We start from the raw sequence: 72089 nt of genomic DNA on the forward strand, positions 1-72089 counted from the left end.
GTAACAACAAGAATATAACTACTATAATACTGCTCCTATATACAAGAATATAACTACTATAATACTGCTCCTATATACAAGAATATAACTACTATAATACTGCTCCTATGTACAAGAATATAACTACTATAATACTGCTCCTATATACAAGAATATAACTACTATAATACTGCTCCTATGTACAAGAATATAACTACTATAATACTGTCTCCTATATACAAGAATATAACTACTATAATACTGTCTCCTATATACAAGAATATAACTACTATAATACTGCTCCTATATACAAGAATATAATTACTATAATACTGCTCCTATATACAAGAATATAACTACTATAATACTTCTCCTATATACAAGAATATAACTACTATAATACTGCTCCTATATACAAGAATATAACTACTATAATACTGCTCCTATATATAAGAATATAACTACTATAATACTGCTCCTATATACAAGAATATAACTACAATAATACTGCTCCTATATACAAGAATATAACTACTATAATACTGCTCCTATATACAAGAATATAACTACTATAATACTGCTCCTATATACAAGACTATAACTACTATAATACTGCTCCTATATACAACAATATAACTACTATAATACTGCTTCTATATACATGAATATAACTACTATAATACTGCTCCTATATACAAGAATATAACTACTATAATACTCCTCCTATATACAAGAATATAACTATTATAATACTGCTCCTATATACAAGAATATAACTACTATAATACTGCCCCCCTATATACAAGAATATAACTACTATAATACTGCTCCTATATACAAGAATATAACTACTATAATACTGCTCCTATATACAAGAATATAACCACTATAATACTACCTCCCATATACAAGAATATAACCACTATAATACTGCTCCCATATACAAGAATATAACTACTATAATACTGCCTCCTATATACAAGAATATAACTACTATAATACTGCTCCTATATACAAGAATATAACTACTATAATACTGCTCCTATATACAAGAATATAATTACTATAATACTGCTCCTATATACAAGAATATAACTACTATAATACTTCTATATACAAGAATATAACTACTATAATACTGCTCCTATATACAAGAATATAATTACTATAATACTGCTCCTATATACATGAATATAACTACTATAATACTGTCTCCTATATACAAGAATATAACTACTATAATACTGCTCCTATATACAGGAATACAACTACTATAATACTGCCTCCTATATACAAGAATATAACTGCTATAATACTGCTCCTATATACAGGAATACAACTACTATAATACTGCCTCCTATATTCAAAAATATAACTACTATAATACTGCTCCTATATACAAGAATATAACTACTATAATACTACTCCTATATACAAGAATATAACTACTATAATACTGCCTCCTGTGTACAAGAATATAACTACTATAATACTGCCTCCTATAAACAAGAATATAACTACTATAATACTGCTCCTATATACAAGAATATAACTACTATAATACTGCTCCTATATACAAGAATATAACTACTATAATACTGCTCCTATATACAAGAATATAACTACTATAATACTGCCCCCTATGTGCAAGAATATATCTACTATAATACTGCCTCCTAGGTACAAGAATATATCTACTATAATACTGCCCCCTATGTGCAAGAATATATCTACTATAATACTGCCTCCTATATACAAGAATATAACTACTATAATACTGCCCCCTATGTGCAAGAATATATCTACTATAATACTGCCTCCTAGGTACAAGAATATAACAGCCATAATATTGCCTCCTATGTACAAGAATATAACTACTATCATACTGCACTGTACATAATGTTATATTAGGGTGTCATGGCCTCGGCTGTCCTGTGACCAGTTTGTGGTGTGGGGTCATTTCTTTGTAAACTGCTGGTTATTTGTGCAGGGATTACCCCATGTTTACTTGCACTTTAGTCTCTGAGGGTGTGATGAGTGATTTCCGTGTACTCAGCTCTCGGTGCAGTGTTGTTCGGTAGTACCCGTGCAGGAGCAGGACGGGTTTCAGCAGCTTTACTCATGGTAACTGTAACTTCATCTTCTGTAAACAATGGGTGAAATGGAGGAGACTGATATCAATGGCCCCTTGTCCTAACACATATATATATATATATATATATATATATATATATATATATATTAAAGGAGTACTCCAGGATCTGAAAACTTATCCCCTATCCTAAGGATAGGGGATAAATGTCAGATCGCGGGGGGGTCAGTCCGCAGAAAGGGGGCGTGCTGACCACCGTATGAAGCAGCGCCAACACTCCCCCTCAATCCAACTCTATTGGAGAGCCGGAGCGCTACATTCGGCAATCTCCAGCTCTGCCACAGTGCTGCATTGAGGGGGTGTGTCGACCTTTGTGCGGACTGCTGCTGCCCCGTACAGGTGATCGTGCCAGGTCGGGTCGGGGGAATGGTCCCAGTGGTCGGACCCCCTGTGATCTGAAACTTATCACCTATCCTTAGGATATAGGATATGTTTTCAGATCCTGGAGTACTGTGGGTCCCTACAACCAGCCGCTGACTGATTTAAAGTGGTACTCCACTAGAAAACATTTTAATTCTTTTTAATCAACTGATGCCAGAAAGTTAAACAGATTTGTAATTTACTTCTATTTTAAAATCTTAATCCTTCCAGTACTTACCAGCTGCTGTATTCTCCATATGAAGTTCTTTTCTTTTTGAATTTCCTTTCTGTTTGACCACAGTGCTCTCTGCTGACACCTCTGTCCATGTCAGGAACTGTCCAGAGCAGGAGCAAATCTCCATAGCAAACCTATCCTGCTCCGGACAGTTCCTGACATGGACAGAGGTGTCAGCAGAGAGCACTGTGGTCAGACAGAAAGGAAATTCAAAAAGAAAAGAGTACCCTTTAAGGGTTTATCTATGATTAGACAAATAGAGCTGATTTTTTAAAACTACAGCACCACCCCTATCCTTAGGCTGTGAATGGTCCATTCAAACTTGGGTCCATTCACTTTAATGGAACTGAGTTGCAATACTAAACACATCCTGAGGACAGGTGTGATGCTGTTTTTGGAAGAAATCAGTTCTGTATATACGATTATAGCTTAGTTCCTCACAGCACCCTAACAACCCTACTTGCCATGACGGACGCTAGGTCCCAGTATAATCTCAGCCAGTGTTTTCCAACCAATGTGCCTTCAGCTGTTGCAAAAACTACAATTCCCAGCATGCCCGGAAAGCCAAAGGGGGATCTAAGCAGTGGTAAGAGTATGCTGAGAGTTGTTGTTTAATTAATCATAACTGAATAAGGTACAATATATGGGACGCATGGGGCACCATATATAAGAGGCATGAGGGACAATATATAAGAGGCATGAGGGACAATATATGGGACGCATGGGGCACCATATATAAGAGGCATGAGGGACAATATATAAGAGGCATGAGGGACAATATATGAGAGACATGAGGGACTATATATGGGAGGCATAAGGGACAATATATGAGAGACATGAGGGGCAATATATGGAAGACATGAGGGACAAGATATGGAGGCATAAGGGACAATATATGAGAGGCATGAGGGACAATATATGGGAGACATGAGGGACAATATATGGGAGACATGAGGGACAATATATGAGAGGCATGAGGGACAATATATGGAAGACAAGAGGGGCAATATATGGAGGCATAAGGGACAATATATGGAAGACAAGAGGGGCAATATATGGAGGCATAAGGGACAATATATGGGAGACATGAGGGACAATATATGGAAGACATGAGGGACAATATATGGAGGCATAAGGGACAATATATGGGAGACATGAGGGACAATATATGGAGGCATAAGGGACAATATATGAAAGGCATGAGGGACAATATATGGAAGACATGAGGGACAATATATGGAGGCATGAGGGAATATATGAAAGACATGAGGGACAATATATGGAAGACATGAGGGACAATATATGAGCGGGATGAGGGACAATATATGGAGGCATAAGGGACAATATATGAGAGGCATGAGGGACAATATATGGAAGACATGAGGACAATATATGGGAGACATGAGGGACAATATATGAGAGACATGAGGGACAGTATATGGAAGACATGAGGGACAGTATATGGGAGACATGAGGGACAATATATGGAGGCATAAGGGACAATATATGAGAGGCATGAGGGACAATATATGGAAGACAAGAGGGGCAATATATGGAGGCATAAGGGACAATATATGGGAGACATGAGGGACAATATATGGAAGACATGAGGGACAATATATGGAGGCATAAGGGACAATATATGGGAGACATGAGGGACAATATATGGAGGCATAAGGGACAATATATGAAAGGCATGAGGGACAATATATGGAAGACATGAGGGACAATATATGGAGGCATGAGGGAATATATGAAAGACATGAGGGACAATATATGGAAGACATGAGGGACAATATATGAGCGGGATGAGGGACAATATATGGAGGCATAAGGGACAATATATGAGAGGCATGAGGGACAATATATGGAAGACATGAGGACAATATATGGGAGACATGAGGGACAATATATGAGAGACATGAGGGACAGTATATGGAAGACATGAGGGACAGTATATGGGAGACATGAGGGACAATATATGGAGGCATAAGGGACAATATATGAGAGGCATGAGGGACAATATATGGAAGACATGAGGGACGATATATGGAAGACATGAGGGACGATATATGGGAGACATGAGGGACAATATATGGGAGGCATGAGGGACGATATATGGGAGACATGAGGGACAATATATGGGAGACATGAGGGAGAATATATGGGAGACATGAGGGACAGTATATGGAAGACATGAGGGACAATATATGGGAGACATGAGGGACAATATATGGGAGGCATGAGGGACAATATATGGAGGCATAAGGGACAATATATGAGAGGCATGAGGGACAATATATGGGAGACATGAGGGACAATATATGAGAGACATGAGGGACAATATATGGGAGGCATGAGGGACAATATATGGGAGGCATGAGGGACAATATATGGAGGCATGAGGGACAATATATGAGAGACATGAGGGACAATATATGGAGGCATAAGGGACAATATATGGGAGACATGAGGGACAATATATGGAGGCATAAGGGACAATATATGGAAGACATGAGGGACAATATATGGAGGCATAAGGGACAATATATGGAAAACATGAGGGACAATACATGGAAGACATGAGGGACAATACATGGAAGACATGAGGGACAATATATGAGAGACATGAGGGACAATATATGGGAGACATGAGGGACAGTATATGAGAGGTATGAGGGACAATATATGGGAGACATAAGAGACAATATATGGGAGGCATGAGGGACAATATATGGAAGACATGAGGGACAATATATGGAGGCATAAGGGACAATATATGGGAGACATGAGGGACAATATATGGGAGACATAAGGGACAATATATGGGAGACATGAGGGATAATATATGGGAGACATGAGGGACAATATATGGAGGCATGAGGGACAATATATGGGAGACATGAGGGAGAATATATGGGAGACATGAGGGACAATATATGGGAGACATAAGGGACAATATATGGGAGACATGAGGGACAATATATGGGAGACATAAGGGACAATATATGGGAGACATGAGGGACAATATATGGGAGACATGAGGGACAATATATGGGAGACATGAGGGACAGTATATATAGGCATGAGGGACAATATATGGAGGCATAAGGGACAATATATGGAAGACATGAGGGACAATATATATAGGCATGAGGGACAATATATGGAGGCATGAGGGACAATATATGGAGGCATAAGGGACAATATATGGAAGACATGAGGGACAATATATATAGGCATGAGGGACAATATATGGAAGACATGAGGGACAATATATATAGGCATGAGGGACAATATATGGAGGCATAAGGGACAATATATGGAAGACATGAGGGACAATATATATAGGCATGAGGGACAATATATGAAAGGCATTGGGCATTAGCTGCCGTCAGAGGCGTACCTAGTGCCCCTTGAGCCCCCTGGCAAGGTTCTGTATCAAGAATGGAAAAGACACACTGAAACCGTAAAACTCTGCAGAACACTTGAAAATTGTAAGTAAAGACCTGATTTACCAAAATAATAATAATAATAATAATAATGATGATGATGATGATGAAAAAGCTCCAAATATGGCAAATAATGTTTTTGGTGTAGAGGGGCCCATTCAACACCGCAGAATTTCCTCCCAGTGATATTCCAGTTGGAGATTCAGTCAGCGCTATGACCCCGTCTCCATCAATGGCTATGCAGTCTGCGCTAAATTCTGCCAAATTAATAAACTTTGTTGAGCCGGGAATCTGGAGTTTCCGTGGCGGAAACCTCATTGAAAACAATGGGAGGCTGCTACACCGGACTTTCCAAGTGGCATGTTGGATCTCAATTCCACTGGGAAATTCCGTGGTATGAATGGGCCCTTAATGTTCCAAAATATTGAAATTGCAATCAATCATCTGATTTGCATAAAAAAAAATATGAAAAAACGGAAAAACATAAATAAGTGTATTAAACCGTTAAAAAAAACAACTTTTTTTTAATGAACATAGCCTTAGAACAGCGTTTCCCAACCAGGGGGGCTCCAGCTGTTGCAAAACTACAACTCCCGGCATGCTGGGAGTTGTAGTTTTGCAAAAGCTGGAGGTCCACAGTTTGGAGACCACTGTTTTAGAAGTTGCAAAGGTGTCTACTTTATAGCTAAAACACCGATTTTTTTTTAGGAAAAGGCAGTGTTTCGTAACCAGTGTGCCTCCAGCTGTTGCAAAACTACAACTCCCAGCATGCCCAGACAGACTTCGGCTGTCTGGGCATCCTGGGAGATGTAGTTTTGCAACAGCTGAAGGCTCCCTGGTTGGGAAACACTGCCTTAGAATCATTTTTACGACAAGACATTGTTTCGTAACCAGTGTGCCTCCAGCTGTTGCAAAACTACAACTCCCAGCATGCCCACACAGACTTCGGCTGTCTGGGCATCCTGGGAGATGTAGTTTTGCAACAGCTGAAGGCTCCCTGGTTGGGAAACACTGCCTTAGAATCATTTTTACGACAAGACATTGTTTCGTAACCAGTGTGCCTCCAGCTGTTGCAAAACTACAACTCCCAGCATGCCCACACAGACTTCGGCTGTCTGGGCATCCTGGGAGATGTAGTTTTGCAACAGCTGAAGGCTCCCTGGTTGGGAAACACTGCCTTAGAATCATTTTTACGACAAGACATTGTTTCGTAACCAGTGTGCCTCCAGCTGTTGCAAAACTACAACTCCCAGCATGCCCAGACAGCCTTCGGCTGTCTGGGCATGCTGGCAGTTGTAGTTTTGCAACAGCTGGAGGCTCCCTGGTTGGGAAACACTGCCTTAGATTAATTTTTACGACAAGACATTGTTTTGTAACCAGTGTGCCTCCAGCTGTTGCAAAACAACAACTCTCAGCATGCCCATACAGGCTTCAGCTGTCCGGGCATGCTGGAAGTTGTAGTTTTGCAACAGCTGGAGGCCCCCTGGTTTGGAACTGCCTTAGAATATAAAGAGGAGGTATTTATCATCAGGGTGATGCCCTTATGCCCCCATTCCAGATGGGATCTGTGCACATTGTTACTCTCTGTATAAAACCTAATCACACACTGCCACCTGGTGGCGCACGGCCGCACTGCAGCACGCAGGTTTTTGGCAGCAGTGCCCCTTTAAGTACCATGCACAGGGCCGGGGAGGGGGGTGGCAGGGAAGAAAGAAGAGGAACAGGAAGAGGAGGGGAGAGCCGGACAGGCTGCAGTGTGGGCAGGTAATGTGCCTTTAAATAAAAGTGGGGGGCAGATGGGGCGAGTGCCGGGGTGCGGGGCAGGAGAGGTGGGGTGCCGGCCCAACTTTATAATTTGCATACGATCGTCCTTTTAATTCCTGCACCAATCAGAGGTCACCCAGCCTTCTTAACCCCTACACTGCCGCAGCTCAGGACATCCCAGGTGCCCGGTGCGATGCTCTGCAGACACAGCTGCTCTCTATACATTGTAGTTGTATTTGGGCAACTTTTGCATGGATTTGGCATATGCCCCTGTGCCCTAGGTCTCTCATTCTTCTTCCAGATTGTGCTAAAGTTGCAACTATAGGACATATGGCAGCCGTGCAGATGTTCCCCAAACCTATGGCTGTCCAGCTGTTGCACAACTACAACTCCCAGCATGCCCTGATTGTCTTTGGTAGTTGTTATACTACAACTCCCAGCATGTCCTGATTGTCTTTGGTAGTTGTTATACTACAACTCCCAGCATGTCCTGATTTGACTTTTTTCTGTTGCACAACTACTACTCCCAGCATGCCCTGATTGCCTCTGGCATTTGCAGATCTACATCTTCCAGCATGTCCTGACAGCTTTTGGCTGTTGCACAACTACAACTCCCAGCATGTCCTACTCCTGATTTGCCTTTTTTTTTGTTGCACAACTACAACTCCCAGCATGCCCTGATTTGCCTTTTTTGTTGCACAACTACAAACTCTCAGCATGCCCTGATTGCCCTTTGGCTGGTGCACAACTACAACTCCCAGCATGCCCTGATTGCCCTTTGGCTGGTGCAATACTACAACTCCCAGCTAATCCTGATTGCCTTTGGCTATTGCAAAACTACAACTCCCAGCATGCCCTGATTGTCTTTGGTAGTTGTTTTACTACAAATCCCAGCATGCCCTGATTGCCCTGTCTTGACAACCTTTTTAGTTTTGCAAAACTGCAGTTTTTGTTGTAGTTTTGCAACAGGTTGGGGATCACTGGTCTAGGGCTATTGCAGTGTTTCCCAACCAGACTGCCTATAGCTGTTGCAAAACTACAACTCCCAGCATGCCCAGACAGCCGAATGCTGTCTGGGCATGCTGGGAGTTGTAGTTTTGCAACAGCTGCAAGCACTCTCGTTGGGAAACACTGGACTATTCAATAGTAAAAAAAGATTTGTATCTTGCGTGTCAACCAGTCAGATCGCTTCTTTCATTTCTGGAAAGGCCTCTGCAAAATGAAAGCAGCGATCTGATTGGTTGCTATGGGAAACTGGTCAACGTTTCCTCTGGACAGGTTTTGATAAATCTCCCCTGAAGTGTCTTAGCGGCCGGTCTCCAATCCCTCATTGAAATAAACGTGTACTAATGGCCGATCTGGGTATCTAGGTGGAAGTCGGGGGTTATGGTTGTCGAGCTTTGGATGATTGCTTAGAGCCTGTGTGTGGTGGCCATTCTGTCCCTTTGTTTTTAAAAGGGTACTCCAACATTTAAAGGGTTACTCCGCTCCCCAGCATCCCGAACATTGAGTTCCGAACGCTGTGTGCAGGCTTCTGGCTTCACGCCCGCCCCCTCAATGAAAGTCTATGGGAAGGGGGGGGGGGGGGGCGCAACGGCCGTCACGCCCCCTCCCATAATCTTGCATTGAGGGGGCGGGACATGACATCACATGACGGGGTGTGATGTCACGAGGGGGCGGGCGTGAACACGGAAGCCCGCACACAGCGTTCGGAACTCAATGTTCCGGAGCCGCTGGGGAGCGGAGTAACCCTTTAACAACATATTCCATATCCACAGGATAGGGGATAAGTGTCTGATCATGGCAGGTGTCCAATCTCCAGCGTTCCCTTAGAGCAGTGTTTCCCAACCAGGGTGCCTCCAGCTGTTGCAAAACTACAACTCCCAGCATGGCCGTTTTGGGCTCTTTACATAATGCCCATAAAGGTTAATGGGGTACTCGGGGGAAATAAAACTTATCCCCTACCCACAAGATATTGGATAAGATACTGATTGCGGAGGGTCCGGCCACTTTGGGCCCCCTCGTGATCTCCTTTACAGCTGCCAGCTACTCACCTGCTTCCATCCTCCCCTCAACTGCTGGCCCCCTGTGGATAGGGGATACGTTTTATTTTCCCGGAGTACCCCTTTAATCGGAGATCGATATATGGCATAGCACTGAGAACTACCCTATTTCCAGAGCTTAGGAGTTACAGTTGTTTTTCACTGTCGAACACTAATTTAGATTCACCTGAAACTCTTTACTTAAGGCTGACCATACCCTTTAGATGACAGCTGCAAAAATGATTCCTTATACCAGTGTGCCTCCAGCTGTTGCAAAACTACAATTCCCAGCATGCCCGGACAGCCTTCGGCTGTCCGGTCATGCTGGGAGTTGTAGTTTTGCAACAGCTGGAGGCACACTGCTTGGAAAAGACTGCTTTATGCACTCAGCCAATGGTGCGTGTGTTCTGAATGGGTAGAAGGAGGGTAAGCTGCTGCCAGACAGCTCTGGCTTCAGGTTATCTCCACTGAAAACAAAAGGATTGGTCATGTTGAAGTCCAACTGTCTACTCTTTTCTGTCTCATCATGGGAAAGTTGGTACCCCCCCCCCCCTCCCATACAGATAAGATGGCCAATCCATCCTGCCTTTTTTTCTTCCTATTTCCTTCCCAGCTTTTTTGTTTTATATTTAAAGTGTACCTGTCATAGTGCAAAAAAAAAAAAGAAAAAAGTGATATGTTACTCAGGACCCAATCCTGATCATGTGCATATAATTTTTATGTGTCTCGGACCTATATATCCAGAGATATAAGCATTTATCTGCTGGTGAGTTACTTTTTCATTGTGCAGGCTGGAGGGGGCGTGTCAGTCTGTCTCCCTCACAGGAGCAAGCCTGGGCAGTCAGCCAATCAGTACTCTCTACTCTGTAACCCTTTCCTCTCTGGTTTTATGCTGTGTCATGTTACACAGAGGAAGATACTTGGAGCTTGCCTGCAGTAATCAGAAGACATTATGGTGAATTCATAACAGGTTAAAATGTATAAATATAAGAATAGATCTTTATAATATTAGTGCAAGGATTTTTTAGATAAAAGTACATCATTTTTATGAATACATGTTCTATCTGTTTTATCTTCTCCTAGTAAAGCTGGATGCTAATCAGCATAGCTGTCACTATGTGTGTCATTCATCTTTCACAGACTCCTGAATGTCTGATCAACATCTTTGTCATTCAGGAGTCCGAGAAAGCTTTGACAATTTCAGCATGCTGGGAGTTGTAGTTTAGTAACAACTGAAGCTGCAATGTTTGTAAATAACTGTGTTAGAGCAGTGTTGCCTCCAGCTGTTTCATAAACTACAGCTCCAAGCATGTCCACACATCCTTTATCTGTAGTTTTGCATACACAATAGAAATCTCCTATACTGGATACTGGTATGCTTTACTGCCGGTATCCAGTATGCTGTAAAATCTAGACTAGTCTGTCTGGCTAAAAGACAGGCGACCCCCTAGTGGTGGCTATTTTGAGCTTGAATTTCAGGTGAAAATGTAAAACATTTTTAACTGGTGTATATTGTGAAATGTCATATTCTAATGAGTCCTGCAATATATGAAAAGTTTTTAACAATGACAGTGCCTCTTTAATGATTTAATTAACATGATACTTAAAGGTCTATTCACCACCATTGTTTATCTCTGCAGGGAAACCTGAATGCTGATATGTCTGACCCTGAGGAAGGACATTAGAACACATCAGAGAAGAAGAGCAGAGAAGATCTGCATTCTACATGTGACATGCTGATTTATAAACTTCTCATATTTTGAGATTAAATTGCCTGCAAAAAAAAAAGCGACCAACTAAACTAAGACTGAAAATATTGACTTAAACAGAAGAACACCATCCCCAGATCCAAACCTTGTCTATCCACTGGTCTTATCAAAGATGACGTCCGCCTACGATGTCCTTCGCTTCCAGCTCCCCGGCCATGAAGCAGCCACCCTGCAGAGCATGAACCAGCTGAGGACAGAGGAACGCTTCTGCGATGTAACTGTTCTCGCTGATGGACTGAAGTTCAGAGGACACCGCGTGGTGCTCGCCGCCTGCTCCCCTTTCCTTAGAGACCAGTTCCTTCTAAACCCTGGTTCCGAACTCCAAGTTTCCCTAATGCACGGACCAAGGGTGGTCTCGGACCTTCTACTGTCTTGTTACACTGGACTCCTGGAATTCTCAGTCAGGGATATTGTCAACTACCTAACAGCGGCCAGCTATTTGCAGATGGAGCACATTGTTGAAAAGTGCCGCCAAGCACTGACTCAGTTTATTGATCCACAGATAGGCCTGAGGGACCCAAAAAATATGCCATCTCGTGGGGCCACCTCAACAACCACCACAAGTACAATGCACCCAATTCGACCAGCTGAGAACTCCAAGCCTGTGAAAGCGGACGAGAGCGAAGAGGAGATGTTGATGATGGCAGAAGAGGAAGAAGACGAGGAGGAGGAGGAAGAGGAATCACCTACTGATATTTGTATTGTGAAAGTGGAAGCCGGTATGGGTGATGCCATCGGGGGAAAGGATGGCCGATCTTGGAGGAAGGGAAGAGAGGAGCATAATTCAGTGGCACAGCCAGAAGAGGCATTGGTCAATTCTACAGTGGAGGGAGAGACGGTGGATGGGGCTGTCCAACAAGGAGTCATGAAGGCTATATACAGTGATGAGGTGGAGGGTGGGGAAGGGGTGCTGATTATACCCAGCAGCTATCATGAAGAGGAGGAAGAGGTGCTGGATAGCGGGATTGGTGGGTGCCAAAGTAGTGTTGTGATTGATGGAGGTTCTAGAAGTTCTCTTGGTGGGCCTGGAGGCTCTATGTCCCTTGGCTCTATGATCATGGGTGACGCCAGGTTTGGCAACAGACGATCATTAAGGTGCCCTAAATGTGAAGAAACTTTCCAAGGGGTGGAGAAACTTGTCTTTCACATGCGAGCACAACACTTCGTCTTCATGTGCCCACGGTGCGGGAAGCAGTTCAACCATAGCAGTAACCTCAATCGACACATGAACGTACACAGGGGCGTGAAATCCCACTCCTGCAATATATGCGGCAAATGCTTCACTCAGAAGTCCACCCTTCACGACCACCTAAACCTGCACAGCGGCGAGAGGCCGTACCGCTGTTCTTACTGTGATGTGCGGTTTGCCCACAAGCCCGCCATAAGACGTCACCTCAAAGAGCAGCACGGGAAGACCACTGCACAGAACGTGTTGGAGGCTGGCGTGGTAGAGATGAATATGTCTGCACACAACGCCCTGGAATCTGGGGCACCTGACCTGAATATAATGATGGGCTAGACTGGAGGGCCCGCATCGGATTGGAGATTATAAGCTTTACATTCATTTTTGGCTAATTTGCACTAATACACACCCGGTTGTACTTCCTTTTTATAGACGTGACTTGTTTTTTGTTATTTTTTTAGATTTGTTGACTACTGTAGTTTAGAGGCTTTACTTTAGAAAGTAATGTGCCCTTTAGACCTTAGGATTTCGAGGTTGAAGATTCGGACTTAAGCTCTTTTTATAATCGTGAACATTTGCTCGTCCGCGTCTTCTCCCTGGTTTCTGCTGTAGCAATACTGAATTTTTAAAATATCTTGCAATGTTTTATTAAGAGTTTGTCCTCGTCTTTCAGGTTCACTCTTTATTGTTGTACTAAGAAATTAAGTGTGTTTTTATATGAAACTAAGTGAAACTTGGCATTGTGGACTTTACTGGGTTAGATTAAATACTCTGTGCTGCTGTTCATTAATGTAATGTGCTGATTAATTAGACAGTGGTTTAGCCAGGGCCAGCTGCAAGTGTAGGCAACAAAGTCACAGTGGGCCCCGGTCTGACAAGTTTAGAAGTAGTAGTTTGAGAACAGGGTTACCATCCTGATCTGTACATGATCTGCCATGCATTGGCATAACAAAGGGGCTGCAGTGCCCTTACAAGCACCATGCCCTATTGTCACCTAGTTTATATATATTTATATGTCTCCGATCCATGCTGTTGGACACGCATTTTCGATTTTTATTTGAGTCTGTCAAGAACATAGCTGGAAGATGATCAAGTACCCAAGATAAGAGCCAAAGGGGCTCAGTGCTTAACCCCCATGAGCACCTGGTGACCACTTGACCCCCATGAGCACCACTTGACCCCCCATGAGCACCTGGTGACTACTTGAACCTTATGAGCTCCTGGTGAACACTTGACCTCTATGAGCTCCTAGTGACCACTTGAACCCCATGAGCTCCTGGTGACCACTTGACCCCCAATGAGCTCCTGGTGACCACTTGACCCTCATGACCACTTGACCCCCATGAGCTCCTGATGACCACTTGACCCCAATGGGCTCCTGGTGACCACTTGACCCCAATGGGCTCCTGGTGACCATTTGACCCCCATGAGCTCATGGTGACCACTTGACCCCCAATGAGCTCCTGTTGACCACTTGACCCCCATGAGCTCCTGGTGACCATTTGACCCCCATGAGCTCCTGGTGACCATTTGACCCCCAATGGGCTCCTGGTGACCACTTGACCCCCAATGGGCTCCTGGTGACCACTTGACCCCCATGACCACTGGACCATCATGAGCTCCTGGTGGCCACTTTACCCAAGTTTCTGGTGACCACTGGACCACCATGACCATCTGGTGACCACTTGACCCACTTTACCTCTGGACAACCATGAGCTCCTGGTGACCAAACTTGAGCCTCATGAGCTCCTGGTGGCCACCTGACCCCTATGAGCTACTGATGATTAGTGATGTGTATATATATGACACATTGCAAAACAGGAAAAAGGGCACAAAGCTTTGTATACCATTAATTTGGTGCTGGTCTGCAAGGTGGGCAGTAAGGACAGATTGCTTACAACGTCCAGAAAGATAAAGGAGGAGATTTATTACACCTTGTGCAAATTACACTGAAGCAGTTGTATATAGCAACCAATCAGATTCTAGCTTTCATTTTTAAAGAGGCCTTTGAACAATAAAAGCTGGAAACTGTCACGCCCCCTCTCATAGGTTTGCATTGAGGGGGTGGGGTGTGACATCACAATACTCCGTCCCCGTGATCGCCAGTCATCAGACCCGGAGCATGCTCCGGGGTCTGATGGTAACAGGATGCCGCGTGAAAGATCACGGGGGTCCCGCCGCTGTAAAAAAAAAAAATTGGAATTTTACTACTACACTCTGAAATAGTGATAAAAATATTACGTAATTTTTACCACGATTTCGGAAAATATTGGTGAAATTTTGGCGGTAATTTCCACCGGTACCACTAACCCCTTAAGGACCAAGGACAAACCGGTACGTCCTGAGTCCTTTCCCTTTCTATAATGCGGGGCCACGACGCCTCTAACAACGGCTGGGACCCGTGGCTAATAGCGCACGGCACTGATCGCGGTGTCGCGCGCTATTAACCCTTTAGACGCGACGTTCAAAGTTGAACGTCACGTCTAAAATGAAAGTAAATCACTGCCGGCTAGCTCAGGTGGCTGTTCAGGATGTCCACGGCAAAATCGCGGCATCCCGAACAGCTGTAGGACACAAGAAGGGTCTCCTACCTTGCGTCATGGTGTCCGATCGCCAAATGACTGCTCAGTGCCTGAGATCCAGCCATGAGCAATCAAGCGGCAGAATCATTGATCAATGGTTTCCTGTGAGAAACCAGTGATCAATGTAAAAGATCAGTGTGTGCAGTGTTATAGTCCACTATGGGAGCTATAACATGTGGAAAAAAAAAGTTAATAAAGATCATTTAACCCCTTCCCTAATAAAAGTTTGAATCACCCCCCTTTTCCCATAAAAAAAAAAAACTGTGTAAATAAAAATAAACATATATGGTATAGCCGCGTGCGAAAATGTCCGAATTATAAAAATATATCATTAATTAAACCGCATAGTCAATGGCGTGTGGGCGAAAAAATTCTAAAATAGAGCATTTTTGGTCACTTTTTATATCATGAAAAAATGAATAAAAAGCGATCAACAAGTCCGGTCAATACAAAAATGGTACCGCTAAAATCTTCAGATTACGGCGCAAAAAATTAGCCCTCATACCGCCCCATACGTGGAAAAATAAAAATGTTATAGGGGTCAGAAGATGAGAATTTTAGTTATGATTTTTTTCAGAAGTACGACAAAATCAAACCGATATAAGTAGGGGATCATTTTAACCGTATGGACCTACAGAATAAAGATAAGGTGTCATTTTTACCGAAAAATGTACTGCGTAGAAACAAGCCTCCAAATGGTTATGATTTTTTTAAGGTAAGGAGGAAAAAAACAAAGTGCAAAAACGGAAAAACCCCTGGTCCTTAAGGGGTTAAACACCCTGTGTGAACAGTTGCTTTCTGCATCTCCTAATTATGTGATTTGTATTGAGCCTCAGTAAGTGGCGTTGCCCTTTTAAGAAAAAACGACCCGCACTTGACATCGAGGCTTGGATACGTTCTAACCAATCAGCTTGAGATCACGTGATCAGTGACACGCAAAATGTTTACAAAGAGGCTATCAGGGACGCGGAGTCCAATCAGACGGAAGACGGGAAAAAAACGGAATTTCTCCATGACAACGCACCAGCCAATCAGAGAGACTATAGCTTTGTAGTACTTGGAGCCGCCCCCTGGTTTGGAAGCCGTCCAATCGGATGAGAGAAGCGCCGGACGTGAGGTCAGTGGCCAGACAGGAAGTGGTGTGTGCACTGAGAAGCGATGGAGGCGGCGGGAGAAAGAGTGAGAAAAATGGGGGGAACTGTTAGAGAGCCGGGCGGGGTGCATGTGAGGGGAGCGGGCGCTGCACCGGGGGGATGAAGTGGGGGAGACTGGGGGGAGGAATGGACATGTGCGAGGGGGGAGGCTGAGACATAGAGGTGAGAAGCATGGAGCAACAGGTGGAGAATGGGGGAACTACAAGTCACAGCATGCCCTACCAAGGCTTATTGGGGTGACTGTGGGAGAACTACAACTCACAGCATGCCCTGCCAGAGCTTATAGGGGGAGATTGTGATGGAACTACATGTCACAGCATGCCCTGCCAGAGCTTATAGGGGGAGATTGTGATGGAACTACATGTCACAGCATGCCCTGCCAGAGCTTATAGGGGAGATTGTGATGGAACTACAAGTCACAGCATGCCCTGCCAGGGCTTATAGGGGGAGATTGTGATGGCACTACAAGTCACAGCATGCCCTGCCAGAGCTTATAGGGGGAGATTGTGATGGAACTACAAGTCACAGCATGCCCTGCCAGAGCTTATAGGGGGAGATTGTGATGGAACTACAAGTCACAGCATGCCCTGCCAGAGCTTATAGGGGGAGATTGTGATGGCACTACAAGTCACAGCATGCCCTGCCAGAGCTTATAGGGGGAGATTGTGATGGCACTACAAGTCACAGCATGCCCTGCCAGAGCTTATAGGGGGAGATTGTGATGGAACTACAAGTCACAGCATGCCCTGCCAGAGCTTATAGGGGGAGATTGTGATGGAACTACAAGTCACAGCATGCCCTGCCAGAGCTTATAGGGGGAGATTGTGATGGCACTACAAGTCACAGCATGCTCTGCCAGAGCTTATAGGGGGAGATTGTGATGGAACTACAAGTCACAGCATGCCCTGCCAGAGCTTATAGGGGGAGATTGTGATGGAAATACAAGTCACAGCATGCCCTGCCAGAGCTTATAGGGGGAGATTGTGATGGAACTACAAGTCACAGCATGCCCTGCCAGAGCTTATAGGGGGAGATTGTGATGGCACTACAAGTCACAGCATGCCCTGCCAGAGCTTATAGGGGGAGATTGTGATGGCACTACAAGTCACAGCATGCCCTGCCAGAGCTTATAGGGGGAGATTGTGATGGCACTACAAGTCACAGCATGCCCTGCCAGAGCTTATAGGGGGAGATTGTGATGGAACTACAAGTCACAGCATGCCCTGCCAGAGCTTATAGGGGGAGATTGTGATGGAACTACAAGTCACAGCATGCCCTGCCAGAGCTTATAGGGGGAGATTGTGATGGAACTACAAGTCACAGCATGCCCTGCCAGAGCTTATAGGGGGGGATTGTGATGGAACTACAAGTCACAGCATGCCCTGCCAGAGCTTATAGGGGGAGATTGTGGAACTATAACTTTTAGCATGCCCTGTCAGAGCTAATAGAGGTAACTGTGGGGGGGACTACAACTCACAGCATGTCCTGCCAGGGCTTACAGGGGTGACTTTTGTGGAACTACAGCTTAAGAGATATATCATGCAGATAAACTGATCCCCTATTCAAGGGATAACTTTTAGATAGTGGGAGGGGGGTCTGACTGCTGGAACCCCAATAATCTCCTGCATGGGACCCCGGCTATCCTCTCTTGCTTTGTGTGGGGGTCAGCACTCTGTTCCCTGCGAGAGCCGGGGTCTGTGTGGGGGGATAGGGGGGGGGGGGGGTCAATGGTCAGACCCCCCTGTGTTGTTTATGTGATGGGACTACAACTCACAGCATGTCCTGTCAGAGTTTATAGGGGTGACACTGGTAAAACCTCAACTCGCATCATGCCCTGTCAGGGCTTGCTGAGAGTTGTAGTACGACAAAACAGCTGTAGTGGCAGATAGAAGACCCCTCTTGTAGACCCCCCCCCCCCCCCCCATATTGCCATCTGTGGGAACCTGCAATGTCCGTGCAGTTCTAGCTAACAGCTGTCCGGGCATGCTGGGGGTTGTAGTTTTGCAACAGCTGGAAGCACCCTGTTGGGAAAACACTGGCAGAGACCCTTAAAGGGAACCTATTGGCACATTTTAGCATATATGACGCTTGGCAATGTGTTCTATATGCTAAAATCATTACCCTCCCCATCCCCGGGTCACCGATCTCCTCCGTCTGCTTAGGGAGCAGAGCGGTGATGCGAGACGTCATTCTACCCGTCGGGGCTACGGCCGAAGCCAACGGAGCTGGTGACTTCATAACTTAATATCTTCACCATCCCTGGGGTCACAAACGTCCCCCGGAAATGGTGAGGATAATGATTTTAACATATGTAACGCATTGCCAAGCCTTATATACATGAAAATGAGCTGACTGGACCCTTTAAGGGCTTTTCCTATAGTCAAAAATGATCAACTATAAGCGGTTAGAAATATTGAAAAGCTCAAATCCATCACAGCCAATGGGCTTCACAAGGATAAGCAATCCGTTATAGATGGGAGGCCATGACACCAGTGTGAACAGAGCCTGACTGGAAGACACAAGATGATGAGACTGTTAGTGTCTGCTCATATATAATACTCAGGACTAACGAGAGTGGAGCTGATTAGTGAACACTGCAGTTTACATATAAAGATGTAGCAGAGCTGAACATGTCATGTGATGCATAAACACACAACAGGTTTGCATATGTGGGGCCCAACTATCATCTACTGACTCTGGCCCTGTTATCTTTTGCCTCAAGAGATGAGACCCCCCCCCCCCCCAACCCTCCTTATAGTCCTTGGTTCATACTCCTGGATAGAGATGAGCCGTAGACTTCTGTCTTATCTTTTTGTTTTTCAACTGTGTTTTCTTCAATATTGAGTGATGGAGCGGAGTGTTAGCGTAGCATGTGGTGCGGTGTATAGCTTAGGGAACCTGTGCTGTATATTGTACTGTCATGCTTTGTGTGAATGTAATGTAACTGAATGACGAATAAAGCTCTTTCAATACCTTTTTTTCTATTCAGGCGCTGCCCGCAAGGGATTCTGAGAGAGACATCCCTCATGAGAAGGAGGCCATGGGATTGTCTTCTAGCACCAGCAGGGGTAAGTGTAATGGACTTTGAATGTATCTCATGTATAATAAAGATTTACTTAAACCCCTTAACAACGCAGGACGTATATTTACGTCCTGCGCCGGCTCCCGCGATATGAAGCGGGATCGCGCCGCGATCCCCCATCATATCGCGTCGGTCCCGGCGCTAATCAACGGCCAGGACCCGCCCCTAATACCACACATCGCCGATTGCGGCGATGTGCGGTATTAACCCTTTAGAAGCGGCGGTCAAAGCTGACCGCCGCTTCTAAAGTGAAAGTGACCCGGCTGCTCAGTCGGGCTGTTCGGGACCGCCGCGGTGAAATCGTGGCGTCCTGAACAGCTTACAGGACACCGGGAGGGCCCTTACCTGCCTCCTCGGTGTCCGATCGGCGAATGACTGCTCCGTGCCTGAGATCCAGGCAGGAGCAGTCAAGCGCCAATAACACTGATCACATGCGTGTTAATAATCAGTGTGTGCAGTGTTATAGGTCCCTATGGGACCTATAACACTGCAAAAAAAAAAGTGTTAATAAAGGTCATTTAACCCCTTCCCTAATAAAAGTTTGAATCACCCCCCTTTTCCCATAAAAAAAATAACAGTGTAAAAAAAATATGTGGTATCTCCGCGTGCGTAAATGTCCGAACTATAAAAATATATCATTAATTAAACCGCACGGTCAATGGTGTACGCACAAAAAAATTCCAAAGTCAAAAAAAGTGCATTTTTGGTCACTTTTTATACCATTAAAAAATGAATAAAAAGTGATCAAAAAGTCCGATCAAAACAAAAATCATACCGATAAAAACTTCAGATCACGGTGCAAAAAATGAGCCCTCATACCGCCCTGTACATGGAAAAATATGACATTTTTAAGCGTATAAATTTTCCTGCATGTAGTTTTTCCAGAAGTGCGACAAAATCAAACCTTTATAGGTAGGGGATCATTTTAACCGTATGGACCTACAGAATAAGGATAAGGTGTAATTTTTACCGAAATATGCACTGCGTAGAAACGGAAGCCCCCAAAAGTTACAAAATGGCGTTTTTTCTTCGATTTTGTCGCACAATGATTTTTTTTCCCGTTACGCCGTGCATTTTTGGGTAAAATGACTGATGTCACTGCAAAGTAGAATTGGCGACGCAAAAAATAAGCCATAATATGGATTTTTAGGTGGAAAATTTAAAGGGTTATGATTTTTAAAAGGTAAGGAGGAAAAAACGAAAGTTGAAAAACCCTGCGTCCTTAAGGGGTTAAAGGGGTACTCCACTGGAAAACATTTTTTTTTAAATCAACTGGTGCCAGAAAGTTAAATAGATTTGTAAATTACTTCTATTAAAAATATTAATCCTTCCAGTACTTATCAGCTGCTGTTATGATCCACAGGAAGTTATTTTCTTTTTGAATTTCCTTTCTTCCTGGCCACAGTGCTCTCTGCTGACACCTCTGTCCATGTCAGGAACTGTCCAGAGCAGGAGAGGTTTTCTATGGGGATTTGAGGTGTCAGCAGAGAGCACTGTGGTCAGGCAGAAAGGAAATTCAAAAAGAGAACTTCCTGTGGATCATACAGCAGCTAAGTACTGGAAGGATTAAGATTTTTTTTAATAGACGTAATTTACAAATTAAACTTTCTAGCACCAGTTGATTTAAAAAAAAGGAAATGTTTTCCAGTGGAGTACCCCTTTAAACCACAAGTGTGTCCGAGCTCTCCTGGTGCTTCACTATAGTTAAAGAAGGCAAAGGCAACCTTCGGCACTGCAGATGTCTTGGACTACATCTCCCATGATGCTTTGGTAGCGTTTTGGCTGTAAGAGCATCATGGGAGAGTCCAAAACATTTTCAATTCCGGAGGTTGCCTATGCCTGGTGTACAGTGATGTCTGTGGTCAGAAAGGTCTGGATTATAACTAGTGGTGCATCGGAAAAAAAAATTGTGATGTACGTGGCCGAAAACTGATAATAGCCCATGATTCCCACGCAAGTTGTGCCGTAGATCAGTGATTTACAGTATGTGGCTCTATAGCTGGTGTAGAAGTACCACTCAGAGCATTGTCTGACAGCCTTCAGCTTTTCAGGAAATACTGGGAGTTATAGTCCTGCACCACAGATTGTTAATAACTGCTCTGTAGCACTAAATGCGTGGGTGTAGATCAGTGTTTTCCAGACAGTGCCTCCAGCTGTTGCAAAACGTCAGCCTTTGAGCGTCTAGTAATGCTGGGAGCTGGAGACACACTAGAATGCATTGTTTTAAAAACTTAGTTCCTCCAGCTGTTGCGAAACTACATCTCCCAGGATGCCCAGACATTTCTTAACCGGGCATGCTGAGAGTTGTATTTTTGCAACAGCTGCAGGCACACAGTTTTTTAAAAAACTGTTAGAGCAGTGTACCTTTATAAATATATGTACCTCCCAGCTACGAAACGCGATTTACAGAAAATAATTTCGGTGCATCCCTAGTTACAAAACCCCAGCAATCGGCGCCCTCCACAGGGGTATTGTAGTATTATGACAACCTCCCCTGTGTGATCTACATGGCTGCGAAATCGTAGATTCTGAGCTATAAAGTTCTTCGTTAAAAGAAAACAATTATTCATTGATTGAAAACCGATCGTTCAATGGCAGCAAGCAGAGATCTTTGAAAAATTGCAGAGTTAAAGATCGAGATATATTTGAAAACCTTTTTTCGTGCGGCTGCCTTTTGTAATGATAAATATTAGAGATGAGCGAACTTAACAGTAAATTCGATTCGTCACGAACTTCTCGGCTCGGCGGTTGCTGACTTTTCCTGCATAAATTAGTTCAGCTTTCCGGTGCTCCGGTGGGCTGGAAAAGGTGGATACAGTCCTAAGAAAGAGTCTCCTAGGACTGTTTCCACCCCACCGGAGCACCGGAAAGCTGAACTAATTTACGCAGGATAAGTCATCAACTGCCGAGCCGAGAAGTTCGTGACGAATCGAATTTACTGTAAGTTCGCTCATCTCTAATAAATATGCAAAGAAAAGTCATATGCGTTGGGCTGGTTCATGTAGTGATGCATCTTTTGTAGGTGATGCGGAAGTGATCCAGGATGTGTCTGTGGGCGGCCGGACGACTAAGGAGGACGACACAGTGGAGACTGAGAAGGAGAACCTGAACTTTTCTCCTCCTGCTCGAGGGCTGACAGGTAATAGTCTAGTGCAGTGGTCTCCAAACTGTGGCCCTCCAGATTTAGCAAAACTACAACTCCCAGCATGCCCGGACAGCCAACGGCTGTCCGGGCATGCTGGAAGTTGTAGTTTTGCAACAGCTGAAGGCACACTGCTTGGGAAACACTGAGACTGACAACTTGATACACGTTGGCCTTTCTACAAGACTGCACTGATGCACTGGAACAAACCTGCCCCTGTGCTAGATGTTATCCTAATGAGATTTCCACTTTTAGATAAGAATGTTTCCATTGACTGACAGCAAGCAGTGATCCTCACATGAGTATTCGATTACAATACAATGTATATTAGAACGCCGTAGAAAAATACTAGCAATGGCGCCACTGTTCTGTAATAGAGAACCTCCATCTGTTACACAACTGCAACTCCCAGCCTTGCCTAGACTGCTGGGTGCTGTAGTTTTGCAACAGCTGGAGGTCTACCGTTTGGAGACCACTGCTATACCCTGTTTTATAACCACCCTGTGAAATGCTGTCTGGGCATGCTGGGAGTTGTAGTTTTGCAACATCTGCAGTTGGTGGCCGTCCTCTGCCTGGAATCGGTAATAACTGTAGACTCTTCTTCTTGTCCCGGACAGGTCATGCATCCAAGTCCTTCCCAGCTCCTCCATCTTTGTCCTCTTCACCTCTTTCCAGCAGAGCAAAGATGTCTCTTACTGGGGCTGGAAAGACGCCTCACAACACACAATCCCTGGCCATGAGACTGCTGAATATTAACCGGGAAGGAGCAGACAAAGTGCATCGTGCAAGGAAGACCATCCCACGGGCCGGCGGTGTAAGTGTCACTGTTTCCTGCTTGTGGATTTGGGGGTCGGCTCTTGAATCTCATAGTCTGTGGATTTAATCTCTTTACCTATGTTTTCTAGATGGCGGGAGATGGGATGTTCTTTTCAGACGGAGAGAAACATGGCATAAGGAACAGAAACAGCCCAGGTATTGTAGAGCTGGAACTGTGGGGGGGAGAACTGTCCAACCTATAGCAGGAAAGATTACCAACCCCGTTCTCTCATCTCTAGACAGAGTTATTCCTTTATTAGAGATATGAACAGATTATGCCATAAATGTCTGACCAATGTGTGTTCTTCCTCTGGGACCTGGACTTCTTTTGAGATCGAGGGCCTCCACCTTGGCTGCAAGGAAGCTAGAAACAGCCGGACTGGCTGCTTTATACAGTTTTTGCTACTCCCATAGAAGTTAAAGGACAACTGTAGTGGAACACTTTTATATATTCCCGTGCCTCAAAAACAAACAAAATAAACTCACACATACCTTCCTACGAGCCCCCGTTGGTCCGGCACAGGCCTCACGGTTCTGGCAGTGCTGACCTCATTCCACTTCCTGGGGACGGGAACGCGGTGATACGCCGACGGCGTATCACCGCGTCCCCGTCCCCAGGAAGTGGAATGAGGTCAGCACTGCCGGACCGTGAGGCCTGTGCCGGACCAACGGGGGCTCGTAGGAAGGTATGTATGCGTTTATTTTGTTTGTTTTTGAGGCACGGGCATATATAAAAGTGTTCCACTACAGTTGTCCTTGAAAGGGATATTATGGAGTTTTGAAAAGTTGCTTTGAAAAAAATCTGTTTATAGACCAGCCATCCAGCTCCTTCCCCCCCCCCTCCAAAAAAATCTCCTGACTTCCTTCTGCTTTAAAAAAAAAAAATTAACAATATGCAGGACGTGTCTGCATAGCCAGTCATTGGGCTACAGGCGACACTGCTGGGGCCAGTGATTGAGTGGGTGGGACCTGCACCAAGCTTTCAGCTTGGAAACAGGAATAGGACAGATCAGGTGACCGGAAGATGCTGAAGGGAAATAGGGATTGGTAAATATAGCTTTGCATTTTGTTTTTGGTATTTTTTTTTTTTAAATTTTGCACCCAGCAACATATTAATTTATATTAAAGGGTACCTCTCATCAACAAAAACTTTTGATATATTATAGATTAATGTATGCAGAATAACTTTACAATTGCATGTTATTAAAAAATATGCTTCTTTCTATTTAATTTTCCACTTTGAAGAAATGACCACTAGGGGTCTCCCTACCAGTCCTGGCAGCAAGCATTTCAGACTCATGCTGGAGTCCTAAACACTACGAGCTGCCAGCCTGCTTTGTTCACAGCCTGTTTGGCTGTGAACAAAGCAGGCTGGCAGCTCTGAGTGTTTAGGACTCCAGCATGAGTCAGAAATGCTTGCTGACAGGACTGATCGGGAAAAATACAATAGAAAGAAGCATATTTTTCATTAACATGCTATTGGAAAGTTATTCAACATTCTTTAATCTAAAATATATCAAAAGTTTATTTGATGAGAGGCACCCTTTAAAAACGCCAATGGTGCCCCTTTAATCGTAGTTGCAAAAACAGCATAGTTCACAATAATTCGCTGCTAACACAACTCCCACTAATGTCAATAGAAGTTACATAAACTTCCCAGGCGCCTCAGCCTGGAAAAGGGGATCACAGATTGTGGACATGACGTTTAACCTCTGTGACTCGCATCTCTTAAACATTTATGGCGTATCCTGTGATTATTCCATAAATGTCCAAATGGGAATACCCCCTTCAAGAGTAAATTGTGTGCTACAAGGAGTAGTAAGCAAAGGCTTACCGGGTACACACGCAGCCAAAAACCATCACTAGTATCATCAGTGGGTATTCCCTGTATGGAGGGCCAAATACTGGAAAGACCTATATATCCCTGCGTGCCCTTCTGACTGGGTCTGTTCCTATTTTCAGATTCTACTCAGAAAAGAACTAGCGCCTTGCGTGATGCTACTATGCTCGCTGCCATGTCAAAGGACTCTGAGGTTAGTGTAACTTTCCATTCTAAATGTTTACTTCTTTGCTGGTTACTGTAATGATTAGGGTCAGACCTGCAGATCTTGTTACACCCCCATTTATTACTGGCCAAATTACAAATGATTTTTTAGGTGTGCTTTATAACATTCATGCTGTCTGGAGCTGCCACTATGGGGCGCTCACTGTATGTAGCTTTATAGAGTTTAAAGGGTTACTATCAATTAAAAAACTTTTTGACACGTTGCTCAGACATGTTAAAAGTTTTGATAGCACTCCGCTCCGCAGTTGACTGTATATGCTCCGTGTACTGATGACCCAGTAAAGTTTAAATATTTTACTACACTCCTGGTGTTGGACGGGACTTTTGCTTTACCTTTGATGGAGATTGGAGACGCTGACAATCAAGCCCGCGCACTGTCGTGGAAATATTTTCTGGTTTGTCATATTGCCTTCATGGTGAGCGTAATGCTGTGCAGTGTGGTTTGTTGTTATTGGCTATCAGCACAGCGGCAGATGTGTTGGTGGTCGGTGACATATAAGCCTCAGTGCACAGTGTTATAGCCTGGATCACCATATTGTAACTTGTCTGAGTCCACTGTGGGAGTGTCTGTGATACAGTGGCTGTAGGTGTGACACCTGATACTGTATATGTGGGAGTGGCTACTGTAACCCCTCCCTCTTTGTTGTGTACATAAATAAACTGGACACTGACCTCCTCCAGGGATTTCTTTCTATGCTGGAGGAGAAATCACTTGCTGGACCACTGACTCTGTCTGTCTGTGTTTTTTCAACTATTGCGAATTCGCTATCCTGGCAGACACCACTGAGCCCGAATTATTACAAGTCTAGATATTCTACAACAGCACAGGTGTAGTAGGTGGAGGTGGGAGCTGTTATCCAGCATTTGCAGTCGGCTGGCAGATCCAACCTTTTTGCTGCATAGACTCAGATTTGATTGAGAGCCATGTGCTATTGAGCATTTCCTTGACTTATAACTAGTGATAGCAGTGGTTCTCAGGAGTGAGACCTGGTGGGGGGGGGGGGGGAGATGCTATCACCAAAAATTGCTTTGGCAAGAAGGGGTTAATTTTGACATTTTATTTCCCTGTCAGGAACCTTCAGTGCCTTCCTCCCCAGCTCCAGGATCTTCCCGGGAACCTGACGGCATGGAGGGTGATGACTGGGAGCCTGATGTTGGGACAGAGTTCAGCCTTTTCTATGACAGCATGTCTATGGAGGACCAAATGGACACGGACAGTAAGGTAAATAATAGTCATGATAAAATCTTAACAGAGGAAGCGAATGTCTCTGACAGAAAGTGACTTTGCCTTAATGCCAGGAGGAAGAGGAGGAGGAAGAGGAAGAAGAGTCTGGGAATCAGTCAGAAAGGGTAAGCAGATCTAATCATTGCACAGAGATGATGTGTCTGCTTGATTCAGTACCGGGTAGTAAATGGTGGTCTGATCTTCCAGAGCACCAGCAGCCTTAAAAGGAAAAGCAAAAAGAAATGGAAGATGGACAAGGCCTGGCTGAAACCAACGAGGAAAAGGAAGAGGCGAGAGAGGGAGAAACCTGGAACAGGTGAGAGAACAGGGATACTTTGGGTAGATACAAGATTGGATGTGATGAGAAATGATATATATTAGGCTGAATTTTATCATGGTAGCCGCAGATCTGTCACCTTAATGTATACCCTCCTCTTGTAGCTGCTAGTACTGTAGGGGGATCACAAAGTGAGTACACAGAGGTGCCTCTGGGATCCCTGGATCTGCCTAGTGAGGGGACTCTGTCTCCCAATCACACAGGTAACTTTGTCACCCAGTACATTAACAGTGTCTGCTGTGCATGCCGGCATTGTGCCCTCACCTCATACTCTATTGACACAACCTATTCGAGCCAATCCTTTTGCTTTTTTCCCCTCACTAAAGATCCCGTGGCTGTTGTTTGCCTCTGCACCCCAATGCTATGGCTATGTGACTGTATACATTTGCATCCTTACTGACATCCTTAATTCTTTTCAGGTGTTTGCAATGAGTCGAGCTCTATGGACACTGAGCGCTTTGAAGAACTTCCCCTTTGTAGCTGTCGTATGGAGGCTCCTAGCGTGGAGAGAGTCTGTGAGCAATCTAACAATATGTGTATGGCCACTGAGAGTGTCGATGGAGAGGTGAGCACTGACTGGCATGGACTACTTGGCCTGACCACCACCATTCTAGATTAAAGGGGTACTCCGGTGGAAAACAATTCTTTTTAAATCAACCCATGCCAGAAAGTTTAAACAGATTTTTAAATTATTTCTATTTCAAAATCTTAATCCTTCCAGTACTTATCAGCAGCTGTATTATACAGAGAAAGTTCTTTTCTTTTTTTCATTTCTTTCCAGTCTGGCCACAGTGCTCTCTGCTGACACCTCTGTCCATGTCAGGAACTGTCCAGAGTAGGAGCAAATCCCCATAGCAAACCTCTCCTGCTCTGGACAGTTCCTGACATGGACAGAAGTGTCAGCAGAGAGCACTGTGGTCAGACTGGAAAGAAATTCAAAAAGAAAAGCGCTTCCTCTGTATCATACAGCTGATGATAAGTACTGGAAGGATTAAGATTTTTAAATAGAAGTAATTTACAAATCTGTTTTAAAGGGGTACTCCACCCCTAGGATAGGGGATAAGATGTCTGATCGCGGGGGGGTCCCGCCGCTGGGGACCCCCGCAATATAGCATGCAGCACCCACCGTATCTGCTTCCGGAACCGCTGGAGGTTCTGGCTCCCAACCACGGGGACGGAAGATCGTGACGTCACGACTCCGACCCCGTGTGACGTCAGGCCCCGCCCACTTAATGCAAGTCTATGGGAGGGGGCGTGACGGCTGTCACTCCCCCTCCCATAGACTTGCATTGAGGGGGCGGGGTGTGACGTCACGATCTTCTGTGGTCGGGAGCCAGAACCTCCAGCGGTTCTGGAAGCAGATACAGTTGGGTGCTGCATGCTATATTTCGGGGGTCCCCAGCGGCGGGACACCAGCGATCAGAAATCTTATCCCCTATCCTTTGGATAAGGGGATAAGATGTATAGGGGTGGAGTACCCCTTTAACTTTCTGGCACCAGTTGATTTAAAAAATAAAAAATGTTTTCCACCGGAGTACCCCTTTTAAAAACGAATTAGAACCTTGCTTGGCAACAATGCTAGTGATGGGATGTGTGAGCAACCAGCAGCCTAAAGTCTGTGTACACCAGTGCTTCCCAACCAGGGTGCCTCCAGCTGTTGCAAAACTACAACTCCCAGCATGCCCGGACAGCCAACGGCTGTCCGGGCATGCTGGGAGTTGTAGTTTTGCAACAGCTGGAGGCACCCTGGTTGGGAAGCACTGGTGTACACACAGAATCTACAGAGTTACTATTTTGCAGTGTTACAGGGGAATGGCAGGAAGTAAAGTCTTGTTCATGTAAATGACCTAATTTTTATCACTCTTATTTTAGCTCAGTGGATGTAATGCTCCCATCACCAAGCGGGAGACCATGCGTCCTTCCAGCAAGGTACCTCTCATGGTCCTATGTGAAAGCCACCGTGCCAGAATGGTCAAACATCACTGCTGCCCCGGATGTGGATACTTCTGCACCAGTGTAAGTACCCTTCATAAACCTGGTACAATCAAAAGGGCCCCGTACACTTTAGACAGATGTTAGGTCCCTGCTGACTCAAGTGAGACTGGCCAACCATCTAATGTGTGTGGGTGTCCCAGTAAGAGGAAATAAATATCAGTCCTGTTGGATTCCAACATGCCTGAACCTTTTATTTACATGAGAAATACGCTGCTGTTAGAGGTGTCTGGAAGCTGCATATTCCCTTCTTCCTATTAAGAACATATCCACGTTTGGCAGAACTGAGCATATACGTGTATGGGGGCTGGGAGAAATAGATGTCTGCGTTAGCGTTCAGCTGACTTCCATTTAAGTTGTTTGGGTACCCTTCAAAGGCACACTGGCTACGAAACACTTTTCTTGTCGCAAAAAAAGATTTTTTTAACCACGTCAGTGTTTTAGCTATAAAGTAGACATCCTTTGCAACTGCTAAAAGCATTCTGGGCGTTGTAGTTTTGCAACAGCTGGAGGCACACTGGTTACAAAACTTTTTTTATTTTTTTTCTAATGAACTGGTGCCAGAAAGTTAAACAGATTTGTAAATTACTTCTATTAAAAAATCTTAATCCTTTTGCCACTTTTTAGCAGCTGTATACTACAGAGGAAATTCTTTTCATTTAGAATTTTTTTTTGTGTTGTCCACAGTGCTCTCTGCTGAGACCTGATGCCCATATCAGGAACTGTCCAGAGCCCTGCATGTCTTCAGTGTACAGGGCCCTGCTTGTCCTCAGTGCGCAGGGCCCTGCTTGTCCTCAGTGTGCAGAGCCCCGCTTGTCCTCTGTGTACAGGGCCCTGCTTGTCCTCAGTGTACAGGGCCCCGCTTGTCCTCTGTGTACAGAGCCCCACTTGTCCTCGGTGTACAGAGCCCCACTTGTCCTCGGTGTACAGAGCCCCGCTTGTCCTCGGTGCGCAGGGCCCCGCTTGTCCTCAGTGCGCAGGGCCCCGCTTGTCCTCGGTGCGCAGGGCCCCGCTTGTCCTCGGTGCGCAGGGCCCCGCTTGTCCTCGGTGCGCAGGGCCCTGCTTGTCCTCGGTGCGCAGGGCCCTGCTTGTCCTCGGTGCGCAGGGCCCTGCTTGTCCTCGGTGTGCAGGGCCCCGCTTGTCCTCGGTGTACAGGGACCCGCTTGTCCTCGGTGTACAGGGACCCGCTTGTCCTCGGTGTACAGGGCCCCGCTTGTCCTCGGTGTACAGGGCCCCGCTTGTCCTCGGTGTACAGGGCCCCGCTTGTCCTCGGTGTACAGGGCCCCGCTTGTCCTCGGTGTACAGAGCCCCGCTTGTCCTCGGTGTACAGAGCCCCGCTTGTCCTCGGTGCGCAGGGCCCTGCTTGTCCTCGGTGTATAGAGCCCCGCTTGTCCTCGGTGTATAGGGCCCCGCTTGTCCTCGGTGTGCAGGGCCCCGCTTGTCCTCGGTGTGCAGAGCCCCGCTTGTCCTCGGTGCTCAGGGCCCTGCTTGCCCTCGGTGTACAGAGCCCTGCTTGTCCACCCACACCTCCTGTATTTGGACTACTCACAAAGACACACAGGCAATAGCTGTAGGGACAAAAATATACACATTTTTTAACCAACGTCTATTACAAATATACATATAATGGTATTATCTACATTATATAAAAAGTTTTTGTTGACCATAGGTAGACTTTAACTATAGATGAGTTCTTCTGATTTTACAATGTTATGAGTATTTCTTTAAGTTTGGACTATAGTACAACCTTCTGTATAATTTTATTTATTCTCTTCTTACCCAATCTGCAGGGGACGTTCCTGGAGTGCCATCCAGACTTCAGGATCAATCATCGCTTTCACAGGGCCTGTGTCTCTCCTTTAAATGGAATCATTTTCTGTCCTCACTGCGGTGAGGATGCGTCCGAAGCGGAGCAGATAACTGTAGCAAAAGCCGATACCCCTGTGCCTGTTCCTGCCCCACCTCCGCATGATGGCAGTGGGCCGGGAAGGGCAGACACTACACAGCCCAGGTGAGTTCAGTAGCCCTCCTTCTATCCCTGCTTCTGCTTTATGTTAGGTTGATGCATTTATCCCTTTCATGGCATTTGTTTTCACTATTAGTGCACGGATGAGCGGTGTAGGTGACGGTAAACGTTCCCTTGATGATTCAGCCCTCAATGCTGACGGCCCTTCTGTTCTTCTACCATCTGGGGCGTCTCTCAGTACTGCCGGTCTGCCCCCTGGTCCTGCCCGTGATGCCCTACAGAAAGCCTTGCTGTCCCAAGAGACTGACAAGTATGAGACTGTTTCCTTGCTGCATGTTGTGGTCTCCTCGCCTCTTTCCCTGTATAATTTAATGTTCCTGTTTTTTACAGTCTAAACCAGCAAAAGCGAGAAGGAAGAAGCAGAAAGAAGATCCGCTACAACTCCAGGCAGCTCTACCTTAGTGTCAAGGCTGGGGAGTTGCAGAAAGTCCTGCTCATGTTAAGTAAGTGCCTTGCCTCCACATCATACCTTATACCCTATTCTCCAGGCCAGTGTTTCCCAACCAGGGTGCCTCCAGCTGTTGCAAAACTACAACTCCCAGCATGCCCGGACAGCCGAAGGCTGTCCGGGCATGCTGGGAGTTGTAGTTTTGCAACAGCTGGAGGCACACTGGCTACGAAACACTGTCTTGTCGCAAAAAAAGTTTTTTTTAACCAGGTCAGTGTTTTAGCTATAAAGTAGATATCCTTTGCAACTACTAAAAGCATTCTGGGCATTGTAGTTTTGCAACAGCTGGAGGCACACTGGTTACAAAACACTGTCTTGTCGTAAAAAATTTTTTTTTAACAGTGACGGTGTTTTAGCTATAAAGTAGACATCCTTTGCAACAGCTTAAAGCATTCTGGGAGTTGTAGTTTTGCAACAGCTGGAGGCACACTGGCTACGAAACATTGTCCTGTCGCAAAAAGATTTTTTTTTTTTAACCAGATCAGTGTTTTAGCTATAAAGTAGACATCCTTTGCAACTGCTAAAAGCATGCTGGGAGTTGTAGTTTTTCAACAGCTGGAGGCACCCTGGTTGGGAAACACTGCTCCAGGCAATGGGATCTTTTGTCTGCTCTTTATCTCTGGGCACTGCTGCCAGAATAGTTATTGGAAAGAGAGAAGCATTTTGTTTATATGAGACTTCTCTGTGCAATCTGCTCTTATCCCAGCAGTAAAGGACCCTCTACGTTTACTATGTAAACATTAAATCCCTCCCCCCCCCCCCCCTAAATGTACGACACTACTATGCTCCATTGTTTTGTTGCTATTATTTGCAGATTTTGAGATTTCCACAGCAGCAGATTATGCACTTTCTTGCACAAAGTTCCATGTCTTTTCTGTTTATATTCTGTTTTAGTGGATAACCAAGACTCCAATTTCCTGAACGATCAGCAGTTAAAGAGAAGCCCCCTCCACGCTGCCGCACAGAGAGGAAGTCTGGAGCTGTGTCATATCCTCGTACAGGTGCAGTACTGCTGCTCGCTGGCACTCAGTCATGCTTCCATTTAGGCTTTTTTTTTAATTTTTTTTTTTTAGTTTATGTTAAAGGGGTACTCCGGTGAAAAACATATCAACTGGCTCCAGAAAGTTAAACAGATTTGTAAATTACTTCTATTTAAAAAAAATCTTAATTCTACCAGTACTTATTAGCTGCTGAAGTGGTGTAGTTCTTTTATGTCTGACAACAGTGCTCTCTGCTGACACCTCTGTCTGTCTCAAGAACTGTCCAGAGCAGGAGAGGTTTGCTATGGGGATTTTCTCCGGCTCTGGACAGTTCCTGAGACAGACAGAGGTGTCAGCAGAGAGCACTGTGGTCAGACAGAAAAGAACAACTCAACTTCAGCAGCTGATAGGTACTGGTAGGATTAAGATATTTTAATCGAAGTAATTTACAAATCTGTTTTAACTTTCTGGAGCCAGTTGATATGAAAAAAAAAAAATAATGTTTTTTCACCGGAATACCCCTTTTAACGCGGTCGTGTTTTCCCTTTCAGGCGGGTGCCAACTTCAACGCCAATGACAAGGTTCTCCGTACCCCTCTTCTAGAAGCCATTGTCAACAATCATTTGGAAATTGCCAAATATTTGGTTCAATGTGGCGCTTGTGTGTACCACCAGGTAAGGCCACACATCCAGAATAAAATACAGACACATTGGCCCAGATTTACTAAACTGAAAGCAGACAAGGTTTATAGTTTTTGTTTTACTTGTTTTTTTTATTTTTATTTTTTATTGTATCATTTAGAGTTTTCCCAATAGATCTCTCAAGTGTTTGTCAGATTTTTCCAAATTTTGCACTGACTGACAAAGCACTCTGACTCCGAAACACTAAAAGGGGCGTGTCTATTAATTTTCATATGTTTCGATATATTTACTAAAGGTTTTTCCACACTTAATGGTGCAAATTGTCTCATATTGGCTCAACAGAACGGTGTGGTGTTTGCACTTTTCTGACCAACTTTTTTGACATTAGTGACTTTAGTTGAACGCCGCGTCTAAAGTAAAAGTAAACCAATGCCAGTTATCTCGGGGCTGTTCGGGATCACCGTGGTGAAATCGCATTATCCCGAACAGCTGTAGGACAGCAGGAGGGTCCCCTTACCTGCCTCCTGGTGTCCGATCGCCGAATGACTGCTCAGTGCCTGAGATCCAGGCATAAGCAGTCAAGCGGCAGAATCATTGATCAATGGTTTCCTGTGAGAAACCATTGATCAATGTAAAAGATCAGTGTGTGCAGTGTTATAGGTCCCTATGGGAGCTATAACATTGCAAAAAAAAGGGGGGAAAAAGTGAATAAAGATCATTTAACCCCTTCCCTAATAAAAGTTTGAATCACCCCCCTTTTCCCATTAAAAAATAAAATAAAAGTGTAAAGAAAAATAAACATATATGGAACCTGCAGCTATCACCTCCCTGTCAAACCCACTTGCATCAGATATAGGTAGCTGGGATTCCGAAAACATATACATATATTTATCATGGTTTTCTTACCAGGGAGCCTCCAGCTGTTGCTAAACTAAAACTCCCAGCATGCCTGGACAGCCGTTGGCTGTCCAGGCATGCTGGGAGTTGTAGTTTAGCAACAGCTGGAGGCACCGTGGTTGGGAAACACTGATGTATATCATGCTGTCTGTTCTCAATCTTGGCTTCTTTCTGTGCAGCTTTTGTGCTATAGTCCTTTAGTGTCTAGTTCAGGAGCAGACATTAGTTTCATAGGATGTAGTGTCCGCTTACACATTTCTTAGGAGAATCTAAGCCTTGTAACAGCTGGAGACACCCTGGTTGGGAAACACTGATATAAACATAAATGAGCACTCTTTTTTTGTTTTTGGAATCCCAGCTACCTACTGTTGACGCAAGTAGGTTCGATGGGGCTGTGATAGCTGCAGGTTCCAGAGGTGGAATCTTCACCTATCGGACATTTATGGTGTATTCTGTGGAAATGTCATAAAGGTTTGACTCGGGAACAACAATTTTCTTGAAAGGGTAATCATTAGCCTAGATTTTCTAAGATTGTAGGGATATAACATGGCTGTAGAGCTGTCTGAGTTAAACCTGTTTCTCTATCGGCTCCATTGGGGGACACAGACTCTGGGTATATGCTGCTGTCTCTAGGAGGCTTGACACTATGGTAACCAAAAAGTTGTCTCCTCCCAGCAGGATATACCCGCCTCCAGGCCACTGAGCAATTCAGTTTTTGCTTAGTGTCTTAAGGAGGTGGACATGGTCTGGTTTTCTCCAGACCAAGTCTCATATTTTTTATTTTATTAGGTTTAGGGAATGTGTTAGTTCTTTATTCCTTTTTATTTCTGTTTTCAGGTGGGGACTCAGGAACTGCGGTTCACTGTTTCCCCATTGCGAGAGGTGGCAGGCATCTTGGATGTACTGTTAACCCCCTCTCGCCAACAGTCAGTGCTTGGGGTTGTACCTCACGGGTCCGGGTCCCCCTACCTCCCTGTTCACCTCGCTATGAGCTTGGCTTGCCGCAGGTGAAAATGCTGACTGAAGACTACAGTCTGAAGACTTCTTTAGGTAAGTGCTTCAGCATAGGTGAGTATCTTTTTCTCCCTAGGTCTTGCAACAGCTGGAGACCCTTTGTTTTTTTTTTGGCCCTATCCTACAGAAGCTGGGATTGGCCGGGGGATACTTATTCCCTGCAGGGGGAGTATTTTTTATTATATGGGGGGCAGTGGAGCTATGGGGCAGTGTTTGTCTGTACGGGCACTTTATTAGAAGCGTGTGTTTTACTGTACACGCCGCAGGCTTCTCCCTGTGGGCGGCTTGCGCCCTTTTTACTCTCACTTTCGGCAGCCGCGGCTGCCGACGGTACTCCGCCCGCTCCGTTCCCGGGCGCACAGGACTCGCTACAAGCGGCATGTGCGCTCGGGGTTCAGAGCGGGCGCCATTACAGAGGAGTCCGGCTGTATATCTTCAACGGCCCGGCGGAAGTTAGCTCCGCCCACCTGGCCGCATAAGCGCCTCAGCAGCATGAAAAGGGCCACCAATCGGCACTGTGCGTACGTTGGGACCGTGCAGGGGCCAATCACAGAGCTTATTCCCCTGACCCGGCCTCTTCCTCCTATTGGCCAGTGTCTTTTCTCTCTCCCTCAGCACGGTGCAGAGTTCTCCTCACAGCAGCTGCCTTGGGACACAGACTCTGGGTGAGACTGTTCATTTTTTTTGTCATGTCCGTGCCCAGAACTGTTCCTCCCTCCAAGCAGATTCCAGAAATATTAGTTACCCATTACGCTTGTAAAAGCTGCTCTGCAAAAATGTCAGGTTCTGCTGAACCCATTTGTTCTGCCTGCTCCACTGCTCCCCCAGAGCCCCCTGCTATTTCTAACCCAGGTGCCCCTTCAGACCTGGTGGGTTCGGCCGCCCCTCCAGCCTGGGTTTCCTCCCTCTCCCAGTCTATATCCGACTTGGCACAGGTCTCCCGTTCTGTGGTGACTGCCTTGAGAGGTCTACCCTTCACCGGCCCTCTAGAAGGTCCCGTTCCCCTTCTCCCTACGCTTTGCATAAGTGTAATAGGGGTGTCTCCTCTGACTCTTCCCAGGAGTCTACTGGTAGGCACGGGCGTTCCTCTCGCAGGTCTCGCCTGACCACTTCTTCAGGCCACACGTGTCATTCTTCTAGAGGACGTTCCCGGGGTCACCGCTCTGGCTCTCCTGAGCCACGTACCAGGTCGGAGTCTCCCTCTTCTAGGGCCGCCTCCACTCGTTCACACTCTCCTGGAGAGATAGCGGCCGAGGGTTCCGATTCGGCATCCAATTCAGAGGACCGTTCGGACTCAGTGGACACAGTTATGGCCATAAGAGACCTTTAACCTAGAGGACCCAGGAACTTCGGACGCAGCTCCAGAAGTATCCTTTCATCGTGCCGGACCGGCTCTCACACTGAATTTGAGTCCATTCTAGAATCTGCCTGGAAGCACCCTGAGAAGAAGTTTCAGGGACTGAAGAAGGTCCAAGCGCGATATCCATTCGCCAAGGACCTTGTCTCCAAAGTGACTTCCTCTCCGTCGGTGGATCCTCCGGTTTCCCGCCTCTCTAAAGCTACTACTTTGCCGCTGGCGGATGCAGCTGCCTTCCAGGATCCAGCAGACAAAAAGGTTGAGTCGTTAGCGAAGTATACCTTTGAAGCAGCGGGTTCTTCCCTGCTTCCTGCCTTTGCCTCCACCTGGGTGTCTAAGGTGCTCTCGGTTTGGCAGTCCCAACTCGGTCAGGGCATTCTTTCAGGTTCTCCTCCGGAAGAACTGTCTGCTCTGGCCCTCCAATGTTCCAAAGCTATGTTCTGCTTCCTTGCACTCAGCTAGCTGCGCTGCCTATGCCACCGGTAATCTATTGGCCCTCCGTCGTTCCATCTGGCTTAAAACGTGGAAAGCGGACGCTGCATCTAAGAAGTCTCTCACCGAGATTCCTTTTACTGGTTCCCGTCTTTTTGGCAAGCGCCTGGATGAGATTATCTCTGAGGCGACAGGGGGCAAGAGCTCTTTATTACCTCAAAACAAGTCTAGTACTTCTTTCCGTAGGAAGTCTTCTTCCTTTCGGACGTCTGGCCCCTCTAAAGGGTCCAACCAGGCGCCTCCACAGGACAAGAAGGTTCCCTTTTTCAAGGCCCGTCTCTCGTGGAAGTCGGACACCAACCGTCCCGACCATTTTGCGGCCAAAGCGGGCAACCGCAAACCCACTTCTGCATGAAGGGACGCCCCCACCCGCAGCTATTTTCTGGGTGGGAGGTCGTCTCTTGCTTTTTCGAGACATTTGGACCACACACATTCAGGATTCCTGGGTCAGGGACGTGTTGTCCAACGGATACCGGATAGAATTTGCCTCCCTTCCGAGGGATCGTTTTTTCCAGTCCCATGCTCCCCGATCTCCCTCGCTTGCGAGGTGATTTCGGGAGGCTCTTCAGTCCCTTCTCGTCCAGGGTGTCATCATCCCAGTTCCTTCAAGGGAACGCTTTCGGGGTTTTTATTCCAATCTTTTCATGGTTCCCAAGAAAAACGGTTCTGTGCGGCCAATCCTGGATCTCAAACGTCTCAACCACCATCTTCTTATCCCCCATTTCTGAATGGAATCTCTCCGTTCGGTGGTGGCATCTATGGATCTAGAAGAGTTTCTTTCCTCGGTGGACATCAACGATGCCTACCTCCACGTTACAATTTTTCCCGGACACCAGCGGTACCTCCGCTTTGCGGTTCCGGAAGGTCATTATCAATTTGTGGCTCTCCCCTTCGGTCTGGCCACAGCACCACGAGTCTTTACCAAGATTCTGGCGCCTGTGGTAGCTCTGTTACGGTCAAGAGGGGTCTCGGTGATACCCTTCTTGGACGACCTTCTCATCAAAGCCCCCACCAGAGCCCAGGCTCTGGAGAATGTGAGCCTCCCTCTTCAGACCTTATGTCGCTTCGGGTGGATGGTCAACCGAGACAAGTCAGTTCTCTCCCCCACCCAGTCTCTGGTCTTCATGGGGCTTCAGTTCGACTCTGCCTCGGCTCGAATTCGCCTTCCGCTGGACAAACGTCTGGCCCTCTTGTCGGGAGTCCACTCCCTCCGGACACCATCCCTGGTCTCCATCCGTACTTGCATGGAAGTCCTGGGTCGGATGGTGGCAGCCATGGAGGCCGTACCCTTTGCCCAGTTTCATTACCGTCCTCTTCAGCTGGCGATTCTTGCACGATGGGACAGGTCCCCTCTCTCTCTTGATCGCAAGATTGTTCTCCCGCTCCGGACTTGGCGGTCTCTGCGCTGGTTGCTCCGCTCCCCCCTTCTTCTTCAGGGGCATTCGTTCCTCCCCCTCCACTGGAAGGTTGTCACGACGGACGCCAGCCTGTCGGGTTGGGTTATTTTTTTTTTTTTTTTAGGGATCAGACGGTTCAAGGCCTCTGGTCTCCCCAAGTAGCCCTTCTTTCCATAAACATTCTGGAACTGAGGGCGATTTATCTTTGTCTGAAGCATTGGGAGTCCCTGCTTCTGGGTCACCCTGTCCGCGTCCAGTCGGACAATGCCACAGCTGTGGCATACATCAATCGGCAGGGCGGCACTTGCAGCTCAGTGGCCATGTCCGAGGTGACAAAGATCCTCCTCTGGGCGGAACAAGTGGTTCCAGCCATTTTGGCGATTCACATTCCGGGAGTTCTCAGTTGGGAAGCGGATTTCCTCAGTCGGTCCTCAGCCGACCCCGGAGAGTGGTCTCTTCTTCCGGAGGTGTTCGCGGAGATCTGCGACCTCTGGGGGACCCCGGACGTGGAACTCTTCGCGCCTTGACAAAGCCGGAAAGTTCCGAAGTTTGTGTCAATGTCTAGGGACCCCCTGGCTCTAGCCGCTAATGCCTTAGTAATTCTGTGGTCGGACTTTGTCCTGCCCTACCTGTTCCCTCCTCTCCCTCTCCTTCCCAGGGTTCTGAGGAAGATCAAGGTGGAAGGAGTCCCCGCCATTCTAGTGGCTCCAGATTGGCCTCGAAGGGCATGGTACACCGACGTGGTCTGGCTTCTGGACGACGTTCCGTTCCGCCTTCCTCTTCGTCCAGACCTACTGTCACAGGGTCCCATTTGCCACCCCAATTTACAGTCGCTACATTTGACGGCGTGGCGGTTGAGACCGCGGTTCTAAGGGCCCGCAGCTTCTCTTCCCAGGTAATTTGCACCATGCTTAGGGCTCGCAAGCCCTCCTCTGCGAAAATTTACCACCGTACCTGTCGTTCTTACTTTTGTTGGTGCGAAGCTCATTCTTTTTTCTCCAGTTACCTTTTCCGTGCCCCGTCTCCTTTCCTTTATACAGTCGAGATTGGAACTAGGGCTTGCTCTCGGTTCCCTTAAGGGTCAGGTTTCGGCCCTTTCTATTCTTTTTCAGCGTCCTCTGGCTTCCAATTCTCATGTCCGGACCTTCCTCCAAGGAGTGGCACATGCAGCCCCTCCTTACTGGTCCCCTTCTCCCCCTTAGGACTTGAACTTTGTTCTAGGCGCTCTCCAGGGTGCACCCTTTGAGCCCCTTAGGGAGGTTCCCCTTCGCCTCCTTTCCTGGAAAGTGGCTTTTCTTATAGCTATTACTTCCATTAGGAGAGTTTCTGAACTGGCAGCTCTCTCCTGCCGTTCCCCTTTCCTGATAATTCATCAGGACAAGGTTGTTTTCCGACCAGATCCGTCTTTCTTGTCTAAAGTCGTTTCGGCCTTTCATCTCAACGAGGACCTTTTGTCCCGCTCCTTCTCATCCCAGGGAGCGTCTGCTTCACAAATTGATTGTGGTTCGGGCGGTTCGGACTTATCTTTCTGTCACCTCTGCCTTTCGTCAGTGCGATTCTTTTTTCGTCCTTACGGAAGGTCGTCCGAAGGGACAGCCTGCTTCTAAGGCCACCATTTCTCGGTGGATCCGATGTGCTATTTCGGAAGCTTATTGCTGCAAGGGGAGGACCCCACCCTTCAGGGTTCTGGCTCATTCCACCCGCTCTGTGAGAGCATCCTGGGCTCTCCGAAACAAGGCCTCGGCCTCGCAGATCTGTAAAGCGGCCACCTGGTCGTCTTTGCACACTTTTTCGAAAGTCTATCTGGTTCATACCTTCGCATTGGCTGATGCTAGTCTAGTCTGGGCCGTAAAGTGTTGCAGGCGGCGGTGGTACAGCCGACTGCCTGACCTTTTTTCTCTGCCCACCCACAGGATGGCTTTGGTACGTCCCATAGTCTGTGTCCCCCAATGGAGCCGATAGAGAAAAGGAGATTTTTTTAGACTTAACGTAAAATCTTTCTCGAAGGATCCATTGGGGGACACAGCTCCCGACCCTTTTCTGGGGTTCCTTTTCGGTTATCTGTCCGAGAGAGTGTTCAGTTATTGTTTCTTCGGGTTCTCGGACAGTTCATGTTTTTTTTCCTTTGACCTGTCGGTCTCCTCCTACTGCTCTGAGACTAAACTGAATTGCTCAGTGGCCTGAAGGCGGGTATATCCTGCTAGGAGGAGCCGACTTTTTGGTTACCATAGTGTCAACCTCCTAGAGACAGCAATATATACCCAGAGTCTGTGTCCCCAATGGATCCTTCGAGAAAGAGAGATTTTACGGTAAGTCTAAAAAAAAATCTCCTTTTTTCCTTGGATCATAACTGATCTACCGTTTTAATCACTTGTATTAACACTAAGAAAAGCTCTGGTAAGACCCTTTTTAAAAGAATGTAGCCGTTTTTTACACTAGGTGGCGCAATTTTTAGTTTATTTTCTAAGATTTTAGTTATGCACGGTTAGTTATTAACAAATGTTGATTAGAGATGAGTGAACTTTCAGTAAATTCGATTTGCCACGATTTTCTCAGCTCGGCGGTTGCTGCCTTTTCCTGCATAAATTAGTTCAGCTTTCCGGTGCTCCGGTGGGCTGGAAAAGGTGGATACAGTCCTAAGAAAGAGTCTCCTAGGACTGTATCCACCTTTTCCAGCCCACGGGAGCACCTGAAAGCTGAACTAATTTATGCAGGAAAAGTCATCAACTGCCGAGCTGAGAAGTTCGTGACGAATCGAATTTACTGTAAGTTCGCTCATCTCTAACGTTGATCGATGTAACAGTATATTCTCCATTTTGACATTTCTATAATTCTATTGAGCTTATCCCAATTTCTTTTTCTCATTCCTCAGGAGGAGGATGGCTCTACCTGCCTTCACCATGCAGCCAAAAGTGGAAATCTGGAGATGCTGTGTTTCCTGCTTTCCACGGGTCAGGTCAATGTAAATGCTCAGGTGAGAACGCCAATATTCCTAAATATGGTGGAAAGTAATAAGGCCTTGCTTTTAATATTTTTTTAATTCATTTTTTTTATGTATTTCTTAGGATAATGGTGGCTGGACACCTATTATCTGGGCTGCAGAGCACAAGCACATTGATGTCATTCGGACGTTGCTGACCAGGGGGGCAGATGTTACTTTGCAGGACAATGTGAGTGCCCAACACTGATTCCTCCTTTGAATTCCAGCTGTCTGTTCTATAATAATATATATTTTGTCCCCCATTACAGGAGAAAAACATCTGCTTACACTGGGCATCCTTCACCGGCAGTGCTGAGATTGCTGAGGTACTACTCAATGCACAGTGTGATCTGCATGCTGTGAACTTCCATGGGGATACGCCACTGCACATATCCGCTCGGGAAGGCTACATCCACTGTGTAAAGTAAGAGCCTTCTGTCTTTAGCTTTGTTACTGCTCATTGGGGTGATTTATTTAAAGAAAACGGTCATCTGTTCACCCACACTAAACCCAATACGCTTGGTTATAGTGCGGGTGAACAAGAGAACGATGAGGGGTTAAAGGGGTACACCCCTGGAATTTATTTATTTTTTTAAACTGGTGCCAGAAAGTTAAACAGATTTGTAAATTACTTCTATTTAAAAATCTCAATCCTTCCAGTACTTATCAGCTGCTGTATACTGCAGAGGAAGTTCTTTTCTTTCAGAATTTTCTTTGTCTGACCACAGTGCTCACTGCTGACACCTCTGTCCATTTTAGGAACTGTTCAGAGTAGAAGCAAATCCCCATAGCAAACCTATCCTGCTCCGGACAGTTCCTGAGACAGACAGACAGGTGTCAGCAGAAAGCACTGTGGTCAGACTAAAAGGAAATTGAAAAAAACTTCCTGTGGAGCATACAGCAGCTGATAACCCTTTAATGGGTTAAATACATACCTGCACTCGGGAGATCTGTCCCTCCAAAGATAGTCTTCCATCTTGAGTGAATTGCGCAGGTCAGTGAATATTTATTGTCGCGGGTCATGTGAGCGCTGCGCCGTTTGAGCGCTCACGTGACCCGTGACAATGAATATTCAAATTGAGTCAGCGGGCCCGCCTCTAGAGCACAATTTTAATGAAGATGGATGCCGATCTTCGGAGGTACAGATCTCCGGAGTGCAGGTATGAATTTAACCCCTCATCGATCTCCTGCTCACCCACACTATAACCCAGTGTATTAGGTTTAGTGTGGGTGAACAGATGACCGTTGTCCTTTAAAGGGGTACTCCGCTGCTCAGCGTTTTGGAACACTGTTCTGAATGCTGTAGCCGGCCCCGGGAGCTCGTGACGTCAAAGCCCCGCCCCCTCATGACGTCACTCCCTGCCCCCTCAATCCAAGTCTATGGGAGGGGTCGTGACGGCTGTCATGCCCCCTCCCATAGACTTGCATTGAGCGGGGCATGACATCATGAGGGGGTGGCGCTATGACAAAGCTGGGGGTAGAGCTGATGCTGCAGAATATACTATGTCTGGACAAAGCCTAAACATTTTTAGATTTTGATTTATTTTTATTGTCTATATATTTTAATATGTTAATGGCTTTTGCTGCTCTTCAGTCTGTTCCTGTCTCGTGGAGCTGACACAGAGATTCGGAATAATGAAGGCGACACGCCGTGTGACCTAACCCTGGAGCACACAGACGTCTGGTACGCCTTACAGCTCAATCGTAAGATCCGGCAAGGTATCCTGAACAGAGCGGTCCGCACGGAAAGGATCATCTGCAAGTGAGTGTGTGGACGGAATTACAAGGAGACAGGTTATGTGGAGATCGCTATAATAAAGGGTCGGGCTGTGTTCTGCCATAACGTCTCAGTACTCAGCAGTTTCCAGAATTAATATCGCAATTGCTTCAGCTAGACGTGGGATTACTTACCTGCATCTCACAACCAGTCAGCTGTCTAAGGTTGGGTTCACATCACGTTTTAGGCAATACGGGACCGCATATGGCTGGAGGGAGCTAAAACCGGAGCATATCCCTCCGTATGTAATGGACTTCAATGAGCCGACCGGAGTGAATCGCTGACTCCGGATGGCTCATTTCCCCCCCCCCCCCGTATGCTTTTTTCCCCACCGGATCTAAAACTGTGGTAGACCACAGTTTTAAGTCTGGTGGGAAAACCGCATACGTGGCAAAAATGAGCCGAACGGAGTCAGCGATTCACCCCAGTCGGCTCATTCAAATACATTACATATGGGCGCAAAGGGCAGGGATACGGGAGCGCCCGGTTTTAGCTCCCCCCAGCCGTATGCGGTCCCGTATTGCCTAAAACGTGATGTGAACCCAGCCTTATACAGGCAAATGGACACGTTATGCATTGATCACTTTGATTTGATGCATCACCAGTATTTTAATCATAGTCTGTTTATCTGGAAGTTTAAAATAATTACAGAAAATGGGATTAAAACTACTAGAACAATGAGGAGGCATAAAAAAATTTTTTCGCTACTTTTGTTGACCCCATGTTTGGAGATTGCCCTCCCTGCTGCTTCCTCTCCTCTCTCTACAAATTCAGTCTTAAAGGGGTGCTCCGCATTTGGAACAAACTGTTCCGAATGCTGGAGCCGGGAGCTTGTGATGTCATAGCCCCACCCCCTTATGACTCCCCGCCCCCTCAATGCAAGTCTATGGGAGGGGGCACGCCCCCTCCCATAGACTTGCATTGAGGGGGCGGGGCTATGACGTCACGAGCTCCTGACTCCAGCGTTCGGAACAGTTTGTTCCAAACGCTGAGTAGCAGAGTACCCCTTTAAACACTCATAGGTGAATATTCTGCAGCTGCATCCCTTCCTCCCCCTTCTCCTTGTCTTTTTCCTTACTGTATTACACTAGATGGATTTGTTTAGTGAGTGACTGAGGTTTTCCAAACATTTACAGAGTCTGCAGGCAGGGAGAGAGGACTCCAGTCTGCTATAGGGTGAGGAAGATATCTCTTTCGTATAAGAAAATTAAATAGTAAGCTTTGTGTATACACATGGGGGGCATTTGTCATTGGCTTTACACCATTTCAATGTTCTAAATGTCCCTGCAAATTTTGCGCAATTTTCGGTAGAACATCTTTCCAAGTTGTGTACTGTTAGGCGCACCATGCACCACTGTTTGCAGTGGAGCTGTATTTATTATTTGTGCAAATGAAATGCATTATGCTTAAAGGATAACTCCAGGACGTACAACTTATCCCCTAGGGGATAAATGGTAGATTGCGGCCCCGGCAATCTCCCGAACAGAGCCCCGGCTCCCTGCATGAAACAAGCGTTTTCAACCACAGCACGAATCTGCGGCCGACATGCCCCCATCCATGAAATTCTGTAGCAGAGACGGAGATTGCCAAAAGCGGCGCTCCGGCTCTACCACAGAACTGTGCAGGGAGGAGATGTCAGCCGCCGCTTCCGGTGGCGTTCGAAGATGCTCGTTTCATGCAGCCAGGGCTCCGTTCGGGAGATTGCGGGGGGCCTTAGGCTGGGTTCACACCACGTTTTTCAAATACGGTTACCGTATACGGTTTTCCGCTAAAAAAATGTATGGCAAAAACCGTATACAAGCGTATGACTCCAAATTAAAACGTATACGGTTTTTCCCCGTACGGTTCTATCAGTTTGCATCAGTTTTTGCCAACGGTTTTGCTATTTTGTTGGAATTAGTTTTCCAGCAATTTAATAAAGTTACTATTGTTGTATTGAAATTCCAATCTGAGCATGTGTCAACTCCAAAAACGGATTAGAAAAACCGTGTGCAACCGTATTCTGAAATTCTGTGTACGGTTCTCATAGACAACAATGTTAAAAGAACCGCATACGGTTCGCAAACAGTTTTCCAACCGGAGGCAAAAACGTGGTCGACAGAGTTTTTGCCTACGGTTGAGAAATCGGCAAAACCGTATCCGAGGCAAAACGAATGCAACCGTACACAACATTTGGAATACGGTTTACAATGCATTCTCTATGCATACGGTTTCGGATACGGTCGTATACGTTTTTTTGCGGAAAACCCTATACGGTTACCGTATTTGAAAAACGTGGTGTGAACCCAGCCTTAGCGGTCGGACTCCCCGCGATTTAACACTTATCCCCTATCCTTAGGATATCCTTTAAACCAATCTCTGCAGCTCACTAGTTTCTATAATTTATCAAGTCCTGTGCGCATTTTTGGTACCAAGCAAACGGGGGTAAAATCTCTACTACCTTACACCAACATTGATAAATGTCCACCATGGAACGCACATTTTATATCTAAGGGAACACTGGAGAATCCTTTTAATCCATGTAATTTAGAAAGGATATCCCTGCAGCTCTAAGACCCCATTTCTGTGCTTTTAGGGACATTGCTCATGGTTACGAAAATGTCCCTATTCCTTGTGTGAATGGAGTGGATGAAGAACTTACACCGGACGACTATAAGTACGTGTCCGAGAACTGTGAAACGTCGGCCATGAGCATTGACCGAAACATAACTCACCTGCAGGTAAGGGTCTCATCCCCGTCTCCTCTTCTGTAATCGTCTCCGTTTCTGTTGCTCATATGTTTATTCTTTATGTGGACAGAATTGTAGCTGCCAGGACGACTGTTCTTCTAGCAATTGCCTTTGCGGACAACTGAGTATCCGCTGCTGGTATGATAAGGTGAGGACTCAAGAAGGGTCTCGGCTCTTCACTCCCTACTTTTGCCTTTTGGCCTTTTTAACTTTACGTTCATGTCTGCAGGACGGTCGTCTTCTACAGGAGTTTAACAAGATTGAGCCTCCACTTATCTTTGAATGTAACCAGGCCTGTGCCTGCTGGCAGACGTGTAAGAACAGAGTGGTGCAGAGCGGCATCAAGTAAGTGTTGTGGTAACAGCGTCACAGACCGGGTCATTCCGAGGCCTCATGAGCAGCCGCTGTTCTTCAGGATACCCAGAGGACTGTCCTGAACTGCAGCGTGACTCCCTCCTAATGTCACCTAGTAGGAATTGTTAAAGGGGTACTCCACTGGCCAGCGTTCGGAACTAAATGTTCCTAACCCTGTTTTTGCGCTGCGGTGGTTGGCCACACCCCTTGTGACATCATGTTCACACCCCCTCAATGCAAGTCAATGGGAGGGGGTTTGCCACACCCCTCGTGACATCATGATTACACACCCTCAATGCAAGTCAATGGGAGGGGGTTTGCCATGCCCCTAGTGACATCATGATTACACACCCTCAATGCAAGTCAATGGGAGGGGGTTTGCCACGCCCCTAGTGACATCATGATTACACACCCTCAATGCAAGTCAATGGGAGGGGTTTGCCACGCCCCTAGTGACATCATGATTACACACCCTCAATGCAAGTCAATGGGAGGGGTTTGCCACGCCCCTAGTGACATCATGATTACACACCCTCAATGCAAGTCAATGGGAGGGGTTTGCCATGCCCCTAGTGACATCATGATTACACACCCTCAATGCAAGTCAATGGGAGGGGTTTGCCATGCCCCTAGTGACATCATGATTACACACCCTCAATGCAAGTCAATGGGAGGGGGCGTGACCGTGGTCACGCCCCCTCCCATAGACTTGCTTTGAGGGACAGGGCCGTGATGCCATGAGGGGAGTAGCCGACCCCGTAGCGCGAAAACAGCATTCGTAACATTTAGCTCCAAAAGCTGGCCAGTGGAGTACCCCTTTAAAGGGGTACTCCGGTGGAATTTACTTATTTTATTTTTTTTTTTAAATGAACTGGTGCCAGAAAGTTAAACAGATTTGTAAATTACTTCTTTTATAAAAAAAATACAAAAAATCTTAATCCTTTTTAGTACTTTTTAGCAGCTGTATGCTACAGAGGAAATTCTTTACTTTTTGAATTTCTTTTTTGTGTTGTCCACAGTGCTCTCTGCTGACACCTCTGTCCGTGTCAGGAACTGTCCAGAGCAGCATAGGTTTGCTATGGGGATTTTCTCCTGCTCTGGACAGTTCCTGATACGGGCGTCAGGTGTCAGCAGAGAGCACTGTGGACAAGACAAAAAATAAATTAAAAAATAAAAGAACTTCCTCTGTAGCATACAGCTGCTAAAAAGTACTGAAAGGATTTTTTGTTTTAGTAGAAGTCATTTACAAATCTGTTTAACTTTCTTGCACCAGTTCATTAAAAAATAATAAGAAGAATAATAATAATTTCCACCAGAGTACTCCTTTAAGTAGTCCACCTGCAGTCTTTCTTCCCAATGGTTAATTACCATACAATTGGGAGTATACTTGAAATAAAGCCCCCTCCTCTATATTATCATGTTGCTTTTAGGGTGGGTGATGGGTAGAGATGAGCGAACTTACAGTAAATTCGATTCGTCACGAACTTCTCGGCTCGGCAGTTGATGACTTTTCCTGCATAAATTAGTTCAGCTTTCCGGTGCTCCGATGGGCTGGAAAAGGTGGATACAGTCCTAGGAGACCCTTTCCTAGGAATGTATCCACCTTTTCCAGCCCACCAAAGCACCGGAAAGCTGAACTAATTTATGCAGGATAAGTCATCAACTGCTGAGCCGAGAAGTTCGTGACGAATCGAATTTACTGTAGGTTCGCTCATCTCTAGTGATGGGAACAAAAGGATCTGGCAGGCTGAAATCTAGCATGACCCCAGGTGAACATTTTACAATGAAATAGCCAAAATTTCTCTTTTCAGGGTCCGGCTGCAGCTTTACCGTACAGCGAAGATGGGCTGGGGAGTGCGAGCTCTGCAGTCCATTCCTCAGGGAACCTTTATCTGCGAGTGAGTATCCAGTTTGATAATGGTCCAAAAGCCATCATGAGGCTTTTTAGGAATCCCAGAGTCCTGCAGGGTGAAGGTGCCTCTTATCCCTTTTATATTCAGCTACAAGACTAAGGGCAGAGTCACTTCAGGACTGTATAATCTATGACTGTATTGGTTGCTGCATATGTTCTCTGGAACGGTCTGAAATCCTATAATAAACAGGTGAATGACTAAAATGTACAGAGAATGCCAGACTGATGAAACGTCTCTACTACAGCCAAAAAATAGTAAACTGACAGCATCACCAAAATGGTCTCAAAAACTTACATTTTTATTTTGTTCATGGGAAAAGTGTCTCTCTCTACCATGAACTAAAAAAATATATATATATATATAAGTTTGAGACAATTTTTGCTGATGCCGTCAGTTTACTTTTTTTGGATGTTATTTGCCAGAGTGTATGAGACTACTGGCCTGCTGTACTTCACCTGCCTTAAAGGGGTACTCTGCTGCTCAGCGTTTGGAACAAACTGTTCCGAACGCTGGAGCCGGCAGCTCATGACGTCATAGCCCTGCCCCCTCATGACATCACGCCCCGCCCCCTCAATGCAAGTCTGTGGGAGGGGGGTGACAACTGTCACGCCCCCTCCCATAAACTTGCATTGAGGGGATGGGGGCGTGACGTCATGAGTGGGTGGGGCTATGATGTCACGAGCTGCCGGCTCCAGCGTTCGGAACAGTTTAAAGGGGTTACTCAGGAAAAAACTCTTATTTTATTTATTTATATATATATATAATATAATATAATATAATATAATATATACTGGCTCCAGAAAGTTACAGATTTGTGAATTACTTCTGTTAAAAAAAACTTAATCCTTTCAGTACTTATGAGCTGCTGAAGTTGAGTTGTTCTTTCTAAGTGATCTCTGATGACACCTGCCTCGGGAACTGTCCAGAGTAGAAGCAAATCCCCACAGCAAACCTCTTCTACTCTGTGCAGTTTCCGAGACAAGCATAGATGTCAGCAGAGAGCACTGCTGCCAGGCAGAAAAGAACAACTCAACTTCAGCAGCTGATAATTATTGGAAGGATTAAGATTTTTTAATAGAAGTAATTTACAAATCTGTTTAACTTTCTGGAGCCAGTTGATCTAAAAAAAAAAAAATGTTTCCTGGAGCACCCCTTTAACGACGCAGGACGTATATTTACGTCCTGCGCCGGCTCCCGCGATATGAAGCTGGATTACGCCGCGATCCTGCATCATATCGCGTCGGTCCCGGCGCTCATCAACGGCCGGGACCCGCGGCTAATACCACACATCGCCGATGTGCGGTATTAACCCTTTAGAAGCAGCGGTCAAAGCTGACCGCCGCTCCTAAAGTGAAACTGAAAGTGACCCGGCTGCTCAGTCGGGCTGTTCGGGACCGCCGTGGTGAAATCGCGGCGTCCCGAACAGCTGATCGGGCACCAGGAGGGCCCTTACCTGCCTCCTCGGTGTCCGATCGACGAATGACTGCTCCGTGCCTGAGATCCAGGCATGAGCAGTCAAGCGCCGATAATGCTGATCACAGGCGTGTTAATACACGCCAGTGATCAGCATAGGAGATCAGTGTGTGCAGTGTTATAGGTCCCTATGGGATAATAATGATCAGTATAAGAGATCAGTGTGTGCAGTGTTATAGGTCCCTATGGGATAATAATGATCAGTATAAGGGATCAGTGTGTGCAGTGTTATAGGTCCCTATGGGACCTATAACACTGCAAAAAAAAAAGTGTTAATAAAGGTCATTTAACCCCTTCCCTAATAAAAGTTTAAATCACCCCCCTTTTCCCATAAAAAAAATAAGACATAAAACGGTGTAAAAAAATAAATAAATAAACATATGTGGTATCGCCGCGTGCGTAAATGTCTGAACTATAAAAATATATCATTAATTAAACCGCACGGTCAATGGCGTACGCGCAAAAAAATTCTAAAGTCCAAAAAAGCGTATTTTGGTCACTTTTTATACCATTAAAAAAATGAATAAAAAGTGATCAAAAAGTCAGATCAAAACAGAAATCATACCGATAAAAACTTCAGATCACGGCGCAAAAAGATCCTTCAGATCCCTCATACCGCCCTGTACCGCCCTGTAGGGGTCAGAAGATGACATTTTTAAACGTATAAATTTTCCTGCATGTAGTTATGATTTTTTCCAGAAGTGCGACAAAATCAAACCTATATAAGTAGGGGATCATTTTAACCGTATGGACCTACAGAATAATAAGGTGTCATTTTTACCGAAATATGCACTGCGTAGAAACGGAAGCCCCCGAAAGTTACAAAATGTGGTTTTTTTTTTTCGATTTTGTTGCACAATTATTTTTTTTTCCATTTCGCCGTGGATTTTTGGGTAAAATGACTAATGTCACTGCAAAGTAGAATTGGCGACGCAAAAAATAAGCCATAATATGGATTTTTAGGTGGAAAATTGAAAGGGTTATGATTTTTAAAAGGTAAGGAGGAAAAAACGAAAGTGGAAAAACCCTGAGTCCTTAAGGGGTTAAATGACCGTGCCCGTTTTGAACATGGGATATCAAGTTTTGACATTACATCATTGTCATCCAGACTTCTATGGATTCATCCTTCTTCATCGCATCCTGTATAATTTCTCCTATTTAAACCATTTTGTCTCCTATTTCAAATCTAAAACTTGACCAATAAGAGTCCAGCTCTCAATATATTATGCTAATTAACCAGTGTTCTTTTCACTGCAGTTTATAGAATCTTCTTATCCCTTTGCTGTAGTCCTGGGCTCTGACACCCCATAAGCCATTGCTGCTCTGTGACCTTCCATTCTTTCTACCTGCAGGTATGTGGGGGAGCTGATCTCCGATGCAGAGGCTGATGTCCGAGAAGATGATTCCTATCTCTTTGACCTGGATAACAAGGTTAGATGGTTATCCTCATACGTGGCTATATTTTTCGGGGTTGTTGGTTAGATCTTACAACAGATACTGAAGCAGCGGTGATCCCTATGGCTCTCAGGGCATTCTTGGAGCTATCGTTTTGCAACAGCTGCTTTTGCAGAACTAGAACTCCCAGCATGGCCTGATAGCCATAAGGAAGCTATATGAACAGGATATATCTTCTATGAATCCCTAGTTTGTTCTCGCACAGAAGGGGAAGCATGTGTTTACATTTTATGGGATACAGGAAATTTGGGGTACTGTCAGAAAAAAAAAAAAAAAAAAACTAATAATTGTTTTTATGGTGAATATTAAAATGTACAAAAAAATTGGGAGCAGAATATTTCTGGAGGTATGTTATTTAAAACAATATTTTCTAAATCAACTGGTGTCAGAAAGTTAAAATGATTTGCAAATTACTTCTGTTTATAAATCCTAATCCTTTCAGTACTTTTCAGCTGCTGTATACTCCATAGGAAGTTCTTTTCTTTTTGAACTCCCTTTCTGTCTGACCACAGTGCTCTCTGCTGACACATCTGTCCATGTCAGGAACTGTCCAGAGTAGGAGCAAATCCCCATAGCAAACCTGGACAGTTCCTGACATGGACAGAGGTGTCAGCAGAGAGCACTGTGGTCAGACAGAAAGGAAATTCAAAAAGATAAGTACTGGAAGGATTAAGATTTTTATATAGTAAGTGATTTACAAATCATTTTAACTTTCTGGCACCAGTTGATTTGGAAAAAATGTTTTCCAGTGGAGTACCCCTTTAAGGACACAGTCAGTTCTATTTTTGTGTTTTTGTTTTTTTCCTCCTCACCTTCTTAAATCCATAACTTTTATTTTCCCCCTATGGGTCTGTACAACACCTTTCATTTAACCATAAAATGTACGGCGCAACCAAAATTTTCTTTTTCATTTTGTGGGGAAATTAAAAAAGACCTGCAAGTCTCATACAAAAAACGTTTCCCCTATCTGCAGGATAAGTTTTAGATCACGGGGATCAGAGCCATGGGGCCCCTGTGATCTCCTGTACAGCGCTCGGACTCCCCCCGTGATCCTACCCTGCAGATAGGCGATAAGTGTTTTTTTTTGGGGGGGGGGGTTGTATGATATATCTCCTTTAAGATATAGTCCTAATAAAGGCTGCTGATTGTAGTTGTGCCTGCTATGACTGTCTCCACCTCCATAGGCGGCTGTATACTTTATGCCCTTGATTCTAATGCCCCTTGTTCTACTCTCAGGATGGGGAGGTGTACTGCATAGATGCCCGATACTATGGAAATGTCAGCCGCTTCATTAATCACCTGTGTGAGCCCAACCTGATCCCCGTACGAGTCTTCATGTCACACCAGGATCTGCGTTTTCCACGTATCGCCTTCTTCAGTGGTCGGGACATCAAAGCAGGAGAGGAGCTTGGGTAAGTGCATTGTGACACAGGAGTTTTGCCTCCGCAGTTCAGTGTGGACTATGAGGTGTGCTGGATTTCCATTAACGGGGTACTCAGCTGCTCACAAACTGTTCCAAACGCTGGAGTCGGCAGCTCATGACGTCATAGCCCCGCCCCCTGATGACATCACATCCGCCCCCTTATGCAAGTCTATGGGAGGGGGCATTTGGAACAGTTTGTTTCAAACGCTGAGCAGCGGAGTAGGTAGGACACCCTTTAGGTAGTTTGCCCCCCCCCCTGTAGGCAGGACGCCCTTGTAGGTAGTAGACCCCACACCCACCCCACCCAACCCACCAAAAGGTAGTAGGCGGCACGCACTTGTAGGTAGTTTGATTCCTGTAGGCAGAACCGCCTTGTAGGTAGTTTGCCTTTGGCTGTCCGGGCATGCTAAGAGTTGTAGTCTTGCAACCGCTGGAGGCACCCAGGTTGGGGAAACAATGCAACAGATAGAGAGATGCTCCTGGCCTCTAGTGGCTGCAGGCATTATGCTGCCTGCAACCTGGAGACTTTACACTCTAAGACATGTTAGGGCACTTGTGGCAGTACTTTGAAGTGTTAGGACACATGTGGCGGAACAACCACCAATACAGATATAATAACAAGCTCAAGACCAGATCACATGCAAGTATATGAGGTTGACAGTACAATGAGGAGCATAAGGAGACCGTGAAACTACAAGAGGCTCATGGAGGTTACACTATGCATTTACTTTGGAGAGAGAGCGAGAGAGAGAGAGACAGTCATGGGGACCAAGTTTTTGAATAGGAGGCATGTGATCTCTATGACTTAGAACCTCTAGCTCTGGTCGGCTTTAGCTCTGCAAGGATTGTTGTGTAACCCTTTCTTTCCCCTCTGTGTTTCCTTCTCCTCCCAGGTTTGATTACGGCGATCGTTTCTGGGACATCAAGAGCAAATACTTCACTTGTCAGTGCGGATCAGAGAGGTGCAAGCACTCGGCGGAAGCCATCGCCCTGGAGCAGAGTCGCCTCGCTCGGATCGAGGTTCCCGATTCGGTGCCAGTGTCTGCCGCCGCCGCCCCTATTCCTCCTCCTCCTCCTCAGCCCGTTTGATAGTTTAGACTCTTTAATGTTGGAGCCTAGTTCAAGAGGAACCCTGCAGAGCTTCTCTCCTCCAGTCCTGGGGATCCTGCAGAGCATCACACTGCTCACCAATGTCCGGCCCAAGGACTCGGTGTAGTGATCTTGCAGAGCGTTGCTCTGTTCGCCGTTCTCCTGCCTGATCGTTGTCTTGTAAATCGTCCAGTCTCATGAATAAAATAAAGATCTTTTTTTTATATATATATATAAGAATGTACGTTCCATGTATGTGATATTTCAGTATTGCGCAGACTGTCCAATAACGGATGGGCGGCCATGCTGTGTGCTTAGCGCTTTGCCGGATCAGCCGTGTTTACGCTTCTGTCATGCTTCATTCGCTTCAATTGTGACCTGAACCCTGAGAAGTAGATGATACATCGGTAGGAAATACTTTTCTTTCAGCAGGGATTTCATGGATCTGCTACAATGTATCGGGTGGAGCATGTTCCTTTTGTATGCGCTTGTTAACCCTTTTAGCACTGCTACATCAATTTCTTAAAGGGGAACTCTGCTCCCCTATACATGTTATCCCCTATCCAAAGGATAGGGGATAACATGTCTGATCATGGGGGTCTGGCCGCGGGGACGCCCTGCAATCTCCGGGCCGGCGTTACGGTCATGGAAGCCTGGGGCTTTCATGATCGTGATGTCATGCCCCCTCTATTCATGTCTATGGGAGGGGGCGTGGCACCTGTGTTCGCCAGTCATCCAGCACAGAACGGAGTTCGCTCCGTGAACCGGAAAACGGGTGCCACGGCAGAGATTGCGATGGTCCCCAGTGGCGGGACCACCACGATTAGACATGTTATCCCCTATGCTTTGGATGGGGGATAGAATGTCTAGCTGCGGAGTACTCCTTTAACATAGTGATTGCACTTCCATTGTGCCCTTCCATTTATAAGATTGGGACATGCATGTGTTAAAGCACCAAACTGTAAAAGGCCACTGTTGTAAAACTACAACTCCCAGCATGCCCAGACAGCCAACCAAGTAGTCAGTTATGTAGGTAGTTAGGTAGCCAGTTATTTTTTTTTATTATTATTTTTTTTAGGTAGTCAGGTATGTAGATAAGTTAGGTAGCCCAGTATGACAGTAGGTGAGTGTTTACCAACCAGGCTGCCTTCAGCTGTTGCAAAACTATAACTCTCAGCATGCTCAAACAGTTTTTCTCTTGCTCTGGACAGTTCCTGACACGGGCATCAGGTGTCAGCAGAGAGCACTGTGGACAAGACAAAAAAAGAAATTCAAAAATAAAAGAATTTCTTCTGTAGCATACAGCTGCTAAAAAGTACTGGAAGGGTAAAGATTTTTTTAATAGAAGTCATTTACAAATCTGTTTAACTTTCTGGCACCAGTTGATTTAAAAAAAAAAAAATATATATATTGTTTTTCACCGGAGTACCCCCTTTAATGTTGTGGCAGGATGTACTTTAAAATAAGTCTTCTTGGCCTCTTCCTATAGCAGTGTTTCCCAATCAGGGTGCCTCCAGCTGTTGCAAAACTACAATTCCCAGCATGCCCGGACAGCCGAAGGCTGTCCGGGCATGCTGGGAGTTGTAGTTTTGCAACAGCTGGAGGCACCTTGGTTGGAAAACACTTCCTCCTGCAGCACATCCAGGGTTAATCTGTGCAGTAATAAGTCACTCATCTGTCACCGCCATTAAAGTCACATTCACTTTATTGTACAAATCGGTGACTATTCTTGGTGACGTCTATGCTGCATTTTCTTTGCCTTATTCAGCTTTTGTTGGGATTGGACTTTGTGCTTTTTAAATAAAAACACAAAAATAAAACAGTCAGAGGGGTTTATGGAATTGACAAGAAACAAGTATCTAGAATATCGGATGTTAAGAAGTATTTTATATAGAATTCACTTATAAGGGATGAGACCATCAGTCTCCTGAAATTTCACATATATTGTAGCTGGAATCACATGAGAAATAGGCGTAGTCCAGAAAAACGCTGCATCTTTCTAACAAAAATAGCGCCACTCTTGTCCATAAGGTTGTGTCTGGTATTGCAGCTCGGCACCATTAAAGTGAATGGGATTAAGCTGCAATACTACACACAACCTGTGGGCAGGAGTGGCGCTGTTTTGGCAATAAAAAAGCGTTTTTCCTGGACAACCCCTTTTTAATGGATGCTGAATTAAAGGAAATCTGTCTGCTTAAAGGGGTACTCTGCCCCAAGACATCTTATTCTCCTCTTGTCCTAAGAATAGGGCATAAGATGTCTGATCGCTCGTAGTCTCCGGCACCCCAGTAATCCCCAATGTTTAGGGGCGGAGTTCCCCTTTTAAATTCGCATTCCAAATTTTTGACACTGTTAGATGCTGATAGGACAAGAAGACGCGTAACGCTTCATATTTCTGTCTGTGCTTGTCCCTTCCCTGATTGACAGTCAGCTGGAAGCCAAGCCCTATTCTGTGCATATATATATATATTGAAACAGGGCTCAGCTTTGAGCTTGACTATCAATCAAGCAGGGATGGAAGGGGAAGTGAGGCGCTATCCCAGCCCTCAGCACTGTATTGTCTTGGGCACGCCTCTTTGACATTATGGAAGCACAGACAGATATACAGTCATGGCAGTAAATGTTGGCACCCCTGATATTTTTCTAGAAAATGAAGTATTTCTCACAGAAAAGGATTGCAGTAACACATGTTTTGCTATACACATGTTTATTCCCTTTGTGTGTATTGGAACGAAACCAAAAAAGGGAGGAAAAAAAAAAAGAAGAAAATTAGACATAATGTCACCAAACTCCAAAAATGGTCTGGACAAAATTATTGGCACCCTGTCAAAATTGTGGGAAAAATAAGATTGTTTCAAGCATGTGATGCTCCATTAAACTCACCTGGGGGCAAGTAACAGGTGTGGGCAATATTAAAATCACACCTGAAAGTAGATAAAAAGGAGAGAAGTTCACTTAGTCTTTGCATTGTGTATCTGTGTGTGCCACACTAAGCATGGACAACAGAAAGAGGAGGAGAGAACTGTCTGAGGACTTGGGAACCAAAATTGTGGAAAAAAATCAACAATCTCCAGGTTACAAGTCCATCCCCAGAGATCTAGATTTGCCTTTGTCCACAGTGCGCAACATTATCAAGAAGTCTGCAACCCATGGCACTGTAGCTAATCTCCCTGGGCGTGGACAGAAGAGAAAATTGATGAAAGGTGTCAATGCAGGATAGTCCGGATGGTGGATAAGCAGCCCCAAACAAGTTCCAAAGATATTCAAGCTGTTCTGCGGGCTCAGGGAGCATCAGTGTCAGTGCGAACTATCTGGCGACATTTAAATGAAATGAAACGCTATGGAGGAGACCCAGGAGGACCCCACTATGGAGGAGACCCAGGAGGACCCCACTATGGAGGAGACCCAGGAGGACCCCACTATGGAGGAGACCCAGGAGGTCCCCACTGCTGACACAGAGACCTAAAAAAGCAAGACTACATTTTGCCAAAATTAACCTGAGTAAGCCAAAATCCTTCTGGGAAAAACGTCTTGTGGACAGATGAGACCAAGATAGAACTTTTTGGTAAAGCCCATCATTCTACTGTTTACCGAAAACGGAATGAGGCCTACAAAGAAAAGAACACAGTACCTACAGTGAAATATGGTTAAGGTCAATGATGTTTTTTTTTTTTTTTATGAAATCTGAGGATTACCAATGGATTTTGGGTCACACTGTACAGCCCAGTGTCAGAAAGGACAATGACCCCAAACGTATGTCAAAAATCTCCCAAAATGGATGGCAACAAAGCGCTGGAGAGTTCTGAAGTGGCAGCAATGAGTCCAGATCTAAATCCCATTGAACACCTTTAAAATTGCTGTTGGGAAAAGGCGCCTTCCAATAAGAGAGACCTAGAGCAGTTTGTAAAGGAAGAATGGTCCAACATTCCGGCTGAGAGGTGTAAGAAGCTTATTGATGGTTTTAGGAAGCCACTGATTTCACTTATTTTTTCCAAAGGGTGTGCAACCAAATATTAAGTTAAAGAGCACCTATCATCAACTAAACTTTCCCTTATCCCCCTCCTCATCTGTCCCTGACTCTAATTATCTCTATCCCTGTATTTATTTTTGTTTAAAACCCAGTGTATATACCTTTTTTATAGCATCTTGTGTTGAGCAGTATACGAGGGAAGGAACTGTGCGTGGCCCGGCAGGCATAACGTCATCAGAAGCCTGGCCGGGCCAGCTTCTGCCCTTCTTCCTTTCGGGAGCTTGCCTACAGACAGAGTACAGGGGAGGGACGGCAGCCTCCTCCTCTCTGTTTGGCTATACATGTGCCATACAGAGAGGAGGAACATTGGAGGACTGAGCTGCCGGCCCTGCTGCTTCTATCTTATAGAGCTGTGCTCAACTGACTCTAGGCCAGCACGCGCCGCCTCTCCTTGTCAGTGGGAGGAGCCTGAAGACGCCGCTGGCCGGCAGAGTCAGGAGTGCACCCTGCAGGGATGCGCGCACCGCGCTCGCTCCCGCCTGTCTGATTGACAGGCGGGGAGCTGCACTGAGTATGCGATTTTGGAGTGAGTCCGAAATCACTAAAAAAAAAGGGAGTCCTAGGGACACCTCTAGTGGACAAAAATGTAAACACAAAAACACATAAAAGTATAAATTTTTTTTAAATAGAACCCAATTAGAAAATTAATCTATAGATATTAAACTATAATTATATATATATATATATATATATATATATATTTTTTTTTTATAAGAGGTACTTTTTAAGGGTGCCAATAATTTTGTCCAGCCCATTTTTGGAGTTTGGTGACATTATGTACAATTTGCTTTTTTTCCTCTTTTTTTGGTTTAGTTCCAATACACACAAAGGGAATAAACATGTGTATAGCAAAACATGTGTTACTGCAATCCTTTCCTGTGAGAAATACTTCATTTTCTAGAAAAATTTCAGGGGTGCCAACACTTACGGCCATGACTGTATGTGTTTCATGGCGGGGGCTGAGGATTAGTCTCACGTTCAAGGCACATCATCATTCATGGACAATTTTTCTTTTTCTTTGGGTGTTTGAAGTAATTGTTTAGGTGGTGAAAGGTAAGTGGTCGGTGTCACAGTCGCACTGTGGTCATTTTCGTTTTTGTCAGTACGTGGTAATTATTCTCATGTTTACTGTCTTTCCCTCATATTTACAGCAGGTCTCATAATTCTGACTCAGTTCCAGAAACCCCTGCTACAGAGCATGGCAGTACAGTGGTCCCTCAAGTTACAATATTAATTGGTTCCAGGACGACCATTGTATGTTGAAACCATTGTATGTTGAGACCAGAAATCTATGGAAACCTGGTAATTGGTTTTGAAGCCACCAAAATGTCTTTCAAAAATAGGAAAAAGTGAGGATTAAAGAAAAATAAGTAGATAACTAATATAGATAAAGCAAATCCTTACATATAAAAGTAATAAAGATCTGCTGATGTCTGGTAGTGCCCCCTACAGTACAAGGAGGTATTACATGTTCTGTACTCTTTACCTGTATTACTGAAGTGTATGCACTGACTGGTGTCTGGTAGCGCCCCCTACAGTACAAGGAGGTATTACATGTTCTGTACACTTTACCTGTATTACTGAAGTGTATGCACTGACTGGTGTCTGGTAGCGCCCCCTACAGTACAGGGAGGTATTACATGTTCTGTACTCTTTACCTATATTACTGTAGTGCATGCACTGACTGGTGTCTGGTAGCGCCCCCTACAGTACAGGGAGGTATTACATGTTCTGTACTCTTTACCTGTACCAGGGTTAGCTGCTCCTTTGGGTATCAGGTGAGGGCGGCTCCATTTCCCTTTTTTTTAGGACATTGTGTGTTCTGTACAGGACCCTGAAGAAGCTCCTGTCCTCTACATAGACCAGTGTTTCCCAAAGAGGTTGCCTCCAGCTGTTGCAAAACTACAACTCCCAGCATGCCCGGACAGTCGAAGGCGTACTCGCACATCGCGGCCACTCTCCCTGCTCTGAGCTAGGCAGAGACCTCCCGCGATGTGCGAGTATACTGCGATGCGCACATCACAGTGTGCCTGCTGGTAGCGGCTTATTGCCACTACGAGCAGGCACATGTAAAGCCAGCATAGATTGGGGCCTTCACCAACGGATCGGTATCGTAAAATATACTGAAAATCCGTGCATGTGAATGTATCCTTAGTGCACACCCCAAGTCAGCTTGTCCATAAAGGAGCTTCAAACCAGCAGGACTGGATAGGGTTAATATCACGTTACTGTCTTCTTTGCTCATATTTCATCAAAATCCACAGTTAGGCTGGGTTCACACCACGTTTTTGCAATACAGTTCCCGTATCAGGTTTTTGATTAAAAAAAAAACGGATTCCTCAAAACCGGACTAAACTGTATCAAAACGTGTGTACAAAGTTTTATCTGTCAACGGTTTGAAAAATGATGTCCGGTTGCATCAGTTTTTTAAGAAAAAAAAAACGGATACGTTTTGAACTTTTCACTCCATTATGAATAAAGTTTCACTTGTTTAATTGAAATTCCAAGAAAATAAACTGTGGAAAGTCAAAAACCGTATGGTGAAAACTGGATGGAACCGTACGCACATACTGTTCTGTACGGTTCCCATTGACTCCTATGTTAAAAAAAAAAAAACTATACGATTTAATATGGTTTTTCACCCGGACCAAAAACTGTGGTAGGCCAAAAACGTATGGTTTGAAAAACGGAGACAACCCTATACAATATGGTGCATACGGTTTTGAATGGGAAGTCTATGGGCACGGTTTTCTGTACGGTTGCATACGTTTTTTTATGAAACCGTATAACAAAATCGTGGTGTGAACCTTTGTTCAGTTTCTTGTCTCTGGATTTGCCGAAGTTTTTCACACGGGCCTCATCACACTACCGCAGGTCACCTGGGAAGGTCCTAATCTTCTCTCAGCATGCAGGGATGCAGAAGCTGTTAGTTTATTAATCACATGAGGGTTTCCTCTTAGGTCCCTTTAGTTCAGCCCCTTTCGACATTTGGAGAATCAGTCCTGTTGATATTGCGATGGAAAAAATTCAAATAATAAACAAATAATCTATGACCTGTCCGCGCCTCATGATTCTGCTATTCCTAGCCTCAATTCCCTAATTCCCTCAGAAGAGTTTTCAATGTAATATTTTTTGGTAGATTAGACAATTCAGTGAATCCTCCAGGTCGGCGGTGGGGGGGGGGGGGGGGGGGCGTGGTTGGCCAAGGTCAATATCACAGACGCGTTCAAACTACTTCCAATACATCCAGATTTATGGAAATTTTACGTCAGTTTTTTATTTATTTTGCCAATCGCATGATGTTCGGATCAAAAAGCAGTCCCTGACTTTTCGATCAGTTCGCCCTGACCTTACATTGGATCATTGTCGACCACTGCATCGGTCCCTTGGTCATCCACTATATTGATGATTTCCTCCTGATCGAGAAACCAGGTCAACAACTGGTCAAATTGCAAGCTGTTCTGGATATTTTTACTAAACTTGAAGGGGTACACGACCCCAAGACATCTTATCCCCTATCCAAAGAATAGAGGATAAGATGTCTGATCGCGGGGGTCCTGCCGCTGGGACCCCTGCAATCTAGCATGCAGCACCCACCTGTAAGCACTGCAGGAAGCGCTGGAGGCTCTCAGTGTTATGCCTCCCGACCACGGGGACGGGCTATCGTGATGTCACGACTCAGCCCCCGTGTTACCTCACGCCCCGCCCCCTCAATGCAAGTCTATGGGAGGGGGCGTGACAGCTGTCACGCCCCCTCCCATAGACTTGCATTGAGGGGCGGAGTGTGACGTCACGATCTTCCGTCCCCGTGGTCGAGATGGACTCAGCCTGAGGACCTCCAGCGGTTCCGGAAGCCGCTAAAGGTGGGTGCCGCATGGTAGATCCCGGGGGTCCCCAGCAGCGGGACCCTGGCGATCTGACATCTTATCCCCTATCCTTTGGATAGGGGATAAGATGTCTAGGGGCGGAGTACCCCTTTAAGACCCAGCGAGTTTGTAGATGTTCATCCATCGACAAACGGTTTGTCAAAGTCGCAACTGGTTTGGTGCAATGGTCAAAATAAACTGTTTCTTCATACTTCTAAAACTTTGCAGGTCGGTCCACCAGTAGAGGTCACATTCTTTGGTACTTCCAATGGTTGGTGCCTTATAAAAGTGTTTAATAATTTGTTGTCTTTATTGAAAGAGTCCTCTGATTCTACCCCTCTGCTTCCATTCCCTGTCAAAGCGATATCATTCTCGCAATTCATAAGTCCCATTCGCTCATTAGCCATTGGCTTGGGTATCAATCCACCATCCATTATGGGTCATTCTTTTCGGAATTGGCGCTGCTTCGGCGGCTTCAAAGCACTATGTTCCGAGTCATGTCATTAGAAAGCTTGGAAATCACTGCATCTGATAAATTATTTGGCTACCATCTGTTGACTTCTTTTTGCCCTCTTTTATAGGTTTACCCTCGACGATGGTTTGGGCACACTTCAACCATCTCATTTTAGGTACTATTTCAGCACGTAATTCAGGTCAGGTACTCCTTTCTCCAGTCAGCCAGAGCCCTGACCACAAACATATATATATATATATGTAAGTCTGTAGAAAATAATGCTTCAGCACTCACCTATGTTCCAATAATCCTTTATTCGAGCATCAACTTCATATAAAACTGCTGGCCAGGGGTGAGGAAGGAGAGAAAAGGATGCCGCTGCCCAAAGTCAGGTAGGGTCCCCCAGGTGGGACAGCCCCTAGTCGCCTCTCTTCTTTTCTAATTTTATAATGTTTATGTGTACATATTTAATAAAGTGTATATTTAATAATGTATAGTATACTTACCTTGTTAGCGTCGCAGGACCTTTGGTCCTCTATGGTCCTCTTCGGTCCTCTATAGTATGTTGGAGGACCTTTGGAGGTCCTTGGGTCACGTTTACCATAATTCTATGTAAAGGTGATTGACAGAAGTATTGGACCAATTAGCTCTAGTCCAGCCCCTGCCCATATAAGGGAGCTGTAGCCAATTATCGCTCTCTTAGGTTGCTGCTCTCGTGGATGCCGGACTAGCAGGACGAATCTGCACAACTTTCAAAGACAAGCTAGGCCAGAAAACCTACCGACCTCACCCTAAACTAAGCCGTGAGTTCTAAACAAATCCCCGCTAAAGCTAGCACGACCACTTGACCGCAACTAAATCCCCTAAATCCAGTGGAACAGCGCATATCAATCTATGGACTCTAAAACGCTTAAGGTCCCAACCTTTGTCAATCGCTAAGAGACTTTGCATGTATAGAGACTGTTCCGGTTATGAAGCTTGCATAAAATCTTCAGTAAAGTTCTGACTGTTTTCATCAAACTCTCCGGTTGTGGACATTCAATTATTCTATACCTCTCTATCGCTCTTGGGAAGGGTGGCAGTAGGATAAGCATTACAGAGGAGCCCACACCCTGGCCTCACGAATAGCAAGGGTTAACCAGACACCCTTTAGTCACTGCACAGCTACACCCCATATACCCTACTCCCCAAGGCTATCACATATATATTGTAAGGATTTCACCCTGTGGATAGCTCTGGGATCGTCCTTGACACAGCCACAGGACACGTTTCTACTTCATTCAGCAGGCAAACAATAGTTCTTTAAGGAAGCCTGGCTCCTCGCCAGCTTTATTAGATAGGTTGCAGGATAACTAAAAACATAACACAGGAACAAACGAAACCCTAGACCGTCCAGTCACTTACTACACAACCCAGCATGCCCTGACTAGCAACTGGAGGGCTTTTCCCTGCCAGTTAAAACACAAGTTTCCTGCAACCTTTAACTCACTGTTCACACACAGCGTTTGCAGCCTCTTGCTGTGTGTGCTAAGACTTCTTGTCTTGTCCACTTCACTGTTGGGGTGTCACTTACAGTCCTGGTTGTGTGCTCCTCACCAGGACCCCTGCCTCCCCCCTTTACAGCCACCTTGTTGTCTTCTGTGGAGAGCCCAGACTATTCTGTTTCCTTTCCTTATATCTAGACTTCCCACATTTCTGCTGGCCTCATTAATTAAGCCCCTGATGAGAATCTCTGCTAGCTCAGCTAGGATAAAGGACTGGGAAAAACACCCTTTTATATCCCTCAATTCATTTTTTTTGTCTATTTCCTGGAAAAAAATCAAAAATTCTTATCGGGTCTAGAAAAACCTGTACTGTGTTTTTTTGTTTTTGTTTTTTTTGTCCTTTAAGACGGATCTGTTGTTTCTGTCAATGATTTTTCTAACTAAACCGATAAAGTGGCTTCCTGCTCTCTATGCAAATATTTCTGGTTTTGGACATGGTTATAGGCTCAAGGATTCATTTATATTCTTCAAAGCGATGACAATCTCCAGAACATTCGCTCTTACTGCCAAAACCCAAACCATTATATATAGATTGCTTATATAAGGCACCACGGACTATTATTAGAGAATAATGTAGAGGTTCTTGTGTATGCCTTGTGCTTACCTGTTTTAGCTAAAGTGGCAGACATGGGGCTTTGAGCCATACTGATTGCAATTCTGCAGAAAGAGAGAGAGAGGGGGGGGGGGGGGGGGTGAGACTTATCACTGCACATTTTCATCTAATTAGACTGCTGGTGCTGGAGGTCACCCAGATGAGCTGATTAGACTGGGTTGGTGTAAGTTCACATCATGCACAGTTTTAATAGATTTTCTTATTTAAAGTAATATTGCCACGAGGCAAACGCAATTTGGCCTATATAAAGATTTTTTTGCAGCAATTTTCCAAAATTGTAGTAAAAATTTCATAATTTTACAGTAATTTGCACAATTGCGGTATAATAGCACAATTTTAGCCACGATTTTGGGAAAATCACAGCAAAAAAACTGAAAAAAATGCTGCAAAAAAGCAACGTGTGACCGAACACAACCTCAGTTGAGGTGTATAACTACTATATATCCTGATTTCATAGAGATAGCAGCAGCAATATACAGATAGAGCTGGAGGGGTATAACTACTATATATCCTGATCCCATAGAGATAGCAGCAGCAGTATACACAAGCAGGAGAATACAGCAGCACACTGCTAGCACAAAGATATAGATGAAATATGAAATGCTAAATTGCTATGATGAAAAATTGTGGTGCTTCGCTTACCATTTGGCCAAATAGTGTGTACCATCCCACCACGATAAGGTGATCTAATTGGGACGGACCCTACACTATGAATGTGCCTCTCAGCAGTCAATTACCAGGCTTATAAGGTCTGAGACATCCAGCATCTTATAAAATGGGTGGGTTGCAGGAACCAACATGGAGGTAGCCACTCCCCCCATATGTGCAACACAAAAAAGGATAAGTTGGCCATTACATACTGATACACAACTATTGCATGTCCCTGAAATACAGGTGCACGCTGCTAGGCTAAATATATGTGGTAACCTTGGGGGATAAAGCCTTGTGGGGTATAGGGTAGTTAGGGTGTTGCTGTTCAGAATAGTAAAGGGCACTGTTAAACCTTGTCACTCGTGATGCCAGGGTGAGGGTTAAATACGGTAATTTTGATAGGCCTATTGCCACCCTTCCCAAGAGATATAGGTGATGCAGAAATAAAGGATTGTCTACAACCACTGTTAACTGAAAACTTGCAGGAACTTTTACTGAAGAATCTTTGTACATCCAGCAATAGTAACAGTCCAGATAACAGAGTCTCTATAGATATAGCTGAGCAGCGATTGACAGTCGGTTTGGATCAGATAAGCTCAATTTAGCTTCTTAGAGATTTTGTAGCAGAGATCCGCTGGATTTAAGGGTGCATTTAGGTCCAGTGATCTTGCGGTGAGTAGCGGGGAATTGCTTAATATATCCGCTATGTTAGAGGCTGAGGTCGCAAGGCTTTGGCCTAGTAATTTGTCTTGTAAGCTGCGGAGGTCCTACCTCTTCCAGAGTCAGCAACCCAAGAGAGAAGAGAGCGATCAAGATGGCGCAGCTCCCTTATATAGGCATAGGCTGGCCGTTTTGGATTGGTCCATAACAACTGTCACTCACCGTTACATTGCATTGTGGGTGAACACGTCATGGGAACCTCCAAAGGTCCTGTAGCAAAACCTAATCACGTGACCCGCAGGTCCTGCTACGCTGAATAGGTGGGCAATTAAATATATACACATTTATACTTATATTTATAAGAACTTCTATACAGTCATAGACCAACTGAGGGGTGACAAGGGGATAACTATAGGAGAGGGACCCCGACATTCCTAGGGACTCTGACTATGGGGACCTCTACAAAGGTAACGTATGAAATACGGTACCGGGACACCACATATATACAAGCAGGAGAATACAGCAGCACACTGCTAGCACAAATATATAGATGAAATATGAAATGCTATATTGCTATAATAATAAAATGAAAAATTGAGGTGCTTCACTTACCATTTGGCCAAATAGTGTGTACCATTCCACCACGATAAGGTGACCTCATTGGGATGGACCCTACACTATGAATGTGCCTCTGAGCAGTCAGTTACCAGGCTTTTAAGGTCTGATATTCACATTCACAGTGTATGGTCCGTCCCAATGAGGTCACCTTATTGTGGTGGGATGGTACAAACTATTTGGCAAAATGGTAAGCGAAGCACCTCCATTTTTCATTATAGCAATATAGCATTTCATATTTCATATATATGTTTGTACTAGCAGTGTGCTGCTGTATCAGTATGCGTTGGCCAACTTCTCCTTTTTTGTGTTGCACATATGGGGGGAGTGGCTACCTCCATGTTTGTTCCTGCACCCCACCCATTTTATAAGGTGCTTGATGTCTCAGACCTTACAAGCCTGGTAACTGACTGCTCAGAGGCACATTCATAGTGTAGGGTCCGTCCCAATGAGGCCACCTTATCGTGGTGGAATGGTACACACTATTTGGCCAAATGGTAAGCCAAGTACCTCCATTTTTCATTATAGCAATATAGCATTTCATATTTCATCTATATCTTTGTGCTAGCAGTGTGCTGCTTTATTCTCTTGCTTATGTATATTTAACCTAGCAGCGTGCACCTGTACGCCGGGTCCATGCAATAGTTGTGTATCAGTATGTGCTGGCCAACTTACCCTTATTTGAGCAGCAGCATACATATAGAGCTGGAGGGGAGGTGTATAACTACTATATATTCTAATCCCATAGAGATAGCAGCAGCAGTATACAGATAGAGCTGGGATGTGAGGTGTACAACTACTACATATATCCCATAGAGATAGCAGCAGTATACAGGTATAGCTGGAGGGGAGGTATATAACTACTGTATATTCTGATCCCATAGAGATAGCAGCAGTGTAGAGATAGAGTTGAGAGGGGATGGGCCTTAGAGCTGCCAGGAGCAATCTGATAGGGGATGATGTCATGCTGTAACTCACAGGAAGTCAGCTGACCCAGTTGACCACTTCCTCTGACACATTAAAAAATGTAATTTTCTGTGGATTAGGCAGTACCAGCTCCAGGGGTATGTGGGCCCCTGGGTGATAGAAGCGCCCATATACCCCAAGTATAGAATGCCATGGGCCCCCAAGCCAAGTTTTCCTTAATGTTTCTCCCAGTCTACTTGGTGTAGAGCTCAGTTCCTGGTAAATGTCCTTGTTAATGTTTCACAATCCGGTCCCTGCGGCTCTTATGTGTATAATAATTTACTGATCTATTCTTATCCCTCCAGGTGACGCACCCACGATCCTCTACACCTATTGGAGAGGTTCCTCTATTGAAGTATACAGCCATGAATTCATACTATAGGGAGCCGGTATAGAAAGGCCCGCATGGCCGGCGGTACATATATATCCTGAAGTATAAGGGAGCATATATACAGTGCTACAGTGTGTACATATAATCGGATTAACCACATACCCTGTATCTGTAGGGACCAGGAGACCCTTTTCACAAAAATGGGTCCCCCTGCTCCTCACTGTGTGATGGGAAGGGAGTGGAGTCAGGCCTGGCTTATAAATCATGGCAGCTGTACAGCCATTACGGAATGAATCCACAAAGTGATGTCACAGTACAGAGATAATACACACTGTGATGTCACAGTACAGTGATAATACACACAGTGATGTCACAGTACAGAGATAATACACACAGTGATGTCACAGTACAGGGATAATACACACATTGATGTCACAGTACAGGGATAATACACACAGTGATGTCACAGTACAGGGATAATACACAGTGATGTCACAGTACAGGGATAATTCACAGTGATGTCACAGTACAGGGATAATACACACAGTGATGTCACAGTACAGGGATAATACACACAGTGATGTCACAGTACAGAGATAATACACACAGTGATGTCACAGTACAGGGATAATACACACAGTGATGTCACAGTACAGGGATAATACACAGTGATGTCACAGTACAGGGATAATTCACAGTGATGTCACAGTACAGGGATAATACACACAGTGATGTCACAGTACAGGGATAATACACACAGTGATGTCACAGTACAGGGATAATACGCACAGTGATGTCACAGTACAGGGATAATACACACAGTGATGTCACAGTACAGGGATAATACACACAGTGATGTCACAGTACAGGGATAATACACACATTGATGTCACAGTACAGGGATAATACACACAGTGATGTCACAGTACAGGGATAATACACAGTGATGTCACAGTACAGGGATAATTCACAGTGATGTCACAGTACAGGGATAATACACACAGTGATGTCACAGTACAGGGATAATACACACAGTGATGTCACAGTACAGGGATAATACACACATTGATGTCACAGTACAGGGATAATACACACAGTGATGTCACAGTACAGGGATAATACACAGTGATGTCACAGTACAGGGATAATTCACAGTGATGTCACAGTACAGGGATAATACACACAGTGATGTCACAGTACAGGGATAATACACACAGTGATGTCACAGTACAGGGATAATACGCACAGTGATGTCACAGTACAGGGATAATACACACAGTGATGTCACAGTACAGGGATAATACACACAGTGATGTCACAGTACAGGGATAATACACACAGTGATGTCACAGTACAGGGATAATACACAGTGATGTCACAGTACAGGGATAATTCACAGTGATGTCACAGTACAGGGATAATACACACAGTGATGTCACAGTACAGGGATAATACACAGTGATGTCACAGTACAGGGATAATACACAGTGATGTCACAGTACAGGGATAATACACACAGTGGTGTCACAGTACAGGGATAATACACACAGTGATGTCACAGTACAGGGATAATACACACAGTGATGTCACAGTACAGGGATAATACACACAGTGATGTCACAGTACAGGGATAATATACACAGTGATGTCACTGTACAGGGATAATACACACAGTAATGTCACAGTACAGGGATCATACACAGTGATGTCACAGTACAGGGATAATACACACAGTGATGTCACAGTATAGGGATAATATACACAGTGATGTCACTGTACAGGGATAATACACACAGTAATGTCACAGTACAGGGATAATACACAGTGATGTCACAGTACAGGGATAATACACACAGTGATGTCACAGTACAGGGATAATACACAGTGATGTCACAGTATAGGGATAATACACACAGTGATGTCACAGTACAGGGATAATACACACAGTGATGTCACAGTACAGGGATAATACACACAGTGATGTCACAGTACAGGGATAATACACACAGTGATGTCACAGTACAGAGATAATACACACAGTGATGTCACAGTACAGGGATAATACACATTGATGTCACAGTACAGGGATAATACACAGTGATGTCACAGTACAGGGATAATACACACAGTGATGTCACAGTACAGGGATAATACATACAGTGATGTCACAGTGCAGGGATAATACACACAGTGATGTCACAGTACAGGGATAATATACACAGTGATGTCACAGTACAGGAATAATACACACAGTGATGTCACAGTACAGGAATAATACACAGTGATGTCACAGTACAGGGATAATACACACAGTGATGTGACAGTACAGGAATAATACACACAGTGATGTGACAGTACAGGGATAATATACACAGTGATGTGACAGTACAGGAATAATACACAGTGATGTCACAGTACAGGCATAATACACACAGTGATGTGACAGTACAGGGATAATACACACAGTGATGTGAAAGTACAGGAATAATACACACAGTGATGTGACAGTACAGGGATAATATACACAGTGATGTGACAGTACAGGAATAATACACAGTGATGTCACAGTACAGGCATAATACACACAGTGATGTGACAGTACAAGGATAATATACACAGTGATGTGACAGTACAGGGATAATACACAGTGATGTCACAGTACAGGAATAATACACACAGTGATGTGACAATACAGGCATAATACACAAAGTGATGTCACAGTACAGGGATAATACACACAGTGATGTCACAGTACAGGGATAATACACAGTGATGTCACAGTACAGGGATAATACACACAGTGATGTCACAGTACAGGGATAATACACACAGTGATGTCACAGTACAGGGATAATACACACAGTGATGTCACAGTACAGGAATAACACACACAGTGATGTCACAGTACAGGGATAATACACACAGTGATGTCACAGTACAGGGATAATACACAGTGATGTCACAGTACAGGGATAATACACAGTGATGTCACAGTACAGGGATAATACACACAGTGATGTCACAGTACAGGGATAATATACACAGTGATGTCACAGTACAGGGAAAATACATACAGTGATGTCACAGTACAGGGATAATACACACAGTGATGTCACAGCACAGGGATAATACACACAGTGATGTCACAGCACAGGGATAATACACAGTGATGTCACAGTACAGGGATAAGACACACAGTGATGTCACAGTACAGGTATAATACACAGTGATGTCACAGTACAGAGATAATACACAGTGATGTCACAGTACAGGGATAACACACACAGTGATGTCACAGTAGAGGGATAATATTCACAGTGATGTAACAGTACAGGGATAATACACCCAGTGATGTCACAGTACAGGGATAATATTCACAGTGATGTAACAGTACAGGGATAATACACACAGTGATGTCACAGTACAGGGATAATATTCACAGTGATGTAACAGTACAGGAATAATGTGCACAGTGATGTCACAGTACAGGGATAATACACACAGTGATGTCACAGTACAGGGATAATATTCACAGTGATGTAACAGTACAGGGATAATATACACAGTGATGTCACAGTGCAGGGATAATACACCCAGTGATGTCACAGTACATGGATAACACACACAGTGATGTCACAGTACAGGGATAATGCACAGTGATGTCACAGTACATGGATAATACACACAGTGATGTCACATGATAAGGATAATACACACAGTGATGTCACAGTACAGGGATAATACACACAGTGATGTCACGGTACAGGGATAATACACAGTGATGTCACAGTACATGGATAATACACACAGTGATGTCACATGATAAGGATAATACACACAGTGATGTCACAGTACAGGGATAATGCACAGTGATGTCACAGTACATGGATAATACACACAGTGATGTCACATGATAAGGATAATACACACAGTGATGTCACATGATAAGGATAATACACACAGTGATGTCACAGTACAGGGATAATACACAGTGATGTCACAGTACAGGCATAATACACACAGTGATGTCACAGTACAGGGATAATACACACAGTGGTGTCACAGTACAGGGATAATGTACACAGTGATGTCAAAGTACAGGGATAATATACACAGTGATGTCACAGTACAGGGATAATACACAGTGATGTCACAGTACAGGGATAATTCACACAGTGATGTCACATTACAGGGATAATACACACAGTGGTGTCACAGTACAGGGATAATGTACACAGTGATGTCAAAGTACAGGAAGAATACACACAGTGATGTCACAGTACAGGGATAATACACACAGTGATGTCACTGTACAGGGATAATACACACAGTTATGTCACAGTACAGGGATAATACACACAGTGATGTCACAGTACAGGGATAAGACACACAGTGATGTCACAGTACAGGTATAATACACAGTGATGTCACAGTACAGGGAAAATACATACAGTGATGTCACAGTACAGGGATAATACACACAGTGATGTCACAGCACAGGGATAATACACAGTGATGCCACAGCACAGGGATAATACACAGTGATGTCACAGTACAGGGATAAGACACACAGTGATGTCACA

The 72089-nt window shown here is 45.1% G+C and overlaps 2 protein-coding genes across 5 annotated transcripts; both read left to right on the top strand.

The window, feature by feature from the left end:
• The first annotated feature begins 5964 nt into the window (after positions 1-5964).
• Positions 5965-13722, top strand: ZBTB12 (zinc finger and BTB domain containing 12). Of its 3 annotated transcripts, none has more exons than XM_056538369.1 (2): positions 5965-6223; positions 11625-13722. In XM_056538369.1, exon 2 carries the CDS (start codon positions 11866-11868, stop codon positions 13270-13272), a length of 1407 nt encoding a protein of 468 aa, XP_056394344.1. In that variant the 5' UTR covers positions 5965-6223; positions 11625-11865; the 3' UTR covers positions 13273-13722. The 3 variants fall into 3 exon arrangements, with proteins under 3 accessions (XP_056394344.1, XP_056394343.1, XP_056394345.1); XM_056538368.1 differs by lacking the exon at positions 5965-6223 and adding an exon at positions 7836-7942; XM_056538370.1 differs by lacking the exon at positions 5965-6223 and adding an exon at positions 10626-10939.
• Positions 13723-16625: 2903 nt separating this feature from the next.
• On the top strand, positions 16626-53989 carry EHMT2 (euchromatic histone lysine methyltransferase 2). Of its 2 annotated transcripts, XM_056539167.1 has the most exons (28): positions 16626-16697; positions 19662-19740; positions 22777-22893; positions 23514-23710; positions 23802-23868; positions 25675-25745; positions 26850-26999; positions 27077-27127; positions 27210-27318; positions 27444-27542; positions 27759-27904; positions 29212-29355; positions 31122-31342; positions 31434-31607; positions 31688-31800; positions 32700-32806; positions 33337-33459; positions 41456-41557; positions 41649-41753; positions 41833-41987; positions 43158-43325; positions 45916-46060; positions 46140-46217; positions 46299-46414; positions 48235-48321; positions 51162-51240; positions 52501-52676; positions 53581-53989. In XM_056539167.1, the coding sequence occupies exons 1-28, from the start codon at positions 16677-16679 to the stop codon at positions 53774-53776; spliced, it is 3396 nt and encodes a 1131-aa protein (XP_056395142.1). In that variant the 5' UTR covers positions 16626-16676; the 3' UTR covers positions 53777-53989. The 2 variants fall into 2 exon arrangements, with proteins under 2 accessions (XP_056395142.1, XP_056395143.1); XM_056539168.1 differs by lacking the exon at positions 27444-27542.
• Positions 53990-72089: the final 18100 nt, after the last annotated feature.

Source organism: Hyla sarda, chromosome 9, assembly GCF_029499605.1.
Source record: "Hyla sarda isolate aHylSar1 chromosome 9, aHylSar1.hap1, whole genome shotgun sequence".
NCBI classification, from domain to species: Eukaryota; Metazoa; Chordata; class Amphibia; order Anura; family Hylidae; genus Hyla; species Hyla sarda.

Excerpts from the sequence above, each read along its gene's own strand:
- EHMT2 (XM_056539167.1), top strand. The coding sequence starts at position 16,677 with ATGGAGGCGGCGGGAGAAAGA. Across the intron at positions 19,741-22,776 it reads GTCTTCTAGCACCAGCAGGG|GTGATGCGGAAGTGATCCAG; the intron begins GTAAGTGTAATG and ends CATCTTTTGTAG. Across the intron at positions 27,319-27,443 it reads GAGGGAGAAACCTGGAACAG|CTGCTAGTACTGTAGGGGGA; the intron begins GTGAGAGAACAG and ends CTCCTCTTGTAG.
- ZBTB12 (XM_056538369.1), top strand. The coding sequence starts at position 11,866 with ATGACGTCCGCCTACGATGTCCTTCGCTTCCAGCTCCCCGGCCATGAA.